This window comes from Tiliqua scincoides, chromosome 2 (genome assembly GCF_035046505.1).
Source record: "Tiliqua scincoides isolate rTilSci1 chromosome 2, rTilSci1.hap2, whole genome shotgun sequence".
Taxonomy (NCBI): Eukaryota; Metazoa; Chordata; class Lepidosauria; order Squamata; family Scincidae; genus Tiliqua; species Tiliqua scincoides.
The window spans coordinates 2452213-2513160 of NC_089822.1; the positions used below are offsets into that span (position 1 = coordinate 2452213).

A 60948-nucleotide genomic window follows, 5' to 3' on the forward strand; every position below is an offset into this window, starting at 1 on the left:
AAAAGCGTCACCAGCTCCATTTTTTACTTGTGATAAGCACAGTGAGGACAAGCTGGCTGCAGGACCACTGAGAGGAATTTTACCAGGGGGTACAAAGTTCCTTTTGGGCCCCTTCCCAAAGAGGGAGGGGGTGAAACAGAGTGATGGGGTGGGCAGAATGGGGGGGGGCAAAATAGGCAAAGAAAGTGCCAACAGGCGGTGGTGTAGCTGGAGAGGGGGCAGAGCACTCAGCCTGGCAGGGAGGTGGGCAAGCGGCCCCTCCCTTTGGAGCCATTCCCGGCGAGAATGGCTCTGAAGGGCTCCGGAGGCTCCATACAGCTCCGTTTTGCCCCCCCTGCCAGGAATGGCTCCGAAGGGAGGGGCCGCTCGCCTACCTCTGGCAGGCTGAGTGCTCCCCCCTCCAGCTACGCCACCAGCAACAGACAACAGCCAGAATAGTCTTTGGAGCCCAGGTCTACCAGTCTTCCCAATGCAGAGCTCAGGTCTACCTGCCTGCCCAGCTTTGGCAGCTAGATGCAGAAAACCAAACACACCCCTAAGTCTCTCTAAAATCTTTCAAATATAGAAAAGCATTGCCGGAAATTAGTATCATTTAATTTAGGCTCACACTAGAATGGAAAGTCCTGAGTGAACCAAAATGTCCTTCTGCAGCAGCTGCAGTCCCACAGCTGTGTCACTGAGCTCCTATGCGCTCCTTCTTGGTAAGCAGATCCACAAGCCACAGAGCTACTGTATTTGTATTGGCAACCTTCAGTCTCGAAAGACTATGGTATCGCGCTCTGAAAGGTGGTTCTGGCACAGCGTCTAGTGTGGCTGAAAAGGCCAATCCGGGAGTGACAATCCCTTCCACACCGGGAGCAAGTGCAGTCTGTCCCTGGTCTGTCTCCCTGGCTATGGGCCTTCCTTCTTCTCTCCCACCGTCGGAAGCAGCCCCTGGCGTCATGCTCTACGCCAATCGAGCAAAGACTTATAACCGGTAAACTGCTGCTTCCCGTGTTGTGCTGACGCCGTATGGCAAAGTTGGAGTGTCCTCTCCAGTGCGCGAAGCCTGGGTAAAGAAGGTATGGAGGATAGGCTGTTACCCATGCAGCAAATCCCCCCTCTCCACGTCGCTGGAATGGTCCAATGGAAAGGCAGAAGCCAATACGGTTGGTTCCAGCGGCGTCGCAGGAGTTGCCAGAACGTGACTGTGTTCAGCCATGAACTGCCTAAGGGACTCCGGCTCCTGATTTTGCCTCAAGGTTGACTCCTGAAGCCTTTTCCACAACTGGATGTAGCCACAAGGCAGTGGAGGTTTGAGGTCAGAGTTTCCTTCTCTTAGATGAGCTGCCTTCCTAGGCTGACGAGTCCCATCTACCCGGGTATATTTTTAGAGCTACTGTAGCAGGTCATTTTCCTCCCAGATGTGATACTGTTAAGGAATATATGCATTCCTGGGCCTGGTGTGTTTGGCTTGTGGCAGTAGTTGTCGCCATGTGCCCATGGAAATGCCCCCAGCATCCCACATGGGTGAGATTGGAAAATGGAAGATCCCAAGAAATTTCTGGGCCCCCTCTTTTGGCTCCTGGGCCCCCTTTCTGACCCTGGGCCAGGGTACAAATCACCCTTTACCCCCCTCTCCTAGGCCCTAGCTGGCTGAGCAGGACTTTAGGGCCCAGAGGATTCTTTAGGACTCCTAGCTGCAGAGGCTGTATAAAGGTTCTTTTCCTTTGTGATGCTCTCCAGACCGCTCCTTGGAGACTGCTCATATCTGAACCCAGCATTGGCCAGGAGCACAACGCATTGGTTGCATGTGCCCTGGTGTTTGGGTACAGTTAGGGAGATGACTACTTTGTCCAGTTGTTTCTTTGGTCTTTGGGAACCCTTTTAGTCTCTTGGCCAGTGACATCGTCTTGCCCTGTTTTCTACCCCACGTGGACACATCTGCAAAGTTTCGCTATGTGGAACAGGCTTTATAACTGGCTCTGGAGAAGCTCCAGGAAGCTCCCAGTATGGCTCTGGACCATCCTAGACTGGGTAAGTTAGTTTTGTGATACTTTGCATGGCTGGCCCACTGAGCCTGTGCAAAGCTGTCAGAGATTGTCTCCATGATGAGGCAAACTCACCTGGCTCTCAGAACTTGCCAAGTCTTGTTCCGGAGTCCCCAACCCCTGCTGAAAGGAATCCTGGGGCTTGGATCTCTGTTCAGCAGTGGGGCAAGGGAAGAGAGGTCCTTCATCCAGCCCCCTCTCCAGGCACAGTTTAGTCCAGCTGTGGGTGATTCCGCTCATTACACTGGGATGCAAGAAGGGGGGCATCTGGGGGTGGAAATAAAATACTGTGTTTCGTTGGTATTCAAAGAAGAAATAGATTACTTATTAATTTTGTGTGGGAATATTAATCTGGCACACAGCCAGGTGTCATAAGCAGGGTTTGGTATATTCTGTTTAGGATGGAGAACAGAAATGAACATTCTGTGATGAGGAAATGAACATTCTGTGACCTGAGAGAGGAATTAAGCAGACGAATTTTTGCATCACTCATTTTTAGTTCTGTTCTTCTGGTTTTCAAAGAATTGGGGGGGGGGGGTTAATGGGACACTGACATGATTTGGAAACAGAGAGGTGAGGGCCCGAAGCCACCTGGATATGGGGTTGTACAGACAGAAGAGGATTCCCTGCATGATTCTAACACGGAGATGTGAAGAGCTCAGGAAGTAACCCTGGGGACAGGGAAATTGGGGGAGGGGCAGTTTGGGGTTTGGAGGAGGTGCAGAGCCCTTTAGCAGACAGGTGCTGGGAGGGGCGGGTGGGGGCTCCTCATTCCGTAATTTTCTAAAGACATCTCTCTTTCCCTGCGGCAGATGCATTTTGGAATCGCAGGCAGGCAGAAGCAGATTGCAGAGCAGAGATCAGGTAAGCTTCTCTTTCTGACCTCCCCCCCCCACCAATAGTTTCCCAGAAGTGCCATGACAAGCAGGAGATGATCTCCCTGAGGGCCCCCCCCCAGCAAGCCACAGTCCCCATTGGGTTTGGCAGACAGGCAGTAAGGTGGCATTGCTGTGCCAGACCTCCTTTGTCTTTGGGGCCTCCTGAAGTCCAGGTGCTGACCATCCATTCTGATCACCACCTGGACTTTTGCTCTTTGTTTTAAGGATGCCTGTGCTGTTCATTTTTTTCTGACTGTATTTTTACAAATGTTAGCCACCTTTGGCACTCGTTGAGTAGAAATGCAAGAAAAAGATCCCATCATTTAAATTAAAAATTAGAAGCTCGTCCCAGAACAAACACCTTGGTAAGAGGGGCACAATGAGGAATAAAGGATTTGCTTGAACATATGAAAGATCCTTCCATGACAATGTGGCTGGTAGGTCGAGGGGTGGGATGTGGCTGAGCGGTAGAGCACTTGCTTTGCGTGCAGAAGGACCCAGGTTCAATCCCCACTAGCATCTCCAGGTAGGACCTGGAAAGGTCACCGTCTCTAAATCCTGGAGAGCCATTGCCTGCCAGTCAGTGTAGCCAGTCCTGACTCTGAAGGACCAGTGGTGGTTCCTGACCATGTCCTGGCTCCGGGGCCCTCTTCAGTGGGGCTCTGCTGAGCTAGAGAAGTCCATCTACACAGGTAGCATTGTGCTTGGAGATTTTCCACTGTTCACTGGATGGTCTCCTGCAGCTCTGAAGTAAAAGCAGAGACCTTGTAATGGCCACACTGAGAGCACATTTCCATGGAAAGACCTCACGCTGTGGTGGAACGATGTGTGTGAGAAGTAAAACCATAGCAGTCCTTCCACAAGACATTGCTTGGATTTTTGCCTCACTTGCCCAGCCTTGCTTAGCGAAGGTGCCACAAAACTGCTGTTGGGGGCCTACTTCTAGATTGAAAATCTGGCTCATCTCATAGGTTACTAAAAGTTTGCAATCAGTTCTCCTGGTGGCACAGCTGGACAGAACTGACTGGGGTCTTCCCTTTCCTTTGCAGCCACCAAGCCACGGTTACAAGGCGGTGTGCCCCAGAAGACTCACAGGGATCGCATCCGTCAACTGCTGTGCGACAACGCAGCCTGCAAGCTGTGTGAGCGTGCAGCCGAAGAGGCCGCACAATTCCTGTACTCCAAGGGAGCAGACAGCCTCGATCCTGCTGATCCTGCTCTCCCTGGAGTGTCCTTTGAGAGAGGCCATGTTTCCTTCCGACAGAGAGTCAGCGCCACTGCTTCTGTCTCAGAGACCGTGCGTGTCGCAAAGTATGCTGCTTATGGCTGGGAGGAACGAAGCGACTGGGCCGTTGACCGTGACGGGCGGAACAAAGACACCTTCAGCCTGTCTTCCACCACATACAGTACGTCTTTCACATCCTGCACAGAATCCTCTTCCGGCCTCTCTGCTGGTCGCCGCGTGAAGGACTTCCGATCTAGTTCTCCCATCACGAAACAGATGAAGGGCCATGGAGTCCTCTCCCAACTGGACAAGGAGGCCTTTGCTGAGACCTTCCACCACAAGAGAGTCAACAAGACCACAGTGTTTACAGTGCAGAGAGACGTTGGTGCAGAGGGACATGAGCTCACCACCTCAGCCCAGGTCTTGGACTCCAAGACCATCTCAGGCTCCCAAGCAAAACTTCAGGACCATTTTATGAAGAAGTCCTTGGAGAGGAGGCTGGAGGTTTTCCCTGCCATTGTGGGGCATTCTCAGAAGATGACCACGTCATGGGCCAGGAAGAGGCCTTTGCCTAAGCTGATCCGTTCTGGTCAACATTGTCCTCAGCTGAGGAACAGAGTGTGCTTCTGTCTTCCGGGGGAAGCAGATGCTCTGGAGATGAACATAAAATGCAAATACCTCCACTTCCTGTGGGGGCTCCCGACACTGTATACACAGTCCCTGGCCAAGATTGCCCCCGGCCCCCTGTCACTGCCAACAGCCCCTTCCAGAGTGCCTGTCTTCATAGAGTGTGGCCACGCAGAGCCTCTTTCCACAGCACGCAGGGAGTGGAGAGTCCTGGAGTCCCACGTGCTGAGGAAGAGGCTTCAGCACCAGTGGGGCCTGCCTGGCCTGGTGCAACAGTCTTTGAAAGGGTTTCTTCGGCCTGTACCGCCATCAGCGCAGGTTGCCTCTGTGTCCCGTGCCCGACTTGAGGTGAGGGTATTTACAGGCTTCAGTCAGCTCCTGTTCTTCACCTTGGGGATCAAGCAGCAGCAGCTGGAGACCCACATCAGGAGCAAGATCGTGGAGAGGCGGTGGGGTCTACCCAGGCGGGTATTGGAGTCTCTACGGGCGTTCCTGCCAGTCCCTCCTCCACTGATCAGGAGACCGAGAGAGGGGGAAAAGGCCTGTTTGCTGCCTGTGATGGAGAAAGCCGTGAAGAGGATGTCGTCCATGACGACATCAGGCTCTTCCCAGAAGTCTGCAGCCTCTTCAGAGAAACCTTCCCCAAAGCAGGGCTGGGACCACAGGCGGCAGGCGCTCCGAGGACACGTGGCCAAGAAAGCCCTTGAGATCCGCTTTGGCATGGCCTCTTCTGTGGTCCAGCAGTCTCAGAAGACGGCCTACCAAGCTGGCAAGCGTGTCCTCTCCAAAGTCATTCCTCCTCGGTCAAAACCTCTAAAGCCGCGTTCCCAGGAGCTCCCTTTTCTGAATGAGAACATTCTCGGTTGCATTCAGCTCAACATCACCCACAAAATCCTAACCTGCAAGTGGGGACTTCCCACGGTGTACCACAAGCCCCTTGTTCAACTCCTCCAGCGTTCTGTTCCTGCTGCCCACGCTGCCTCCTGGTCCCCCAGATCTGCTGCCTTCAGCTTCACCGGAAGAGAGACCCTGTTCCTGGGCCAGAGTACCCGAGAGGTGCTGGAGTGGCACGTGAAAAGAAAGAGGCTGCATCACAGCTGGGGGCTCCCGGGTCTCGTTCAGAGGTCCCTCCGCGCTTTCCGACCGGCTGCTCCCCGTACCCCCTTGAAGACGAGGCACAGAGAGGTGGCCGTCTTCCAGACGGAGCTCTCCTTCCTCAGCCAAGCCACCAAGCAGGTGCTGGAGAGGAACGTGCAGAAGAGGGTGCTCCACCAGCGCTGGCTGCTGCCGAGGAGGGTTCTGGAGTCCCTGAAGCATCTGTCCCCCAGATACGGGCTTGGCAGCACGACTTGCCCAGGGCCCTGCAGAGCAGGTGCTGTGGGGAAAGAGCAGGGCGCTGGCAGGAAGGCCGCCAGGATGGCGAACGCCCCACGTCAAGTGCAGCCGCTGCCCACTGTGCAGGTGCACCTCCAGCTCCACCTGGCTAAGAAATCCTTGGAGGTGCACCTGGAAGCTCTCCCTTCTGTGGTGAGGGTTTCCTGGAGAGCCTCACTGCCTGTGAAGAGGCCTCTCCCCAAGACGATCCCTCCGGGCGAGAAGCCTTTACTGCCTCGCAGGTCCCTGCTGCCCTTTGCAGGCCGAGAGGAGATGGACAGGATCGACCTGGCTGTGCGTCGCAACCAGTTGGCAGGTCTGTGGGAGCTGGGCAGGCGCTACGTGGAGGCGCTGGGGGGAATGGCGCTGCGGCCGAGCTCCCACTCTCCCAGGAAGAGACGGGTGACCTTCGACTTCACAAAGGCCTGGGTGTCGCTCCCTCCAGGCCTTGACCAAGAGGCTTTAGAGCACCACGTCCAGAGGAAGAGGATCCAGCACGAGTGGGGTTTGCCAGCCCTTATACACAGGTCACTCCTGGGCTTCCTGCACGGGCCGCCTCCCCCGGCTTCCTCTATTCACACGAACATCTGCGTCCACGTTCTGCTGCCGGAGCGGCTGTTCCTTCCGCCGAAAATCTGCCACCAGCTTGAAATCCACTTGCAGAAGATGAAACTGCACCGTGTTTGGGGGCTGCCCAGAAGGGTCTTGGACTCTCTCAGGCTGTTGCAGCCGGGACTGAAGGCTGGTGCTCCTGGGCAAAAGCCCTCAGGGCTTCCTTGTGAACCAGGGGCAGGGGGACTTTCTGGCAGAGCTGGCAGCGAGACTCTCTCAGCATCTCCAGTTCAGAGGGGGAGGGCGGCTGCCACCCCAGGTATTCTTCGGGGGGTCCCCAGGAAAGGATGCCAGAGTCTGGAGAAGATTCAGGTCCACCTGGCTAAGAAGCGGGTGGAGATGCAGTTAGGGGCTTTCCCGGCTGTCGTGGTGCGCTCTTGGAGATGCACCTTCTTGGCGTCCAGACAGCCTCTTCCCAGGTTGGTCCTCTGCGGCTGCAGGCCCTTGCAGCTCCGGAAATGCTTCTTGCCCTTTGTGCCCAGAGAGCAGGCAGACAGGGTGGAGATGTCTGTGCGCCTGTGCCACTTGTCATCCCTCTGGGGCCTGGGCACGCGGCACGTGGAGGCCTTGCAGGCCCTGCTGCCACCCCGGCCCTTCTCCCAGCCTCTTGGCTGCCGAAGGGCTGCTCTTCGCCCCTCACAGGTGCAGGGCCGACGTGTCCAGAGAGAGAACCAGCGTCTGTTAGAACTGCACGTGAGGAAGAAGAGGCTGCAGCATGCATGGGGCTTCCCGCTCCTCGTCCAGAGGTCTCTGAGGGCCTTCCTGCAGGAGTTCCCTCCGGGGCCCCCCTTTCCCAAGGTCACGGTTCGCATCCAGGTCTTGCAGCGAGACCTGCTTTTCCTTCCGCAGAGCACCTGCAGCCACCTAGAGCACCACATTCAGAGGCAGAAGCTTCAGCGCCAGTGGGGCTTGCCCAAGAGGGTTCTGGACTCCCTGCGGCTGCTGATCCCGGAACCTCCCCGGGAATGGAAGGAGACGCTGTCGGTGAGGAGCCGTTCTGGTGAGCCTAGCCGTGGAACCCGCCCCAGAGCCCGGCCCGTGGGTGCCATCGACACTGAGAGGGATAGGAAGAAGGGCCCACGGACTCCTGGTGTAGCGCCACAGCAGGCTCGGCCACGGCTCGTATCGAGAGCCAAAGCTGCGGAGAAGCTGCAGCTCCACTTGGCCAAGAAATATTTGGAGGTCCATTTGGAAGTTTTCCCTGCTGCCTTCCGGATCTCTGGGAGACGAGCGTCATTGCCGCAAAGCCAGCCTCTCCCCAAGCCGATCCGGCCTGAGCTCCGGCCGCTGAAGCCCCGGAGGTCCTCCTTCTCGGTCGGCAGGGAGGACATGAATCGGATTGAGCTGGCCGTACAGCGGCGCCACTTTGCGTCTTTGTGGGGACTGGGGACCCGCTGTGTGGAGGCTGTTGCCGGGATGGCGCCCAAGCTGCCCCGTCCCGTGGCCAGGCTCCGAGTGGCTGCTTTTGAATTTTCAGAGGTGAAGACGCCGTTCTGCAGGCAGAGGGTGAGAGAGACCCTGGAACTGCACATTGGGAGGAAAAGGATTCAGCACGCCTGGGGATTTCCTGTCCTGGTGCAGAGGTCGCTCCGGGGCTTTATTCAGCAAACACCCACACGCTCTGGACCTCCAAAAAGTGCAGTTGAGGCCCATGTTCTGCATCAGGAGCTGCTGTTCCTTCCTGGCGACACCTACAGTCATCTGGAGCACCACATTCAGAAAATGAAGCTGCAGCGGAAGTGGGGGTTGCCGGGGAGAGTCCTGGGGTCTCTGAAACCCTTCCTTCCCTCGCCTTCCTTGGGCAGGGCTTGGTTTCCTCAGAGTGGCAAGAAATTTGCCCAGGCAGAGTGCCCAAGGAAGGCAGATGGCTTGCCAAGGAACAGATTCCGCCAGGTGATAAAAGCAGCAAAGTTCCTCCCAAATGCGGCCCTCCGTCTTCTGGAATTCCATATACGAAAGAAAAGGATCCAGCATAAATGGGGATTGCCCTCCACTGTGCAGAGATCCCTGCGCGCCTTTGCCCTGCCGCCCCCGAAGCTGCCTCCAAGCAGCACAAAGACTGAAGTGGCCGCGTTTGTCACTAGTGAGCAGGTGGCAGGCCAAGGAAAAGGGAGCAGTGGGGCTCGGATCCCTCCGTCTACAGGTCAGGTGATCACCCCTCACCAGGACCTGCCATTTCTGAATCCAGAGTCAGTTGATTGCCTGGAAGGCCACGTCAGGAGCAGGACTGCAAAGCACAAGTGGAAGGTTCCCAAACTGGTCCAGGATTTGCTGAGGGCTTTAGCTCCTCTTCAGTCTGAACCCCGCAGAAAGCAGACAGTAACCTTCTTCCCAGGAAAGCGAATGGCAGCCACATGTGTGGGTGCAGAAGAGACTGCCCTCCTGCCCCCTGAGCGGGAGCTAACTTTCCCCCCCAGAGAGATCCAGAATCTTCTGGAGTTCCACATCCAGCGCAAGAAAATCCAGCACGCATGGGGCCTCCCTTCCACAGCGCTGAAGTCTCTGTGTGTCTTTGCCCCTTTTCCCCAGAGTGGGGCAAAGAAGCACACGCCATCCATCAAAGGGGCAACCACAGCTCCTAAGCTCCCTTGGGCCAGAGAAGAAGTGCACAGCACTACTCAGAGTCTCTTTTTCCTCAGCTCAGACACCAAGGAGCACCTGGAGTCCCATGTGAGACGTATAACTGCAAAGCATCGATGGGGCCTTCCAAAGCATGTTCAAAAATCTCTGAAAGCATTTCTGCCTGCTGTGCTACCTACTGGAGGAAGCAGGCCCCAAACCCAGCCCTGGTTGCACCTCGATTCCCAGTCTCTCCAGGACACTTTTCTCAAACCCCACTTTGAGACAAAACGTTCAGTGTGGAGCTTCCAGGACAAAAGAGGGACATCTGAGAAGAAACAGCCAGAAGCGACATCGGTGATCTCAGCAAGCATTCGTTCTGTGGACTGTGTGGAGGGGCTGCCTTCCTTGACAGCTGCTGTCAAGCGTGTGCTGGAGCTGCACATCCAGCGCAAGAAGGTTCAGCACGAGTGGGGCCTGCCGGCTGCCATTCAGAGATCCCTGCAAGCCTTTGCTCCTGTTCCCCAAGAGCCACAGGGGAGTCTGCCGTCTGCAAAAGGGGGGAGAGTTGCAGGGAGGCCTAAGAACATCCTTGCAGGAATGAGAGCCGGTGCTAAGAAACCATGGGTGGTGCAGGAGGTGAGTCCTGCTGCCCAGAAGCTCCTTTTCCTGAACTCAGAAACTAAGGAAGCTCTAGAAGCCCATGTCAGAATTCTGACCACAGAGCACAGGTGGCACCTGCCTGGACTGCTACAGAAGTCAGCCAGGCCCTTTGTTGCTGCTGCATCTTCTTCCCAGGCTGGAGGAACCCGGGATCAGCATCTGCTTTCAACCTGTGATAAAACCCTCAAAGTTGCTGGTGTTCCGCTTCAGGCTGACAGAGAACGGGAAGCCCCCTCCAGCTCAAAGGTTTCACACAGATTCCGCTCAGAGCTCTTCTACCGAGTGGGGTCAGAAGGAAGATCTGCTTCACAGCAGGCTGCTAAAGAACCCCTTCGCCATCCAGCTGAAGAGCCCCAGCATTCCACGGGAACCACAGGGACCACTAGCGGCTTGAAGGCTGGGCGAGCAGCACCCAGAACAGACTCACTGCAAAAGAGACCTTGGCAAAGATCAACACTGCAAGTATGTTTGAAGAAGTCCACAAATGGGCCACGCTCAAGCATTTGTGCCAAGCCTGGGGAGCCCCCTGTCTTTCCGATGGGATCGTTGCCCAGGAAATGTTCTGGCAAGATTGGAAGAGTCCCTCAGGTAGTCACAGGCAAAGACCCAGGTCCACACTCTTCCAAGGGGGTTTTCTGGCAAACAGAAGGTGTTGTCCACGGATCAACAGGCAGCAGCCGCAGTCCACCTGGGTCTCAGATAGTCACGGGCAAAGACCCAGTTCCACGCTCTTCCAAGGGGGTTTCCTGGCAGACAGAAAGTGTTATCCACGGATCAACAGGCAGCAGTCACAGTCCACCTGGGTCTCAGATAGTCATGGGCAAAGACCCAGTTCCACGCTCTTCCAAGGGGGTTTCCTGGCAGACAGAAAGTGTTGTCCACGGATCAACAGGCAGCAGTCACTGTCCACCTGGGTCTCAGATAGTCATGGGCAAAGACCCAGTTCCACGCTCTTCCAAGGGGGTTTCCTGGCAGATGGAAAGTGTTGTCCACGGATCAACAGGCAGCAGCCGCAGTCCACCTGGGTCTCAGATAGTCACGGGCAAAGACCCAGTTCCACGCTCTTCCAAGGGGGTTTCCTGGCAGACAGAAAGTGTTATCCACAGACCGACAGGCAGCAGTCACAGTCCACCTGGGTCTCAGATAGTCACGGGCAAAGACCCAGTTCCACGCTCTTCCAAGGGGGTTTCCTGGCAATCAGAAAGTGTTATCCACGGAACGGCAGGCAGCAGCTGCAGTCCACCTGGGTCTCAGATAGTCACGGGCAAAGACCCAGTTCCACGCTCTTCCAAGGGGGTTTCCTGGCAGACGGAAAGTGTTATCCACAGACCGACAGGCAGCAGCCACAGTCCACCTGGGTCTCCAGAAGTTTCATGTGCTCGGTGGGAGCTGGAAGGGTCTTCTAAGGAATCTGAATACCCCTGTCAGTGCCATTTGGCCACATCCAGGAAAGACTCAATATATTCACTGCTCTCAGACACAGAGCCAAGATGGGGGCAGCAGAAAAAGGGAGAACAAGGAAGGGCAGCCCAGACAAAGGATGGTGAGTCCCACTGTTTTTCTGCCTTGTCTGCCAGAGGAAGCATGAAGAATGCTCCCCTCCAGGACCATGAAGCTGCTGCCTGGTCCAATTCTGGACTGTTGGACTCCAGTCACATCTCCTGGGCAGCCAAGGGTTCCTCCACGGAGTTTTCTCATGCTCTCAAATCTCATTCTGCCTATGAGGACATGGTGGCCAAGCATTACAGACAGGCAGGTAGAGGGCATCAAGGAAGGGGGAGCACCCTAGGATGGAGCAAGGAGGATGGAGCATTGCCTTGCCAGGCTCCAGGAGATGGAGCCGTTTCCAACGTCAATGCAGGGCAGAACATCCAAGGGGACGCAGGACATGGTTTGCAGGCACAGACAGGCACGGCAGAAGGAGAAGAAGCAGAACACCCTCTTTCTACAGAAGGCATGTCCCAGTTCAGCTCTGAATGTGAGTGGGAGAGGGTAGGAGACTGGGACAGTGAGGAGGAGGCCATTGGAAAAAGCACATGGCTGGGAGAAGAGAAAGGAAGCAGTGCCAAGGCTGCAGAAGAGGAGGTGGGCCCTCGGCATGAGGATTCTCCAGCAGTGGAACAGTCCCAAGCATCTTTGCAGTCCGCCATGATTAGAGAGGAAAGAGCCATCCTGAGAGATCAGATGCTTCACCCCACAGCAAGGCAAGCAGCTTCTGAACCATTTGGACACCATATTGCCCCTCAATCAGAAACAGGTGAGATGGTGACCCTTGGCTGGAGCAGAGAGAGCAAAGAAGCATTGCCACGCCAGACTCCGGCGTATGGAACCACTGCCCAAATCAATGCAGAGCAGACCTTCCAAGGCGGCCCAGCGCATGGCTTGCAGTCACAGACAGGCACAGCAGAAGAAGAAGCACAGCGCCCTCTTTCTACAGGAGGCATGTCCCAGTTCAGCTCTGAATGTGAGTGGGAGAGAGTAGGGGACTGGGACAGTGAGGGGGAAACCACTGGGGAAAGTACATGGCTGGGAGAAGAGAAAGGAGGCGCTGCCAAGGCTGCAGAAGAGAAGGTGGGCCCTCGGCACGAGGATTCTCCAGCAGCGGAACAGCCCCTGGCATCTCCGGAGTCAGTCCTGATTAGGGAGGCAACAGCCATCCTGAAAGACCAGATGCTACACCCCACAGCAGGGCAAGCAGCTTCCAAACCATTTGGACACAAGGTTGCCTCTCAGTCAACAACATGTGGGATACGCAACAAGATAGAAGCTCAGGTGCCCCCTGAGCAGCCATCTGGAGCCCCACAGCGTCTGGCATTTGGTGAGAAAATGCAGGCTTCTGCCAAGACAGAGCAGACAGAGATCTTGCGGCATGGGTGGAGGGGAGAAAGAACTGCAGTTGGAGAGGCATCCACAGTCACAATAGAGCCTGGAGCTGGAATACACCACAGAGCTAGGAAGGAGCTGAGCTGGGGAGCAAAAGCATCCCCCAAAGAACCTTCAGGTGGCCATGCGCAGCGCACGAGGCAGTCTGTGGAACGAGACCAAGAGCCTCGGTTTGTGGGCGGTGTGTGCATTGATGAGAAATGTTCTGTCCTTGGCGGAATCCTGGAAAAAAAACTGTACCTGCAACATGGGCTTCATGTCTGGATGCGGAGCAATGAAAAGCTTGGGATTTCTCAGGATGAGAAGGGGAAGGAAAGAGGCACTAGCAGAGGCCACACAAAGAGCAAAATGGAGAGCTGTCTGGGGAAGCCACCTAAGGGCAGCCCTGGACAGAGACAGAGAAGCCGCCCCAGAGCAGAACCAGGAACAGGGGCAGAAGGGACGAGGCAGGCAGGGAAGTGAGAGCTGGAAAAGAAGAAAACCCTGCTCAGATCCACAAAATCTAGTCCCTTTGACAAAGGGGGCACGTTTGCCATAATGGGGACATCTGTAAATGGGGAGCACCTTTCTGAAAGAAGCAACGAGTCCTGGGCCAGTGTATAGGAGGGCAATTTCATTTTGTAGTCAGGTGGCCATACGCAGCGCACAAGGCAGTCTGTGGAACAAGACCAAGATCCTCAGTTTGTGGGTGGTGTGTGCATTGATGAGAAATGTTTTATCCTTGGCAGAATCCTGGAGGAAAAACTGTCCTTGCAACAGGGTTTTAGTGTCTGGATGCGGAGCAATGAAAGGCTTGGGGTTTCTCAGGAAGAGAAGGGGCAGGAATAAGACATGAGTGGAGGAATGATGGGGGCGTCTGTGAAGTGGGCACATCTTTCCAGAAAGAAGTAACGAGTCCTGGGCTGATGTATAGGAAGTCAATTTAATTTTGCAGTACATTTTCATCAGTAAATCTCTACTTTAGTAACACTGTGTTTGGGCACTGAATTGCTGCGTCATCTTAGATGACAGGACTGACACTGACCTGACTAGTAAATGGGCTTTCATGGACACGAATGTCACCCCCCCACCAGACATACCTACATGCTCTGTTCAAAACCAAACTGCAGCGCTCATTTGCTGCCTCAGGGGCTGGCCCACAAGACCCCATTGGTGCTACTTCACCTTCAGTGATTCAGCAGAAGCAGCTCCTGGGGTGCTGGGAGACATGGGTTCAGTCAGGAAAGGGGGTTCTAGAAGCAGAGCAATCAGCAGGAGGGGAAATTCCCCACCCAGCCAGGCTGCTGCCATTAATAAACGTGCTCAGGAGCAGAGGCAGTCGAGGTTTCCAGAAGAAAAATACTGTACTTTGCTTATGGCTGGGCAGTTGTGTATCCGAGACTTCTGTGACTATGGGCACAGTCCTAACCAGGTCTTCTCAGAAGTAAGTCCTATTTTGTTCAATGGGGTTTACTCTCAGGAAAGTGTGGTTAGGATTGCAGCCTTATGCAACTCTATGTGTTCTCTTTGCATGGGTGTAAAGGGGGTGCTTTCAGCAATGGCTGCTTGCCGTCGGGGACAGAGTGCAGCAGCTTGGGTGTGGCAGGTTCAGTGGTGAGGAAGAGAAGGGAAGAACGTGGGAGACGAAGGAAGGATGTCACACGTGGGACACTCCTCCTGCAGGTGCCACAGAGGCAGTATGTGGTCTCAGGGAACTGGACAATGCAGTGCCCCAGGGTCCTGCAGGTGGCCTTTGCACCCATGTTCCAACAGGTTCAGACCTTTGACAGGTGACTGGTCCTTGCACTGACAGAATGTGCCCGGGCTTATATGTAGTCAGTACCTGAACAAAAACAAAAGAGGTCTGCCAAAGTAACCCAACCACACTGCACCAAGGAATATGGATTTCCGCAGCCTGCATCAATTCTGCACGATAGCCTGTTTCTTCCATTGGTTGTGGCTAGGTGGCCAGATGACCAAGCAGGTCTTTTATCTCCTGTGGAATGCCCTGTTCACTGAAGAGTGTAAAGCACAACCCACTGCATGCGTATTCAGAAGCAAGCTCCACTGAGTCTGATGGGACTTACTTCCAGGCAAATGTGTGTAGAGGACTGCAGCCTCAGTGCCATCCTATCCTCAGGCTGCACTGCCAGAATTCTTGTCCCAGCATCACAGCCCAATTTATGGCCTTGCAAAATGTGATGTGCTGTCACGCCCTACCTGACCGCTGCCAGAAATGGTGAGTAACATCAATCACGTGGCAGCAGCCCTCCTGTCCTCTCCACCACCAGTATAGGGATGGCTTTTAGTGTTGGAAGAATTCCCTGCCAGTTGTTCTTAGATAAATAACAGTAGTGACCTTTCGTCCGCTGGAGTCTCTGGCCATCATGGAACAGGCAGGAAGGCTTCCACTCTGCTCATTAACAGGCTCTAGTCCAAAAGCCAGTTCAGACCATGTTCTTTTGGCCTTTTGTTGCCAACAATGCTCCTTCACACATGCACCTGTGTCCTGCACGTGTCAAATGCACATACACAAATAACTGAAATTGGGGAAATTAGCAAGCAAGAAACTGCTTTTATAAAGCATTGCCAAAACCAGGGAACTGAATTTGGTAGTGCTTTGGTAGAAAGGTTCCCCTGGGGGCTGGGGATAAGAATAGGCCCTCAGTTTGGCTGTACTTGTCGTAAGAGGCGACTAAACAGCCACCGGGTAGATGGGACTCGTCAGCCTGGGAAGGCAGCTCATCTGAGAGAAGGAAAACTCTGATCCCAAACCTCCACTGCCTTGTGGCTACATCCAGTTATGGAAAAGGCTTCAGGAGTCAATCTCGAGGCAAAATCTGGAGCTGGAGTCCCTGAGGCAGTTCATGGCTAAACACAGTCACGTTCTGGCAACTCCTGCGACGCCGCTGGAACCAACCGTATTGGCCTCTGCCTTTCCATTGGACCATTTCAGCGACGTGGAGAGGGGGGATTTGCTGCATGGGTAACAGCCTATCCTCCATACCTACTTTACCCAGGCTTCGTGCACTGGAGAGGACACTGTTCCAGAACCACCATTCAGAGCGTGACACCATAGTCTTCTGAGACTGAAGGATGCCAACAAGAGCAAGCAAGAGGTCAAATCTAGCAGTGTGACAAGGTTTGGGGTCGTTGACATGGATGAGCAGTGTAAACAATCTTAAAGTGCCTCAAAATTAGGCTAACAGTCGCCACCAGACAGAGCTTTTCAAAGAAAAGAGTTCATTGAAGAAATATAACAAGTAAAAAGCACATTTACTGAGGAGAGAGATACTTGCAAATAGCTGTGTTTGGACAGCAGAAGTTAGTTGGAAAGATGACTGAATCTGGGGGGGGGGGGTCCTGCTGAACAGGAAGTTCCTGCTGAACAATAATGTGGCAGGGGGTGTTATCTCAGGTTTAGGTGGAAGGACTTCTTGGCCCAGAGTCTGAAAAGGACTACCCAGTTGGCCAATTGTAATTTAATTTAACATTCAGGACAGGACTTGTTCTTGCTAGTTATCCTTTTGTCAGACCTCAAGCACCAGATTTAATCGACCACAGAGGGGCCTTTCCTTGGGAGGCAGCAAAATCTCATCCCTTTTCACATTTCAGGGAGGCCTGCCTGACTCTGAAACCAAGATGGAGTCAGTTTAAACTGCACATGTTTGGGGAAAGAGGGTGTCTCTAGCCACCCACTTGGGCCCTCCTACCCTCCCTCCCACCTGTCCTTCCATTGAGGTTCCCAGGGCCAACTTCATATGGATAGGAAATCCTGAGCAAGTGGAGGGAGGGCTGAGTTCCTCCAGAATGGCCTCTTAACCTTTTTCATGTGTTTGGGAAGTTTGACCCAATCCGGGATCCTAGAAGCAAGTACCTACTGACTTGGTTAGAGGTTTTGTGGGAGTGGTGGCTCTACCTTTTGAAAAGGGAAGGGAGAGGAACACCTGGGGGGTTCATGAGCTGAGCAGGGTTTGTTAGATGACTTTCTGGTTTCAGTTTTGCACAGGTTGCTGGTGAATTAATTCCAGGCCTTGTTCCTGAGAGCCTTTTTGCAGTGTTTTGGGCTTCCTTGAAATGGAGGGAGACGCCAGTGCAGGGCAAAGGTGTGTGCAACTTTCAGTTTCCCCCCACCTGATTTGAGTTGAGACAAATCAGCAGATAAAAAATCCGTGGATAAATAGGTTGCACCATACACTTGAAAACCCACGTGGAAGGTTGCAAACTCATGGATTTTCAGCCCACTCTTATCTGGGTCTTACAATTGTGGGTTTTGTGATCCACTGTGAGTCCCAGAGCAATGGTGCAAAAGGCTTACAGGTGCTCTGCCAGAGCAGGTTGTCCAGTGGTGGTGGTTTAGAAGAGCATCGTGGGTGGTTCAGGGTGGGGAGTGGGCAGGCAGGGAAGGATCTCCTTGGCAGCTGCACATGTTGAGATCCCATCTCTCTTTCCCTGACCTGAACCACCTCTTGATGGTTCCCTGTCTTATGCCAGCAAAATAGCTGTTGCAGGTGCAAGGAGACCCAATGGAGGCCAGACAGCCTACAAGCAGGTAAGAAAGGTTTTTACTTCTCTCTCCTGAACCACCTGGTTGTGCCCCCCCCAGCACACAGTGTGTGCTCTGCCAGCAGAGCAGTGTGCTATGGGCTGGGAGGGGGGGATTATGCACCATTGCCCCTCTGAGTGGCAGGCAGCTCACAGTGCTTGCATAGGCCAGGCCTAGTGTAGTTCTCAGAACCTGACTGCCTGCCCTTTCCTGGTCAGCAGGACAGAATCTTCTGCCTCTGTGCTGCAGGTGCAAACCTGCAGAGCCCTCAGTCACCAGACGTTGCCTTCACGGTGTGGATCATCTGTTCTAGCTGTGTGCTGTCAAGCTTTAGCAGGGTACTGCAGCTTGTCACCACCTGGCATTCCATCTCCCATCCAGAAACAAGACCACAGTATCTCCTGCTTAGCTCTTCAAGTAGTACTGCCAGCTCATCCACAGTCCACACCTCCTGCCCACTACCTGTGTCAATCTTTAGGGTGCCACAAGTCTATTTGTTGTTGAGCTTCTGACTCTGTGAGAACTTGTATTAGGTCTCTGTTGACCAGGAAAGAGCTGAAGGCCGAGCTCCTAAGTTCTACCAGGTCTGGCCAATCCCAAGGCTTTGCCCTGCTGCTGCTGCTGTTGCAGCAGCACTCTCCTTTTCCTTCCTGTGCCTGAGTTCTGAAGGCTGTGCGCCCACCACCCAGGCAGTTCCCTGGGATACATCCCAGCCTCAGACCTTGAGATTTCTGGCAGAAACAAGAGGCAGGCAAGAACTGAGCATCGGGCTCCCAGAACTTCCTGCAAGGTTCACATTATTTCAGTGCGCACAGCTCCATGGGGAACCATCCCAATGTCCTATGGGGGAATCGGAGCTCCTGATTGTGGAATGTAATAATGGAGATTGAGTAGCAGCTATGTACTGGTCACTGACCATAATAAATGAATGATGAATGATGAGTAGCAGCTTGTTTAACCCTTGATGCGCATAGGCTAACTATGTGCCCTGACAGTTTTGCAAATCACCAAATTTGGGTCATGACCCACTGGTGGGTCCCAGACCCACAGTTTGGGAACCACTGCACACGATCCTGGCTCTGACATTTAGCAATTTATAAGGTTTTACCTGTTGAATTTTTGCATTGTGCACAGCCACTTAAAAGCAAAGGAGGTTTCCCTGCCCACTTGAAGCCCAGAGTACGTTGCCTCTGTACTGTGAAGCCATATTCCAGCAAACTCAGGGTAGGTCCTTGCATGTTTGTTAGAATAAAACCTTCAGTTCTAACAGGCTGCATAAGCTGCTCCTTCAAAACCCAATTAGGGTATCTGCAAAGGCTGTAATCTGAAATGGGAGCAAAAGATTGTTGCTATTCAACTGGCAGGATTTCAGTCACTCAGATTGAGAATAGGAAAGAGTGTTGATTTTTCCAAAATACTCTTTTCAAAAAGCAAACCAAATAAAAACAAGCCACTGTTTTTAGTGAGACAAGGATTTCTTCATATTGTTAGTAAGGAAACAGGAGTACAATTATACCTCAAAACCAATTACATCAGTTCCAACAAACTGCTCAACCAAGGGACAGTGGGGAAACAAATCACAGGCTGCACCAAGGCCAATCAGAATCAATTAACCATCAGCTCCCATGCTGTCCTTCTCTCTCCCATACTCACAAACTGCCCAATTTTCTTTTTAAAACTTTTATTATTTTACTTACAATGAAGGAGAAGGTTTCTCCTGTGAGACAGTGTGGCAAATCAGCCGACGGTATCGGCTCACCACTGCATGCACCTCACAGAAGCCACTGAAGGCCTTGCAGAGGTGATAACAAATGATACTAAGACCAAGGCTTTTGTGAAATAGGTCAGTGGTTGATTATCCAGGAAGCACAAGGATGCCCCTCTGAATGAGAGACTCTGCTGTTTGCTATAAGATGATTAGATTGGAAAGAATAGACCAGTGATGGGCTGAGTATAGGCAGTGGCATTGCTAGGGAGGTGCAGGTCACACCGGGTGGCGTGTATGGGGTGGGCGGGGTGACACCACTGCTGGCCAAAATGGTTAAAATCAAGGTTTTTAGGAATAATAACACCATGTTATATATCATTCAATGCTTAATGTCTTGCAGAATGCAATGAAACAAACAGCATAGAAATATCTATAATCTATCAAATGCTATAGCCAAAAAACCAGCGGTGGGGGGGCAGGGCAATGATGCTTTACCATACCCACCACCTGGGGGGTTGCCATGCTCACTGCATGGGAGGAGGGCCATCATGGGGGTGACACAAACCCAAGTGACATCACTGAGTGTAAGTGGACCCATTCCCCATTTTATGGGCCAATTTGGACAATACCTGCCTTCTCCAACTGGATAAAGGATGCAGGCCTCTCTGGGCCCCTCACCTCAGGTCTGGGGGAACTTGGGGCATTCTCTTTACTTCCGTTGGGGAGTGATTCATTGGAGCTCAGGGTATTATCTGGGCTCTCTCCCCCACACAATGAAAGAAAATGCCCTAAATTCCCCCAGATAACAGTAGGGGGTCAAAATGTGAATCATCTGCAAACAGACTTTTTTTATTGCATGGGGCAAGGTCAGGCAGAGTAAATATTGTCCAAAGTAGTCCCCTGTCTGAGATGGTCAGTGAAAGAACCTTAAAGACTATTGCTGCAATCCTATATACACTTATCTGTATATAGTCCAGTTCAAGTCCCATTGAATTTAGTGAGGCTTAATTCTCAGTAGACATGCATAGTCTTATGCTGTAAGAAAGAGATTAAGGGCGCAATCCTAACCCCTTATGTCAGTGCTTTCTAGCACTGGCATAGCGGTGCCAATGGGACATGTGCAGCATCCTGCAGTTGGGTGTCACTCACGGAGGCCTCCTCAAAGTAAGGGAATGTTTGTTCCCATACCTCAGAGCTGCATTCCCTTATGTCAGTGCTGGAAAGCACTGACATAAGGGGTTAGGATTGTGCCCTTAGGGTCCAATTCTATCCAACTTTCCTGCTCCAATGTAGCCACACTGGAGCTCTGTGGTAAGGGAACACACATTCCCATACCTTGAGAATCCCCCGATGACTGCAGCTCCACCACACAATGCAGCACATGCCCCACTGGCACAACTGCACCAGCACTGGAAAATTGGATAGGATTGGGCCCTAATAGTGCCATCCTATGCATGTCTACAAAGAAGCACCACTGCATACAATGGAACTATGCCCATGTAGGTATGTGCAGGATTGCAGCCTTATTGTGGCAGGTGGCTTACAAGGACTAGGGCAAATTTATCTGGTGCCATCAGACAGTCCAGTATACTGACATCTAGGAAGAAAAACCATTTAAAGGAGGACAACAGTCCATGAAAAACAGTAAAATTTCTATGCATAGCTCAAAGAGAGTCACAGTGGTGTAGTGGTTTGGGAGGTGGACTATGAGCTGGAAGATCGAGGTTCAAATCCCCCCTCACCTGTGAACCTGCCTCACAGGGTTGTTGTGAGGACAAAAGGAGGGGAGCAGCTCTGAGCTCTGTGGAGAAAGGGTGGCATAAAAATGTGAAAAATAAAATAAATATATAAAAGTTATAACAGCTAGTTAGATGGCCTCGTAGATCATTGGTGAAAAGATATAAAATATTTAACCAACAATGTGACCCATGCAAGATTGGCAGTTTTTGTTGATAATATGATCTTCGCCTAATATAGGGTCCAAGAAACCTTAGAGATGAGATGCTGAAGGTTTTGTAGTCCAAGTCTATGAACTCAGATGTAAGTTCCATTGAGGTCAATGGAATCTACTCCCAAGTAAATGTGTATTGGATTGCAGTCTTGCAGCATGCAGGATTCAATCTTAATGTTCCTTCTCTGCATGCAGTAATCCACATACTGCAATCATGTTTTGTATAATGTCCCTGACATTTCTAGTCTAGTCTATGTTCTCGGGCAGGCTAACCTGTGATTAGCTAAGAGCATTCAAACAGACTGACCTTGACAGCTAAATGGAACCTGTGCATACACCAAGCTGTTCTTCTACATTCCAAATTCTTCCTGCCCTGTTTGTGGGTTTCCCTGAGCCATCTGGTTGGAACTAGAGTAGGTGGACCTGCTCTAGTGTAGGTAGACCTTTAGCCTGATTGCAGTTGAATAAGTCATGCCCAGAGGTGTTCTTAAATCAGGGTGACCAGATACAATGTAGAACAGAGTGCTTATACCTTTAAGCATTGTGTAAAAGCAGGTGCTTTTACAATGCTTTTACAGGTCCTTTTACAATGTGTAAAGTGCTGCAAAGAGATCATCCTCACTGAGCTGCATGAAATCCTCTGTCTTTGCTGGAGAGAAGGTGGAGTACCTCAAGACATGAGGGATGCAAACATCATCACGCTGTACAAGAACAAAGGTGACAGGGGTGACTGCAACAACTACCGCAGCATCTCTCTCCTTAGCGTTGTAGGAAAGCTGTTTGCCCGAGTTGCACTAAAGAGGCTCCAGGTACTTGCAGAGAGTGTCTATCCAGAATCGCAGTGTGGATTCTGAGCCAACAGGTCCACCACTGATATGGTATTCTCCCTTAGACAACTGCAGGAAAAATGCAGGGAACAACGACAGCCACTCTTTATAGCCTTCATAGATCTCATGAAGGCTTTAGACCTGGTCAGCAGAGACGACCTCTTCAAGATTCTCCCCAAGATCGGATGTCCACCCAGGCTCCTCAGCATCATCAGATCTTTCCACAAGGACATGAAGGGCACTGTTGTCTTCGATGGCTCCACATCAGACCCTTTTGACATCCGAAGCGGAGTGAAGCAGGGCTGTGTTCTTGCACCAACCTTGTTTGGGATTTTCTTCGCTGTCCTGCTGAAGCAGGCCTTAGGAACTGCAACAGAAGGCATCTATCTCTGGACCAGATCAGACGGAAAGCTCTTCAACCTCTCCAGACTGAGAGCAAAGTCCAAAGTCCAGCTGAAATGTCTGTGTGACTTCCACTTTGCCAACGATGCAGCTGTCACTACCCACTCTGCCAAAGATCTCCAGCAGCTCATGGATCGTTTTAGCAAGGCCTGCCAAGATTTTGGACTGACAATCAGTCTGAAGAAAACACAGGTCATGGTTCAGGATGTGGACTCACCTCCCTGCATTACAATCTCTGCGCATGAACTGGAGGTTGTCCGTGACTTTGTGTACCTTGGCTCAATGATCTCCGACACTCTTTCTCTCGATACCGAGCTAAACAAGCGCATCGGTAAAGCAGCTACCACATTTTCCAGACTCACAAAGAGTCTGGTCCAACAAGAAGCTGACGGAACATACCAAGATCCAGGTCTACAGAGCTTGCGTCCTGAGTACACTTCTGTACTGCAGCGAGTCATGGACTCTTCGCTCACAACAGGAGAGGAAACTGAACTCTTTCCACATGCGCTGCCTCCGGCGCATCCTCGGCATCACCTGGCAGGACAAAGTTCCAAACAACACAGTCCTGGAATGAGCTGGAATCCCTAGCATGTATGCACTACTGAAACAGAGACGCCTGCATTGGCTTGGTCATGTTGTGAGAATGGATGATGGCCGGATCCCGAAGGGATCTGAAGGCCTTAGGAGTGGACCTCAACAGGTGGGAAACCCTGGCCTCTGAGCGGCCCACTTGGAGGCAGGCTGTGCAGCATGGCTTTTCCCAGTTTGATGAGACACTTGGCCAACAGTCTGAGGCAAAGAAGGAAGGCCCATAGCCAGGGAGACAGATCAGGGACAGATTGCACTTGCTCCCAGTGTGGAAGGGATTGTCACTCCCGAATCGGCCTTTTCAGCCACACTAGACGCTGTTCCAGAATCACCATTCAGAGCGCGATACCATAGTCTTTCGAGACTGAAGGTTGCCAACAGAAAAAAGCAGGTGCAGCTTCTTAAACCTTTCCATGTTGAGCTTCACCTGCCAAAATTCCCTCTTTTATACAATGGTTAAAGGTACAGGCACTCTGATCTCCATTGCATCTGGTCACCCTGTCTTAAATGTGTTTATTTTTTTACAGATTTCATTTTTTCCTAAGGAGGAAAAGTGCAGAAAGTGGTATTATGAGTTTTTATTCCAAGGGTGCACTTTTATAAATTATAATCACCTTAAAGGTGTACTAAGTAGGTGATATACACCTTGACTCATGACCTTTGGTCCCATGCAGGACTACTCAGAAGTAAACCTCATTGAGTTGAATGGGACTCACACCTATAAGTGTTCATAGGCCTCCAGCCTTAGATACTTCCACAGGATTTTTGGGAAACTGAGCAACTCCTAAGTAAACCTGCTCTCAGGGAGCACACAAGACAACAAGAGACCTGCATCCTGATGCCACTGCCTTGCGCCTGGCATTCTGAGGTAGCCTACATCTAAAATCAGGAGGTTGCACATTCCCATCATGGCTTGCATCCTGTGATGAACTTTTCCTCCAGAAATCTGTCCAATCCCCTTTTAAAGGCATGTAGGCCAGATGCCTACCCTGCCTACCCTGGGGGCTGGGAGCTAAGAATAGGCCCTCAGTTTGGCTGTACTTGTCGTAAGAGGCGACTAAACAGCCACCGGGTAGATGGGACTCGTCAGCCTAGGAAGGCAGCTCATCTAAGAGAAGGAAACTCTGACCTCAAACCTCCACTGCCTTGTGGCTACATCCAGTTCTGGAAAAGGCTTCAGGAGTCAACCTCGAGGAAAAATCAGGAGCCGGAGTCCCTTAGGCAGTTCATGGCTGAACACAGTCACGTTCTGGCAACTTCTGCGACGCCGCTGGAACCAACCGTATTGGCTTCTGCCTTTCCATTGGACCATTCCAGCGACGTGGAGAGGGGGGATTTGCTGCATGGGTAACAGCCTATCCTCCATACCTTCTTTACCCAGGCTTCGCGCACTGGAGAGGACACTCCAACTTCGCCATACGGCGTCGGCACAACACGGGAAGCAGCAGTTTACCGGTTATAAGTCTTTGCTTGATTGGCGTAGAGCATGACGCCAGGGGCTGCTTCCGACGGTGGGAGAGATCATTGCATCTCATTGGGCAGCTACCGCCCGCCTTAAGCTGGGCAGTCCCCAGCCAGTAAGGTGTTGCCTCGCCACGGTCCGTTAACCTCATGGGGTGCGTGGGGTTTAGGGTGAAAACCGACAAGCGGATCGACAACTCTGCACCATGCAACAGAAAACAGAAAACTACTGCCCTAAAGCTGGGCACCTGGAACGTTAGGACAATGACACCTGGCTTCTCTGATGACCTGCAAGAAATAGACGACGCACGCAAAACAGCTGTCATCGACATGGAGCTGAGCAGACTGCAGATGGACATCGTCGCCCTTCAAGAGACTAGGCTGCCAGATTCCGGATCTGTCAAGGAGAGAAATTTCTCATTTTTCTGGCAGGGAAAACCACCAAACGAAACCAGGGAACATGGCGTTGGCTTTGCGGTCAGAAATACCCTGCTGAAATCCATCATCCCACCTACTGTGGGAAGTGAAAGAATTTTGTCCCTGCAGCTCCAGTCATCAGCAGGACCTATCACTCTCATCAGTGCTTATGCACCGACTCTGTCGTCTCCAGCAGAAGCCAAGGACAAATTCTATGATGACCTGGCCACCACTGTCAAGAAAATCCCTGTAAAAGAGCCATTGTTCATCCTCGGCGATTTCAATGCTAGAGTTGGTGCTGATAACAGTTCATGGCCCACTTGCTTAGGTCAGTTTGGCACTGGGAGGATGAACGAAAATGGCCAACGCCTGCTAGAGTTTTGCTGTCATCACGGTCTCTGTGTCAGCAACACGTTCTTCAACACAAAGCCCCAACATAGAGTCTCTTGGAGACACCCAAGATCAAAGCACTGGCACCAGCTCGACCTGATCCTCACCAGACGCTCCAGCCTTCCCAGCATCAAGATCACACGCAGTTATCATGGTGCTGCCTGCGACACTGACCACTCCCTGGTGTGCAGCAGAGTGAAACTGCAAACAAAGCAACTGTATCACACAAAAAAGGAAGGAAGACCTCGCATTGATACCAGCAAGACCCGGGATCAGAGAAAAGTGGAGGAATTTGCACAAGCGCTTGAGGAATCTCTTCCAGGCCCGGCCGACGCAAACGCATCCAACAGATGGGAACATTTCAAGAATACCGTTTACAACACCGCCTTGTCCATATTCGGCAAAAAGACCAACAAGGCAGCAGACTGGTTTGAAGCCCACTCTGAGGAGTTGACACCAGTCATTGAGGAAAAGAAGAGAGCTCAAGCAGCATACAAAGCCTGTCCCAGTGAGCGCAACCTGCAGGTCCTCCGAACTGCTCGCAGCAAAGTCCAACAGACTGCCAGGAGATGTGCTAACGACTACTGGCTCCAGCTCTGTTCCGAGATACAGATAGCAGCTGACACGGGCAACATCAAGGGGATGTATGATGGTATCAAGCAGGCCCTGGGTCCAACACAGAAGAAAATTGCCCCTCTGAAGTCTGCCACAGGCGAGGTCATCCAGGATCGGGCGCAGCAGATGGAACGCTGGGTGCAGCACTACTCTGAGCTATATTCCAGAGAAAATGTAGTCACCGAAGAAGCACTGAACAACATTGAGTGCCTGCCTGTGCTGGAGGAGCCTGACAGTGAACCAACCCTAGAAGAACTTCACGTGGCCCTGGACTCCCTTGCCTTTGGCAAGGCACCTGGAAAAGACAGCATCCCTGCTGAAGTCCTAAAATGCTGCAAAGAGATCATCGTCACTGAGCTGCATGAAATCCTCTGTCTCTGCTGGAGAGAAGGTGGAGTACCTCAAGACATGAGGGATGCAAACATCATCACGCTGTACAAGAACAAAGGTGACAGGGGTGACTGCAACAACTACCGCGGCATCTCTCTCCTTAGCGTTGTAGGAAAGCTGTTTGCCCGAGTTGTACTAAAGAGGCTCCAGGTACTTGCAGAGAGCGTCTATCCAGAATCGCAGTGTGGATTCCGAGCCAACAGGTCCACCACTGATATGGTATTCTCCCTTAGACAACTGCAGGAGAAATGCAGGGAACAACGACAGCCACTCTTTATAGCCTTCATAGATCTCACAAAGGCTTTCGACCTGGTCAGCAGAGACGGCCTCTTCAAGATTCTCCCCAAGATTGGATGTCCACCCAGGCTCCTCAGCATCATCAGATCTTTCCACAAGGACATGAAGGGCACTGTTGTCTTCGATGGCTCCACATCAGACCCTTTTGACATCCGAAGCGGAGTGAAGCAGGGCTGTGTTCTTGCACCAACCTTGTTTGGGATTTTCTTCGCTGTCCTGCTGAAGCAGGCCTTTGGAACTGCAACAGAAGGCATCTATCTCCGGACCAGATCAGACGGAAAGCTCTTCAACCTCTCCAGACTGAGAGCAAAATCCAAAGTCCAGCTGAAATGTCTGCGTGACTTCCTCTTTGCCGACGATGCAGCTGTCACTACCCACTCTGCCAAAGATCTCCAGCAGCTCATGGATCGTTTTAGCAAGGCCTGCCAAGATTTTGGACTGACAATCAGCCTGAAGAAAACACAGGTCATGATTCAGGATGTGGACTCACCTCCCTCCATTACAATCTCTGAGCATGAACTGGAGGTTGTCCATGACTTTGTGTACCTTGGCTCAACGATCTCCGACACTCATTCTCTCGATACCGAGCTAAACAAGCGCATCGGTAAAGCAGCTACCACGTTTTCCAGACTCACAAAGAGAGTCTGGTCCAACAAGAAGCTGACGGAACATACCAAGATCCAGGTCTACAGAGCTTGCGTCCTGAGTACACTTCTGTACTGCAGCGAGTCATGGACTCTTCGCTCACAACAGGAGAGGAAACTGAGCGCTTTCCACATGCGCTGCCTCCGACGCATCCTCGGCATCACCTGGCAGGACAAAGTTCCAAACAACACAGTCCTGGAACGTGCTGGAATCCCTAGCATGTATTCACTGCTGAAACAGAGACGCCTGCGTTGGCTTGGTCATGTCGTGAGAATGGATGATGGCCGGATCCCAAAGGATCTCCTCTATGGAGAACTCGTGCAAGGAAAGCGCCCTACAGGTAGACCACAGCTGCGATACAAGGACATCTGCAAGAGGGATCTGAAGGCCTTAGGGATGGACCTCAACAAGTGGGAAACCCTGGCCTCTGAGCGGCCCGCTTGGAGGCAGGCTGTGCAGCATGGCCTTTCCCAGTTTGAAGAGACACTTTGCCAACAGTCTGAGGCTAAGAGGCAAAGAAGGAAGGCCCATAGCCAGGGAGACAGACCAGGGACAGACTGCACTTGCTCCCGGTGTGGAAGGGATTGTCACTCCCGGATTGGCCTTTTCAGCCACACTAGACGCTGTGCCAGAACCACCTTTCAGAGCGCGATACCATAGTCTTTCGAGACTGAAGGTTGCCAATACAATATAGGCCAGATGCCATCTCCATATCCTGTGGCAAGGAGTTCCACAGACTAAGTACATGCTGGGTAAAGAAATATTTTCTTTTGTGTGTTCTAACTCTCCCAACACTCAATTTTAGTGGATGTCCCCAGGTCACCCCAGGCAGCATTGGCTGCTCCCCCCCACAAGGCAGGGGGGTGCCAGTGTGGTGCCAGTGTGGTGGCAGTGTGGCAGGGGGCCGCCAGGGGGGTGGCAGTGTGGTACCATATGCTGGATGAGAGAAGAGTGTAGCACTGGGGGCCTCTGCTGCTGTACGTGAGCCTAGTGGCATACAAAAGAAGCATATGAAGATGCCTTCAGTGCAGGCTGCAAGGGGGGGGGGAGGTGTCCTAGAGGCTGCCTCAAGATATTTAAACTAAGTTTTCAGTAAGAAAACTTATTTATTTTAAACTTATTTTTTTCAGTTGTTGATTGATATGATTATGTACACAAAGTTACAAAGTTATATATAAATATACAAACTTACAAAGTTACTGTGTGTGTGTGTGTAAGGAAAATGTTAACTGTTAACACTGGCGGAGGTGCTTCTCTGGTGGGGAAGCTCTGCCTCACCTTCTCTGGCCATTATTATTTTTCATTTCATATCATGACTATTACTGAAAATAATAGGGGGAGAGGGTGCCAACAGATGATGGGACCCAGGCAGCAAATGCCCTTGGTACTCTGCTGCGTGTCAACCCAATCCTGTGCATGTCTTCTCAGAAGTAAGTCTTAGTGTCAATGGTGCTTACTCCCAGGAAAGTGTGGATAAAATTGGGCCCTGAGTCCTCCTCCTTCACAGACCTTTGCCCCCCTCCTTTTGGGGGGGGACACAGCTCAGCTGTCAAGCAATGGGGAGGGCAGCACTCGGGTTGCCTTGCCTTGAAGGCCAGTTGTGCCACTCAGGAACCTGCAGGGACGTGCGATGGGTGGGGAGGCACGTGAGGCAGAGCCTCCCCACTGCAGTCCTTTGAAAGGTGGTAGATGGAAAGGCAGGTGAGACACAGCCTCTCCAGCGCTGCTGCTATCCTGTGAGGTGCTCAAGCGCAATGTGCGTGGGTGGAGTGTGCTTGAGCACCTCCTGTGGGGAGGCTCTGCCTCACCTGCCTGCCCATCCACTGCACATCCCTGCCTTGACCAAGCTGGAGGAAGAAGCCACCACCTGCCTGGGAGAGCAGCTGCTCCAGCAAGGGCCAGCAGGGGGCTGCATAGCAACAAACAAGCCCGTCCTGAAGGGCCAATGGCAAGCCTCTGCCGGTTGCCTAGCAACGGCCAGCCAGACACAGCCCTCCCAGGGCGCGCCTTGCCGTCGCTAGGCAACCACGCCTTCCTTTGCGTCGGAGGGGAGCTGCCGGAAAGCGGGCCGGCGCCGTAAAGCGCTCGCCTTGCGCGGGCGCGAAATGCCGTGAGCGGCGGCGGCGGGTCGGTGTGGCGGCGACGCGAGGGCGACTCCGTCCCATGCTCCGTCGGCGGAGGAGGCGTCGGCGACGGGCGGCCCCCTCCCCCCTGATGCGGGGCCCGGGCCCGAGCTGTGCCGGAGACGCGCCCGCCCGCTATGGGCCGAAAGACAGTTAGCAGGAAGCGGAGGGCGGCCGGGCCCCCCTCGGCAGGCCCCGGCGGGGAGCAGGTGAGGCGGCGCGGGTGGACCGGGCGCGGGGCCGCCCAAGGACGCTGGGGCGGAGGAGCCCCCCTGGCTCCGAGCCGACGGCCCCACGGTGGCCGGGCCGGGGTCGGAGCAGCGCCGCGGCCGCTCCGCGAGCCCAGTCCTCGCCCGGTCTGCTGGGGAGCGAGTCGCAGTGCAGGCAGCGGGGCTCCCTCCCGGCGAAGGGCGGCGAGGCTGCAGCGTGTCTGCGGCCCTTCAGTCGGTGGGGCGGAGGGAGTGGCGGCCTCAGGCCCGCCCCAGGCGCGTCTACTCAGAAGTCGGTGCCCTTGTAGCCGGCGGGGCTTCCTCCCAGGTCCGGGCTCCGACGGCAGTTCCGGGGCGCAGTGTGGTCAGCGGGGCTTCCTCCCTGCTGCGTGGACGGGCTGCGACCTCTGCGCCTTCCCGTCCTCCTCCCTCCCCGCGGATGGGCTGCCGAAGAGGGTCGCTCTTGCTCTGGGGCTCCGCGGGGGGCGAGGCGCCCAGGTGGGCAGGGAGCGTGGGCGTGCCTCCGTCTGGCCCCCGCCCGGAGGGCTGCGAGGGGGGGCGCTGGCACGCCCGCTCCCCCCCCGCCCTGCAGCCCCAGCTGCCCCCCCCCCGCGGCTGGATCGCGGCCAGGCAGGCCCCCGCCCGCCGTAGAGGCCCCAGCGGCGCAGCAGGGCAGGAAGTGCCCGCGCGGAGCAGCCCGAGCCCCGTGGCCGTGCCCAGCCGAGGGAGCGGCCCCTGCTCGCGTTCCACGTTCGGAGCCCCGCAACCGCCTCGGCCCAACTGCGGGCTGTTGGTTTCCAGTAGCCGCTCCGCGCCGGAGCCTCCATGCTGCGGGCCGAGGGTCCGCGCAGGGGGCGGAGGCGGGGCTGGGCCGTCCAGGGCAGCGGACAGGTCGGTCTCTGGCGGCAGGCGGGGGAGGCAGGAGGCTGGGCGAGGGTCTGCGCAGGTGGGACTGCAGGCATCCTCTGGCGGGGAAGAAGGCGAGGCGGCCCCTCCTGCTCCGCCAGGTCCGCTTCGCTTCGGGGCCCTGGACCTTGAGCGAGTGTCCGGCAGAGGGAAGGTCAGCAGTGCTGCTTTCTCTCTCCCACCGACTGGCAGAGGTGCAGGATCCCTAAAGAGCAGCGTCTGCCCACCTCTGCACTCACTCGATCAGGGTCCCCAGCCTTGGCAGCCCATTCCGTAAACCACATGGAACACGACCCACTAGGTGGGTCCCCACTCTTTTCAGTATTTCATTCTTAACACATCAGACCTGATGCTACCGGGGTCTGTGACTGCATTCAGGGAAATGCTACAGACTGTACTTTTAACAAGCTACTATGTATACTCTTTTGACAATGACATTAAATGGGACTTACTCCTGGGTAAGTGTGGGTAGGATTGCAACCTAGGATTGGTAGCAGTTTTCCTGCTTGATGATGTCACTTTCCAGTCATGACAGAACTTCTTGTGGGTTGTGACAGATTCTGATTCTGAAAAGTGGGTCCCAATGCTAAATGTGAGAACCACTAACATAAACTGTACCCCTCATTTTAACAAAATACTTGTAAAACAAGTTGGTGGAGCCACTTAGTGTTCATAAGAAGAGCATAAGAACATAAGAACAGCCCCATAGGCCCATCTAGTCCAGCTTCCTGTATCTCACAGCGGCCCACCAAATACCCCAGGGAGCACACCAGATAACAAGAGACCTCATCCTGGTGCCCTCCCTTGCATCTGGCCTTCTGACATAGCCCATTTCTAAAATCAGGAGGTTGCGCATACACATCATGGCTTGTACCCCATAATGGATTTTTCCTCCAGAAACTTGTCCAATCCCCTTTTAAAGGTGTCCAGGCCAGATGCTGTCACCACATAATAATAATAATAAATAAACTTTATTTGTATCCTGCCCTTCTCCTTGAGAGGGACCCAGGGCGGCTTACAACATGTAAACATCCTGTGGCAAGGAGTTCCACAGACCAACCACATGCTGAGTAAAGAAATATTTTCTCTTGTCTGTTCTAACTCTTCCAACACTCAATTTTAGTGGATGTCCCCTGGCCAACGGCCCATCTAGTCCAGCTTCCTGTATCACAGTGGCCCACCAAGTGCTTCAGGAAGCACACAAGACAACAGACACAGCCTGCATCCTGGTGCTGTCCTCTGATTGCATCTGGCAATCAGAGGCAGCCTGCCTCTAAAACCAAGAGCTTGCACACACTTAGGGTTCCTTTCTGCCTTGCCATTATTCAATTCTTTTTGGAGTACTCCTAAAGATCCTGGCAAATACCACTGGGGTACATGTACCCCAGGTTGGGAACCACTGCACTAGATCCATCTGGTAGTATGGAATGGCATAAGTGTCAGGAAGACGTCTAGGTGGACACACTTCTTTCTGTATGCCAATAAAGGTACTGAAACTGACACACTTCTTTCTAATCCACTATATCAGTAGTTCGCAACCTGGGGTACATGTATCCCCAGGGGTACTTGCCAGGACCTTTCGAGGTGTTTGAAAAAAGAATTGAATAATGGCAGTAAAAAGCAGGGCTGTATTGGAATGCCTTGTGGGGCTGGCAAGGCGGGAAGAAAAGCAGCTAGCTGGTTGTGAAAGCCCCACTAACTGCTAATTTCAGGTCATCAGTTTGTGTATTATCAGTTATGGATCAGTAGTTGAAAACATATACATTTGAAATAAAGCAACTATATTAATTACATACATTTTGCTACCATGAGGATTACAATTTGTGGAAATGGCTGTCCAGGGGTAAGCAAGTGAAAAAATGCTGAGAACCACTGTACTAGATTCATCTGCGTAGTATGGAAGGGCAGAAGACCCAGAATGGAGGAACATTCAGTCATATGAGCTGCCCCCCATCTACAGTCTGAAATGGTACAGGCCTGGACCATCTCCATGGGGATGAAACTCTGATGTTGGGTAACCCAGGGACTTAAAGTTGCCATGTGCACATCACTTGATTATCTTATTATGAACAGTGTGACAGTTCATTATATTGATACTATCCTTGCTGAATTCATTCTTTAAGTCCCTGCCTGAAGGCTCACAATCACCTCAGTGTTGATGCAATACAGTAATGTAGACCAAACACCAGCTACAGATCCAGTAGTAATAATCTTAATCCATAACAGACTATAGCAAAAAAAAAAACTCAACTGAAAAATGCTCTAATACTTTTTACATGTAGAAAAACAGCACAGTTCTAAGGAGATCTGAGAAACAATAAGTTGTAGTTTACGAACATCTCTGAAGCAGGTGTTCCATAAACAGGGAGCCACTGCAGGAAAGCCCTATTAGAGAAGGTTTTAATTTATTTAATGTATTCGACCTGTGGCTCTAACTTCGGTAATTATGAAGTGTTTTGAGAGGCTGGTGTTGAAACATATTAAGTCTGGTCTTCCACCCACCTTGGATCCTTGTCAATTTGCATACAGGAGTAATAGGTCGACTGATGATGCCATCTCTATTGTTTTATATACAGTCCTTCGTCATTTGGAACAGCGAGGTACATATGTGCGGCTGTTATTTGTGGATTATAGTTCTACTTTTAACACCACTCTACCTAGCGGGCTGTTTTTTAAAATGACTAGTTTGGGCATACAGCAAGACATTTGTCTGTGGATAAAGGACTTTTTATCAAATAGGCCACAGTCAGTTAGGATGGGCTCTTATCATTCTTCCACTCTGATATTAAATACAGGTACTCCCAGACGCTGTGTGCTGAGCCCCTTCTTCTATTCCCTGTATACACATGATTGTACACCATCACATAACACCAATGAAATTATAAAATTTGCAGACGATACTACAGTGGTGGGGCTTGTTAGCGGGAATGATGAGTCTGCTTATAGGAAGGAGGTACAGGAGTTGTTATTGTGGTGCAAATAAAATAATCTCTCACTTAACATCAAAAAATCTAAAGAACTTATAATTGACTTCCGAAAAAAGAGGGATGTACACACACCATTATACATAAATGGTGAGGAGGTGGGGAGGGTTGCTAGTTTCAAATTCCTAGGTATTTACATCACAGATGACCTCTCATGGACTATTAACACCAGCATGTTGATAAAAAAGGCACAAAAGCGGTTATATTTTCTGAGGAAGCTTGGGAGGTTAAATTTGTCACAGCAGCTGTTTGTATCTTATTATTGTTGTACCATTGAGAGTGTCCTAACCTATGATATCTTGGTGTGGTAAGGAAATTGCTCTGCAGGGGACAAAAAAGCTCTGCAGAGAATTATTTAGATCATGCAGCACATCATCCTTCATCAACCAGCTTTGGAGGACATCTATACATCTCGCTGTCTGCAGAAGTCACATAGCATTCTGAGAGACCCCTTCTTTCCAGCTCATGTTCTTTGAACTGTTGCCTTTGGTTAGATGATACAGAACTATGAGAGCAGCACCACACGATTCCTGAACAGTTTTTATCCCACAGCCATAATTATGTTGAATAAGGCGATATAGTTGTTACCATGCTCCTGGGCATTATGGTCTGTTGTACTGTTTTTATATTATGATGCATGTTGTATAGAATGTGTGGGTGAGTGTGGTGAGTGTGATGGTTGAAATTGTAGTATATATTTATGCTTGTATCTCAAAGGTGCATAAATTTAGTTGTGCTGTAGCACAATGACAATAAAGTTACTACTACTACTACTACTACTCATATATTGCTTTTTCAAACTTAAAATCTGCACAAGACAGTCCATGACACAATATCAAATACACAATGGAAATAGACAGTGAATATAAAACTATCATAGAAACTGAAATGGATACAAGTCAGCTAAAAAGCCCAGTATGGGTGTCCTGATTCCCTCTTGCTTGTCCCAAGTGGGAGGTCTGCATCATATGGCATGGGGAAAGACGTGGGTTACGGTATTTGCAGCACAGTGTCTTGGAGTCCTTGTAGTTTGCTGCTCAGTAACAGAGTAATTGTGGACAAATAAATTTGGAAGAGGGTATGGATAGGCTTAGGACAGTCCATCCTTCTGATCCAGAACTGTTTCCCTCCCCTGTTCATCCAGGTGCTGAGGAAGAAACTTTGCCCCTTGAAGTGATGCTGTTTTGCCCCAGGACTGGCCCTTTAACATGGATCCTTACCTTCTAATCCCCAGCCCTCTACTAAGGCTGAAGCACCCAATAGGGGCTGGGTCAGTCCCTTTCCATAGCTTCTCCTGGGATGATGTGCTGAACGCCTCTTTTCCTTTTCCTCAGAACTCTCCCCCACTGTCTGTCCTCTCCAGTATCTCCTCCTTTCCCCTCTTTTGAGGATTGTGTGTGTTTTGTCTTTCTTCTCCTTTTTCTTCTGGTGTCCCTGGACTCTCTCCTCCACCTCTTGCCTGCACTTGTCTTCCTTTGTCCTTGCTTCTCCCTTCTCCTTGCCTCTCCCATTTGTCACCTTTCCTTGTCCTTCTTAAACATCCCTGTACTTGCCCCAATTAGCAGGATAGTGTCTTTATGGTTCCCAGGCTTGGAGAAGGTGTCATGGCCCAGCCTCAAAGCTGGAAGCCTTGCCCTGCTGCTACTCAGCGTGGCTTTGTTCCATGCTGGGTGTTGTACCCAGTCAGCAAATAAGTCACATCCACAATCAAAACAGGCAGCTTTGTCTAGGAGATTCTCTGTGGAACAGGAATGTTCAGGGAAGCCTGGTATTGAAATCAGGTCACTTAATGGTGGCTTAAATTGCTATGGAGGTTTATACACTCTACCCTGTGCTGTTTTAGGCATCTTCTGTATCATGCTGTAGAACAAAATACAGCAATGTCAGTCTGGTCCAGTGAGGACCTGTGAGGGTTGCCTTTTAAAAACTTGAGAGTGCTTGGCATCTCCTTTAATTAAACTTCTTTCTACTGCAGGAGTCACTTTGAAGTATTTTGCTCTTATTTTCCCATAGTATGGCTGGGATCACTCGGTCCACAAAAGGAAGCGGCTCCCCCCAGTTAAGAGGTCCCTGGTATGTTACTTGAAAGGAAGAGAAGTACGGATGCAGAATGAGTCCTGCTACCATCGATTGTTGCATGGGTATGCGGCTCAGCAACTGCCCAGTCTCCTGAAGGAAAGAGAATTTCACCTTGGGACCCTTAATAAAGTGTTTGCATCACAGTGGCTGAATCACCGGCAAGTTGTTTGTGGGACAAAATGCAACACGGTAGGTGCCAACATCCTTCAACCCATTTTTGCCCAGCCCACAGGCCTACACATTTGGTCCCTGTTGTGTATATGCAACATTGGGCAGAAATGGCTTAATTTAGTAGAACTGCTCTTGCTTGATCTTTATTTTGCAGTTGTTGGAAAGACTTGGATTAAGTGAACTAGGTAGAAATTAAACTAATGTATTTGTTAGGCAGAAAAATCTGTCAGCAGGTCTGGCCAGGTATTTGACACAAGACCATAAGCACTGTGTCAAGTACTTCGTTACAGCAAGATCACTTAGTTGCTGGGGGGAGCGACTGGTGTCGTGTAGTGGACTGGTGAAATGTTGCTCCTGATATTCAGAAATGGTCAAAACTTTAAAGCCAATTATAGTGGAGATGGAAAGGCAAAATAGTCAGGAAATAAGGAAAGGTTGGGGAAGGAAACCAGGAGTAGATTTTTGTGTGAAAGGGCTGAAAACAAACTCCTTGGATGAGTTTGTACTCAGAAATGTGTGGTCCCATTCCTTATTTTTAAGTATGTCTACCTCACCCAGCCAGCTGTCACTGTTATGCACCTGCCTCTGGTTGTTGGACCTTGGGATCCTAGTTTAAAAAAAACAAATGTGTGCTTTCTCTAATATATACGTGTGTCGGGTGTAAAAATTAACACATGACATCACCAGTAGCCCAGCAGAAGCTCTAGGTCAGCAGCCTATAGCCCAGTGTCATCCGGCCCACACAAGCGCCGCACATCCATTTCCAGAAGCTCAGCAACCTGGAACTTCAGTGATGGCACAACGACATCATTGCTGGATGTCCAGTCCCATTGTCTGAAAAGTTAGCCAACCCCTGCTCGAAAGGGTGCTTCATGAAACCATAAATCTAGTGCAGATTACTAGCCACAGTAGAATTGCAACTCACCATGTAATGAAAACAAAAAGAAGTGTAGAGGGGTCTGGAACTCTTAATGTTTTTACAATTTGTGCTGTATTTATGGCTGCTTCTGTGATGGGCTAATAACTTTCAATCCTCCTTTGCAGCAAGTGTCTAGTTTTACTCCTCTCCCAGGGTGTCCTGAGGCTATCATTATAGTGGTTGCAAGAACCTGGGGGTAGACTGAAATTTTAATGGTACTAGTACAGTGAACCTCTGATAAATACTACTGGGTTCACTGTTCCGTTTCCTTGTTTCTCACTGTTCAGAGCTAACTGGGCAGATATGTTCTCCTGAGAAGCATGGTATGTGTATCTAACCCCAAACCACACTAGTGGTTTAAGAAATGGGTTGGCTTCACTTACTAGCTGCAAAAACGGTGTCCCTGCATGTTAATGAGGCTATGGGCCATTTACCATCTGATAGTACTCATTGCTATATGTGATGTGTTTACTTGGTTTTCTTTCTTTCCCTCACTTTTTTTTAGAAATCAGAACTGATTGGCTTGTTTTCAGTTATGTGCAATGCAATGCACTTTCCTAATTAACATGCTTGTTTTTTGCTTGGACCACGCCTTTGCTTCTTGGTTTGCTTAATCGTTTCTTGGGAAGCTCCATTTTGGCCATATTTTCTCCCTTGAAATTGGGATTGTAATTCCAGGCCTGGTATTTGGGCTGTTGCAAGCTGGGCAAGCTTTGAGTATTGAGGTTCTTGATCTTCCTGAATAGTGGGCCAGTACATGAAACAAACTGGGCCTCTGATGCATGGTGCAGAATAAGGCTTGGATTCCTGCGTCCTTCAAAGCTAACTGCAAAGTGCCCATTGGCAAGTCAGTATCTCTCATGCCCTAGCTTTGTGTGGTGTTAAAAGCCAGGGATTATATTATAAAACTCTTCCTTTGGTGTTTGGGCTATGGCAGGAAAGACATTTTGGGGGCACGTGAATGCTTTTGTTCTGCAGTATCTAAAGTAGGCAGCTGTTTGACCCTTTGTAATTTGAATGCCCTCATGCAAGACCCATGTCTTGATTTTTGTATCACTGTAAATGGCATCTCCTAAATTTCGATAGAATGTCCTTCTACCTCAAAGCACATGTAAAAAAGGAGCTTCTCTGACTGGTAATTTGGTAAAATGGGTGTTTTTACTGTCAAGTTTTAAAAATTATTTGCATGTTGTTGTTCCTGCCAAAAGTGTGCTTTTTTCTTTTTTAGAGTGGCCTATCCTGTGTTTTCACCATCTTAGCCTAAAATTGGTGTTCGGACTTAAAGTGGTTTGTGTGCCCTGGTGGGAGGTGGGAGTAGGGCATGAATGGCCCTAGAGGTAGGTCTAGTTGCTTGATGAATATGAAAGTGAATTTCTAGCCATGGTGGTTGCAGCAAAGCTGTATCTCTGAAACGCAGCTCCATAATGCCTGGTGGAACCATTATTATTATTATTATTTTATTTTATTAATTTGTAGCCCGCCTTTTTGCCCAACGGGCACACAAGGCGGCTAACAAACAATTTAAAAATACAACAAGAAAAACAGTTAAAAACAGTTTACAATGATTAAAAAGCTAAAAACAAAACAAACCCCGTGGATTTTCATATAAAAAGCAAGAACACCAGCCAGCCTGTCAACAATTAAAAGCTTTTTGAAATAAAAAGGTCTTCAGTCCACACCGAAACGTTAGCAACGAGGGAGCAGTTCTCAGTTCTAAGGGGAGGGTATTCCACAGTTCGGGGGCCACCACCGAGAAGGCCCTCTTTCTGGCCGCCACCCCTCTCACATTTCTTAGTGGCGGCACAGTCAAAAGGGCCCCTCCAGAAGATCTAAGAGCACGGGCTGGATTGTAAGGAAGGAGGTGGTCCCTCAAATACCCCGGACCCGAGCCGTAAAGGACTTTAAAAGTCAAAACTAGCACCTTGAATTGGGCCCGGAACAGAACCGGCAACCAGTGTAGCCGCCGGAGCAACGGCTCAACAGAGTCAAACCGACGTGCCTCAGCAACCACACGAGCAGCCGCGTTCTGTACAAGTTGTAATTTCCATTACCATTTGACTCGCATAGCATGGTGTCTATAAAGGGCTCCTGTGATTTGGATTCCTGCTTGTTTTATTCATGGTTTTCCATTATTGCAGAGCATCTGTTTTGTCGGCTGTTGCAACCTGCTAAGTAGATTTTCCAGTCGTTGTAAGAAACCTCTTGTTGATTTTCTTAATAGACCAAGAGAAAATGCAGTTGAACGGGATTGTCTGTATGAAAGCAGCAGTGCTGAAATGCCTTGCTGTGTTGCATTGCCAAATATTTCAACATATCTAGGGGTTTTTTTGGGTTTTTTTTGCATGTCCATCTTTATAGCTGGGTTCTTTTTTCAAAGTACACACAGGGTGTGCATAAACAAGTTTTGTTTTTCATGTTGGCACTACTAGCAAAACTAGAGAGCTTCCTCAATAATGAGGTCTGATGTGGAGGTGCAGTGGCAGGATTTAGTAGCTATAGCAGAAATTGCCCACAAGCATCTGTAGAATCAGTCTGGCTGCATTTGCGATTGGTAAAACCTGAGATTTTTAGTATTCTGCCAGGTGTGAATGCTGTTGTGTGGTTTGTAGCCTTCTTACAGTGATCTAGTTCTTTACACTCCTCTGTTTGCTCTATATGCCAGTTTCATTTCTTCCAGCCATCTCAACATTGGTCTTTTGGACAGTGGCTCCTGGAAAAGTGAGTTTCATTCTGAGCAGTGTGTTCGAGCAGTTAGAATTGAACCTGGCGTCAGATCCCTGCTAAAACAAGGATCACTGTACAGCTCTGGCAGATAATTGCATCTGACCATTGTGCGTATAAAAAGTACAGATGTTCTCTAATATCATGTGACTCTAAAGCAGTTTCATATTCTGGCACTGTTCATGCTTGTTAAGGGCTGAGAAAATCCCAGGAGGGGTTGTTCAAGCACATCAACATTGAATGCTGCTGTGTTGCAATTGGAAGTGCATTTCCATATTGTCGAGAGCACGTGCATGTTTGCACGAAATCTTCTGGGACGCTTTCTTGTGTAAACTGAAGCTTAAATCACTGTTTGCCATTCCTAGTTCTTCAGGTAATTTAGGAACTCACATTATTTTTATTTTCATAAATAGGCCATATAAGAAGTGCTTGAGACCAGGGAATTGAATGAACTTGAGAGTATTGAATGGGGAGAGTAGCTCAGTAGCAGAGCCCCATCTTTGTCTGCAGAAAGACCCAGGTTCACTTGCAGCCACCTGCAGATATGGCTGGAAAAGAAGGGTGTTCTGAAGTTCTGGGGAGCCCATCAGTCTGTGCAGATGACACTAAGCTAGGTGGATCGATGGTCTGACCTGGTAGAAAGTGGTTCTGTATGTTCAACAAAGTATGCCTTGGAAAGGTGCTGCCACATGCTTGTGGAATTGCTCTTGTTTTCTATTTGGGCAACCATTTTGTGGGTTGAAAGCAGGAGAACTAGCCTTTTGGGCTGCTCAGTTGAAAGGCTTTGTTACTTGCATGTGTTCTGTAGTCTTCAGAAGCTGAACCTGCATGTCCTCTGGACAAGCCATAAGACTTCTCCAGTCTGGCTTTAACAGCAAGTGTAAGTTTTATTTCTGCGTTTTTGCGTACAGAGGTAACTGGATATATATTGTAGGAAGTGCGACCTTTGTTGAGACAAAGAATAAGAAGCATTTAATTGCAAATCTTCTGATTTAGTTTAATTGTGGAATAGCCTTCATGCAAGGACTAAGGATGTTACTCTTCTGCTAGGCTTCCCCCACCCTAGAAACATTCTTGCTGTTTTAGTTGTCATTAATATCCTGTTAATGGGTAGCTTTTTCATCATTTTGCAGCTTGTTTTTATTCTGCAACTGTGCTGTTCTCACTATTATTTTGCTGTTTTAGCTTTTATTCTGATTTTGTATTTTAACCTTTGCTGTTAGCTGCCTTGATTGTCCCATCTTAGCAGAGGAAAGTTGGGATATTAATATTTTAAACAAGTATCTTGTGACTCTGTATTTCAGTGACTCTGTTCTGAGTGAGTCTTTGATAGGATTTTGCTTCGCTAATAATGTAACAAGGGATATGTGGAAGAACCCAGTAAGCCTGTTGAAGGCCTTTCTTCTAACTACATGCTGACAAATTAAATTATGTTATCTCTGCACATGTGACAAGGATCATCAGTATGTAATATTCATTGACTGCTTGATTGCATTTATGTCCTGCCTTTCTCTTCGAAAGGACCCAAGGCAGTAATATGTCTAACAGCCTCTGGACGTGTTGTTAGCAAATAATCTTAAATGACTTATATTTGCAGGAAGGCTTGTAAAATGCTTAGTGATTATTTTGAAAAGTAGTATTACAAATGCTGTATACTTCAAGTGTTCAGAATGTTCCACATCTATTAGCTTGCTGTAATCCTAACAACAGCCCTGAAAGATCGGTCAGTACCATCTTCATATTGCAGATGGGGGTGGACAGAGCGATGATATTCTATCTCACAGTTCACTCTTTGCCACCACAGTACTAAAGCATATATTATTACTCAAAGTATTCATATGCAGTTTTTCCACAAAGGAGTTCTCAAAGCAGTTTAGCACCCTTCTTTACACTTGGAGGTCATCTGAATATTATTATTAATAATATTTATGTACTGCTTTTCAACAAAAAGTTCACAAAGTGGTTTACAGAGAAAATGAAATAACTAATGGTTTAAAATGCCTTTTGATTCAACACTGAGCTCCATTACTCATTGCATGTGGGAATGCCCACCCACAGCCCCTTTCTGGGCCAAGTTTCCTATAATTGTTAACCTGGTACTAGAAATGTCCTTGCAGTTCAGACATGTGCGTGTGAATGGGCTGTGTTTCAGCTGTTTGGAACCTGCCTCTAGGAACCTGCCCCTAGTTTACCAGCAACAGCTCCTGCATGACTCTCTGATAGCCAAGAGTTCTGCAGCACTTTAAGGGAGAGTGTGCACCTGGAACATGTTTAGTGACTTGTGGAGTTGACCTTGCTGTCTCATTAAGAACTGACTCCTTCCTACTGGCAACACTTCCTAGATCAGGAGTGTTAAACGTAAGGCCCAAGGGCCAGGTATGGCCCTGGATGCTCTTTATCTGGCCCACAGATTATTGGGGTCTCCCAGTGCCACCCTTTCAGCAGCACCACTTCCGTTGAGACTCTGAGGAGAGATGGGCTTCAGAAGGAAATGCTTTAGGGGAAGGGGCAGACCAAGAGGAGTGAGAGAGGGAGACGCTAGTGAGGGGCTGGGGAAGCCCAGTAGCACATGGACTGCCTTTTCAGCAGTGCTGCTTCCCAGAGCACCTCTCAGCTGCTGAGCTGCAAAGTGATGTTGTGGCAGAAGCAGTGCTGATGGAAGAGCAGCCCACGTGATCATTGTACTCTTTCAGTTGGATCATTTGTCTCTCCTATATCTTGAAAATATGATCAAGATTTGTGTATTTTCTCTTCTGTCATTTGTAGCTAATGAGTTTCTATGTGAGAACAAAGTAATTTCTAGCCATTATCTGCTTAATGATGTAACTTCTGACCCTCAACAAGCACCATGAATGCTGATTGACTTGCTGTACGAAACGAGTTTGACACCCTGGCCTAGATACTTACAGTGCTATTTGAACTACCCTCACAGACATCTAAGCTCATTTGAAAACATCAGTTTTCATTACCTGACACGTTGTTAGAACCCCCAACTTAGAGGACTTACTCTTCTTGTATCCCACGCCATTAGTTCTGTTGTTTTTTCGTTATCTAGAATACATTGACAACAAAATAAATACCTTTAAAAAGTCTTCTGATCCACAACACAAGTATTCCCCATGTTGATTCAACTTTGAGGAGAAACAACTCAGACTATCTTTTACAATCCTCTGACATGGATATTGGTGGTGGTTCTTTTCTCAGCTGTTCGTGGTCGATGTCCAGACTGGTCAGATTACCAAGATTCCAATTCTCAAGGATCGGGAACCGGACATAGTCAACCAGCAGGGCTGCGGGATTCATGCCATTGAACTGAACCCTTCAAGGACCCTCTTGGCTACTGGAGGTGACAACCCAAATAGCCTTGCAATTTATCGTCTGCCTACCCTTGATCCTGTGTGTGTAGGAGATGTAAGTTTCTGGATAGTCTTTAGGTAACTGTCAGTTGTTGAATATGACCATGTTAGTCTCACAGCTCAATCTTGTCCTCTCCTCCCTCCACCCCAGGTGGATGCAGCCAGACTGAAAGGGCTTCACTGCATTCTGTGGCGGGGGGGGGGGGGGAAGAGGAGATTGGGAGGCTTGGGAGAGGTATGGGAAAATATTTTTCCTCGCCTCCCCATAAGCCCTTCGTCTGTCACTAGATCTAGTCAGGCCTGTGCCATGAGGAGAGAAAGGGGTGTGTGCTAGCTGGTGTTGGAGGGGATAGCATCTGGTACAAGCTGCCCATGCTGTGTGCCACTCCCTCCCATCTCTGTCATGTCCCCCCACCTCCTCCTCCTCTCCTGCCGGCCTGCCAGGTACAGAGGGTGCACTGTGTGCCGCTTTTGTGCATGGGGCTGCTCTGCCTTTGCCACTGGTGGCTGCCACGCACTGCCTGCAGGCCTTTTGTGATGGCCGTAAAGTGTGTTAGACTGTCAGAACGCAAGTTCTGGCAGCGGCCTGCATGCGAAGGCTTCAGCCATTAATCAACTTTTCAATTTGATTGAGCAGTTTAAAAGTAACAGGTGGGGCTGACTCTTGTCTGGATTTTTCTAATGTAAGAGCACAAGAACTGATGCCCTTGTCAGGCTTCTCTGTGTGCTTATTTAGGGTAAATGACCCATCCTGCTAGTCTGAGGAAAAGAGCCGAAGCAGCTTCATTTGGTGCTTGTGCAATTGCATGGGACCGCTGGCTTGATGGAAACCCCATCCTCATTCTTACTTTCTTTCTTCAGGATGGCCACAAAGACTGGATATTTTCTATTGCCTGGATCAGTGATACCATGGCTGTTTCTGGTAAAAATTTAAACTTTTAATGTCTTTACTTTTGTTATGATGCCAGACAGACTTTAGCTTCTTGTATAACTTCTCATACAGCTCCAGCGGGCTATCATGAGTGGCCGTGTTTGGACAGAACTGTACTGCATGGTTATCATGGCTGTTCCCTTCTGTTCTCCCCACCTGCCCCAGAAGGAACCCTGAGAAGTACAGTCCTATGTGGGGAGTATAGAAATCTGTAACCTCTCAGTGACCTCAGCAAATTACAGTCACAGAGTTCTTTGCAAAGTGAGTTGATGCGGAATCAGTGAAACGTTGCTAATAAAGATACAGCTTTTACTGGACTTAAAGCAACATTTGCACTAACAGTCTGCTGGATTTGCATATGGTTACTGTGCTGTACTTTCCTGTTCCCAGTAGTAGTTGCATCGCAGAAAGGGGCATAGCTAGTGAAATTTCTCTCAAAAAAACCATACCCTGAAGAAGAATTCAAACTAGTTTTGAGCATCTGGAAGAGCTTGCTGTCCTTTGGGGATGTCACTAATACAAGCTCCCAGAAAATGAGTGGGAGCTATGGAAGAGCACCACTTTCAGAAGTCCCATTCATTTCACCATGCAAGAGAACTTCAGTTTTGCTCAGGGCATGAATCACTCTGGGTTTCTAAGGTGAACAGCAACAGTGACATCTGATGTTCCTCCCCATAGCTTTAGGAGGCTTTGGATGCAAAGAAGCAAGAATCCTGTTTCTCACTCAGGATCTGGCAAGGCAAGCTCATGAAACTTGCTGTAAGGGTTTCCTTCCAGCTGACTCTGCACCATTAGCCTAACCCAGATCTGAAATACTTTGAGCTGGTGCTCACACCTGATAAATGTAGTTAGCAGAGGCACAGTCAGGACAGTAAATATAAAATGGACTTTGAATAAGCTGCATTCTGAACATTGGCAATACAAAAACAAACTGTGAGCAGCCCCATAAAGGTTTCATTCTCTGGTAAGGAAGGCTGGCATTCCTACTGCTGGGATGCCCCTCCTCCTGGAAAGTAGGATCGGAACCTCTATGAACGAATACTCCTCCCACATTGGGGTCGTCCCATGGTATTCCCCAGTTCTGGTTCTACCTTCTAGGAACGAGGACGGACCTCTGTCAGGCTCTTGCACGACATCAGTATTTTTTTCCTTTTATTTTTTTAATTTTTTCTTCTGCCTTCTTCCTTGGAGTGGGGGGTTGAACTTAGCAGCAAACAGAAGGAAAGACAGACATGAAGTTGTGGAAATGGCCACCCTAGGGTCAGTTGAGAACCAGCTGTAACTGTGGCAAAGTGGACAGGAAACTGGAGAGAGCACTGATTGAATCATGCTTGGCTCACTGGAAATCCTATTTAGTCTCCTGTAGAACCCACCTTGTGCACAATCTAGTGGTTCTTGAGATTTAAAACAAAAACCTGACATTGTCAAATTTTCCACAAGATTCCATGTCATATGGATAATGTGTAAAAATGCAGTTTTTTTAAACACAGCCTTGCTCTTACAGAGGTGGCTGGCTGGCTCAAGTTCTTCACTGCCCCATCTTCACCTGAAAGTGAGAATGGGGTTTGGACTTGGTTAGCCTCTCCCCTGCTCATGATATTCCTTTTCCTGCAGTGTTTATAATGGTTATCAACTCTTCCATGGGAGTCAGAATAATGGGATCAAACTAAATTAGCAGCAGGCCGCAGGGTGTATTGACTGGCAATAGGAGCATTCAGCAGAGTTTCCAGACCCTAGTGATGCAAGCAGCTGTAGTGAGAACTCGCTGGAGTTCTGGATGCCTGGATGTTGCGACTGGGCATCTCTTTGTTCATATTTGTCTGTAGAAGCTACTGTGTGTCTGTGTTAGACTCCTCTGAGGAGGGAGTCTTGTAGGGGAGTTAATTTGCATTAAATAAACTGAATCACAGAAGACTTGGAGGGTTGCACATGACTGCAATTCTTAGAAGAAAAACTGAACTTTGATGAATCCATCGCTTGTGTACTGCATTGGCCTGGCAGACCTTCTTCATTAGTGAACAACAGGAGCGGTTCCATTCTCCTTGTTTGCTTTGAATGTGCCTTTCTTCTTGCGGGTCTCAAGTGCTGCACCATGATAGTCAGCATTCCTGACTTGGCCAGTGAGGAGGAGGCAAAGACATGTGTGAAGTACTGAACCTGTAACACTCAACCCTCCTTGGGGGCCTGCCCTCCTCACTCACGCTTGACAGTTTGCCAAGGGACTAGTGTATCTGTATAATGCATGTTGGACTATACTGTTTGTCCAGGTTCACGCGATGGTTCAATGGGACTCTGGGAAGTTACCGAGGAAGTCCTCGCAAAGAGTGATGCAAGGCGCAACTTGTCTCGAGTCCCTGTCTATGCTCACATAACCCACAGGGCTCTGAAGGACATCCCCAAGGAGAACACCAATCCAGATAACTGCAAGGTTCGGGCTCTTGCCTTCAACAACAAGAATAAGGTCAGTTTGATTCATGGGGACTGCCAAGTATAAAACTAGCCTTCCACATGCTGATACTGGAAACAAACTCAGGTGGGCATAAAGCGGAAGCATCTGCTTGGCAGCTGAAACCCTTTCTTTATGGCTTCGGCGGCTTTTTGTTGATTATGGGTTTTATCTTTTCTGTTTCCTGTGCCCTTTTCTGGTTGAAATCAGATCAAGGCCTCTTAGCATAGTTTATTTAGCCCTTTCATACCCCAGTTGTGTGAATGGAGAAGCAGAGAGGTAGCAGTTTGTGGCAATTGCAGGACAGGGAGCAGGATCTTGTGCGTGGCATAAGAGAGAACTGAGAATTTATATGGAGGATTTGTATTCCATTTTTCAGACAACTGCTTCCCAGAACAGCTAATATTAAACAGAATATAAAGGCAGCAAAATGCAATGCAGAAAAACCTCAGTTTGACTTCAGTTCAGTGGCATTTAATGGTGGGGTGGGTATATTTGGATTTCATTGATACCCCTACCTCTGTTAGTCGGCTAAATCAAGGATTCATTGTGATTTGTTTAAAAGCTGCATAAAACAAGGCCAGCAGAAAACTTGCAGTCAAATAAAATAAATTCATAAAAATGGTACATAGAAACTGGAATATGCTACCTGGTGTGAGACAGGGTCTTCAGGCAAGTCTTCCTGGGCTCAGCACTCCAAAGACAGGATCTCTTCCGCTGTGGCACCCCATCAGGGGTCACCCCCTGGTTGCTGAAAGTGCGGGGACTTGCAGAAGGGCCTGAAAGGCAGATCTTAGTAACTGAACAAGTTTTGTGTGGGAACAGATAGATGGTCCTTAAAGTACTCCTATCCTCAGCCATTTAGAACTTTGAAGGTTAAAAGCAGCATCTTGAATTAGGCCCAGATTTGTTGCTTGTAAAGAATTGCACCATTTCCTTGCCCAATTAATAAAGCACACTGAAAATTCCTCACCCTTGTTTTCAGTGCATTTGTTTTCTTCTTGCTCTGATTCTAGAGAGAGCATTAAATGTATCTGAAAAGTATTGCCGAAAGCTCAAAAATTAATTGGTGTATTTGGATCTTCCAGGAATCCGCATATGTTTCTTGTGTATCTCGGAGCCCTACTTTCCCTTTGTTTTTTACTCACAAAATCTTCACATCTTTCTTGCGACCTAGTTTGGCCAAACCCACATTTTTACAGGTGCCATCTGTCAGTTCTCGGGAAAATCTGTGTCATGACTGAGGATTTTTCAACGTGGAATTTAGAGTTACGTTGAAACTGAGGGAGGCACTTGCACGATTTGCTTTGTGACCCATTGATCTGCTAAGACTAATGCAGAAATAGAAATTATTGGAGGTGGCTGGTGTTTAAAAATGGTTTGGGGCCAAAATGTCTGGAGGACTGCCTCCCTCTGTAAATGATAACTTACTGTACAAGATCATCTGAGGAAACCCTCCTGCATGTCCTGCCACTCAGAGGTCCAGTTGGCAGGAATGAACATGAATCTTTTTTGAGTTTGAGAGAGTTTGAAAACCACTGCATTATTCCATTATGGAATAACGTAGCCTCTAGATCTGGTTTCATGGGGCTTCAATTGTTGTAATGTTAGAATCTAAGTTGGAAGGAGTCTTCAAAGCCATCTAGTCCAACCCCCTGCTTAAAGCAAATCCTCACTAGAGCATCCCCAAAAGATTCCTGTTGAACCTCTGTTTGAAGATCTCCAGTGAGGGAAAGCCCACCACTTCCCTTAGTAATTGATTCTGGTGTCAAATCACGCTTAGTATTAACAATTCCTTCCTCATAGCCAACCAGAATATTCTGTTTTGCAACGTAAGGCTGTTAGATCTAGTTCTCCTTTCTTGAACAGCAGAGAACAAATGTTTGCCCTCTTCTTGCGATAGCCCTTCAGGTTCTCTCTTGTGTGTTGGTTGACTTTTATGGTAACTTTATTGTAGGCTGCTGTAGGTACCTCCTTTCTCAGAGGGGAAAGCAGGATAAAGAAATCTTATAATAAGTTGCATGTGACAAGGCACTGAGATTATCTGATGTGATTATCATGTGTTAGCTGACAGGAGTAGCTAACAGTCCTGGTAGAATCCAGCATTGATCATGTTTGGATGACCTTGAAGGCTGAGAGGAGGAGGAGGATGGATGGGTGTGTGATAAAATAACAGCCAGAGCACTCCAGATTCTTAAGACAAACACAATTGTCTTCATTGCCCACCATGGGATATGGGGTTGTACTCTTTGCTTTCTGTTGCGTTGGCTTGCAGAAGCCCATCAGAAGTCTTTACATTTTATAGCTTTTTTCAGCAATCTTTAGAAACAACACTGAAAAGTGGGTCAGTATTATTGACCATGTGTTGCAAATGAGGAAGGCCAAAACTTAGAGGATAGTGACCTGCCTAAGCTCCCCCCCCCCCCCAAGTTTGTCCATAGCTGAGGAGGTTTTAAGTTACAGAGTCATGTTGTAGATCAGTCTCCATACCAGTACGCTATGATAGAATACAATTCTGTATTCATCCCCAATCCTGCTCTGCTTCAGGATTTGTGTGCGTGTTTGTCAAATGAATGACAAAACTCTCCTTTCCTCTAGGAGCTGGGAGCAGTGTCCCTGGATGGGTACTTCCATCTGTGGAAAGCAGAATACACGCTGTCCAAGGTAACTTTCTCTGTTTACTAGATAGCAGGGGCTTAATCTTCCTGTTGAAATTAAAGCTCCCATTTGTTCAGGTGGGGGGGGGGGTTTGCAGGAGGCTTGTCAACCCTTCCAGCAGGGAAAGTGGTGGGGATGGGGGTGAGGATGGTGATCCTTTCAAAGGCTTTGAAAGGGGTTGTTTTAGTCCATATCTAACCTCTGCTGCTTATTTGCCTGGAATCGTTTGAACTTCAGTGGCTCCTGGATCTCCTCCTCATAGTTTGTGTCACATACAGGACCGCTGGCAGATTCAGTGCTGGTTATCTAGTCCTGTAGTTCCCAAACTTACTGTGGGCACGGCATCCTTAGTGTCAGAGTAAGGGCACAATCCTAACCAGGTCTACTCAGAAGTAAGTCCTATTGTGGACTTACTGCCAGGAAAGTGAGGTTAGGATTGCAGCCTAATTCTTTCATGGTGCTCCTGCAGCTCCATAGTTATAGAGTAGGGGTGGCCAAACTGCAACATGCCACTTTTTCTGTATAGAATTTTTGAACCTGCCACTCCACCTGCCTCTGGTGGCAACCCTTCTGAGTGTAGCTTGGCCAGGATGCCCTGTGCTGTTGAGGTGGGACTCTCTAATTTCCCCTTCACTTCTTGGGCCACCTTTCAAGCCAGCAGAAACTGCAGCCCCCACCACCTCCCCAAGCTCTAGGTCAGGGGTGCTCGCACTTTTTTGGCTCGAGAGCTACTTTGAAACCCAGCAAGGCCCGGAGATCTACCAGAGTTTTTTTTATAATGTTCGCGCCATCATAACATATAACATTTATGTGTACAATGTATGTTGGTGTACCTTGAGCCCCACTGAGTATAACAGGATTTCTCCTGAGTAGACATGCCTAGGATTAGGCTGTGAGGCTGCAATCCTAGCCACACTTACCTGGGAGTAAGCCCCATTGAGTACAATGGGCCTTACTCCTGGCGTTTCCTCCCAGAGGCACCTGAAGGGGGGGGTCGGCACTCCGCGATCTACTCATTTTGCCTTGCGATCTACCGGTAGATCGCGATCCACCTATTGAGCACCCCTGCTCTAGGTAGAAAAGGAGAAGCAGGAAGAGAAAATGGTGGCACCAGGCTGGGGTTCTTGTTGGCCTAGAGAAGCCATTTTCAACCACTGTGCCATGGCACACTGGTGTGCCATGGACGGTCTGCAGGTGTGCTGCAGGAGTTTGGGAGAAGATCATTTGTTAGTAGGGCTACTGGGGGATGAGAGCCATTACTGTCAGTGTGGTGTGCCTTGATAATTGTCAAAAAAACCTGATGATGTGCCTTGACAATTTTGGTGTCTTGTCAGTGTGCCATGAGATGAAAAAGGTTGGAAATCACTGGCCTAGAGGCAGACACTTGTATGTTATCCTGCTCGTTTACCTGAAAACAAATGGAAAGGTGATGGTGCTGCAGTTTCTCCTTGTAAGCAGTGTGGGTTGTTGGAGCAGCACAATGTACTTATCCGCCACATTTGACCTCCCCAATTATCCCACTGCCTCGGGGGCCACTTCACCCTGCCTCCTAGTTGGCCATTCCCAGCAATAGCAGATGTGAAGCTAGTGCTCTACCCAGGGTACATGGTTGGGTTTGCAAGCCATGCTGAGAGCGGCAGCAACCGTGTCTTGCTGGCCTTTGCAAATACATCTGCAATGCAGGCTACAAAGTTTCTTTCAAGTTCTTCTTCCTCTGTTCTCTCTCTCTCGCTCTTACTCTCACATTTCTATTTAAATGTTAGTTGATTTGAACCTTGAAATGTTACCTCTTTAATTATATCCTGCTTGTATGTGTCTTTTGTGGACTGTCTGCATGAATATTATTCCAAGCAATGCCCACTCTCTGCCATGTGGCCATTATGAAACCTTCATTGGTTTCATAATTTAGTAGGCCCTCAGGGTGCCTTTCCTGCAAAAGTATCCAGGTTTCACTTAACCATACTGACTCTTCAATGGGATTTTTTTGAATGAAGCTTTTCATGTTTACGCTCCTCTTCATTGATCCTCATAAGGACGGGTTTCTTCTCTCCATTTGTTCCAGTTACTGTCAACAAAACTACCATACTGCCGGGAGAACGTGTGTCTGGCCTATGGTCAGGAGTGGTCCGTGTATGCAGTTGGATCTCAGGCACATGTCTCTTTCTTGGATCCAAGACAGCCTTCCCACAACGTTAAATCTGTCTGTTCCCGGGAACGAGGCAGCGGTAAGAACTCTTCAGAATGCACTTTCTTTCATTGCTGAGAATGCATCTCCATGGAGCGGGGGGTTCCTGAACTGTTTGAAAATGCATTTGAAGCACTTCTGAACTCTGCAGTGGTTATTCACAGCGGTGCTGTGGTAGTACGTTGGGTCTCTCTGCTGTTGTAAGCCATCCCAGTGGCGTCACTAGGATTCGCATCACCTGGTGCGGGAGGCCCGCGTGTCACCTCATGCAGTGGGCGGGGCAACACCCCAGGTGGTGGGCATGGTGATGTACCATCGTCCTGCCCCCCACTGGTTTTTTGGTTGTGCCTTTTGATAGATCACAGATATTTCAATCTTTTAGCACCAGGATCCACTTTTTAGAATGACAATCTGTCCAGGACCCATTGGAAGTGATGCCATGGCCAGAAGTGACATCATCAAGCGAATTAAAATAAATAATTATAAATAATTAAATTGAAATAAAAGAAATAATTAAGTAAGAGGGAGTCAGTCCTGTTCCACCAAGTGAATTTTCTCTGAAGTCTGCCTGCAATAACACCCCCCCAAAAGAATCAGTGAGATTTCTAGCCCTCCCCAGTGCCCAGTTTAAAGTTCTTTTATTTCAGGCATATCAAGATAAAGACCTTCCTGGCTTTACAAGTGCAAAATGGAAACCATTCCCCTTACCAGTTCAAGCCTCTTTTTTTGTTCTTTTTAGTAGGGGGGGGGAAAGCTGCCTACTGGAGCATTTGTTACACTCCAGTTCCATCGGATCGGGACCATTCTGGTGACCTCACATTCCCCTTTGCCTGGCCTGACCACCAGCCAAGGCATATCTACCTACTCGCGAGTAAATGCGAGTTACGCGACCGTGAGGCTGTTTCACTTTCCATAGGGCTCAATAGGTTCACAGCTGGGAGGGAGGGACCTCTTTCTTGGGTGTTTTTTGGGGGGCTGCATTCGTTGGATAGGGACCGTTCTGGTGTTGTTGGATTCCTCTCAGACTGCCCTTTCCGACACACTAAGGCAAGTACACCTACTCGTGAGTAAACACGTGATACGGCTCGGTTTCACTTTCCATAGGGCTCCATGCATTTTTTCTTTCCGGTTTTCTGGCCATAACTTTTGAAGGAAAGGAGCTATTTCACTCTGGTTTTTTGCATTGCATTCCGCTGGAAATTCCGCCTCCAATGGTATATGGCATGATGGGGTTGCTCCTAAAACTGCAATTTTAGCGTGTCATCCCCACAATGTGCATCACCCCCCTTGCGCATCACCTGGTGCAGCCCGCACCCCCCTAGTTACGCCACTGAGCCATCCATCCGCATCCCAAGAGGCGAGAGGTCAAATATCGGCACTGACTGCAGCCTGCCCATTTTGGAATGTCTTGTCTTCTCTGGTTCATCTCTTTATTTAGTCAACCACATCCATCTAATGCAGTGGTTCTCAAACTGGGGCATTGCAACGCTTCAGCCTGAGGGCCCTGGACTCTGCCCCCTTAAGTGGTGGGGGGAAGGCAGGATTGTGTTGCTAAGGAGGGCGCGATCATGCCCCACTTCCATTTTCTAAAGCTCAGGAAGCCCTACGGAGGGTTGTGCAGGGCTCCCTGCACCCCCAGGAGGCTGCTGCAGGGACTGGTAAGTACATGCCAGTCCCTGCGCCCCCCTTAGCAACATGTTCCTGGGGATTGCGTCGCTGCCTTCCCCCGCAAGGACTTACAGCAGTTCTCAAGGTCCCTGGGAGTTTGAGAACCATTGATCTAATGCTTGCTTAACTAGCCCTTAAAGGCTTCCACTCTTGGGGACCTGACCATACTCCTAGACACCTTGTTCTGCCTCCAGTCTTGGAAGAAGAATAGTGTCGCGTGTTACAGTGTAGCAGGCAGGAGGAGGAAGGCCAAGTTCCTTTCTCTGGAGTATTTCCTACTGGAGGAACAAAGCTGGGACAAGAAGAACACTGGTGAACGGGCATTCAGTGGGAAGGAGGTGAAGCCACAATGCCTGTAAGGCAGGTTCTAACCTCAGTCAGTGTTAATGGTGAAGCTGTGGCAACAGGATGCAAAGCTGAGGGCTCTGCCTCTACAGCCATAGAGAAAGATCAGCTCAGGGAAGCTGACCTGTGGGAAGAGGTGGAGGAAGCAGGTGCTGTATAACCCCACACCCTTTCAGGACTGTGCTGAGAGCATCTTTTCAGCAAGATCAGCAGGAGCCTCTTAGCTGAACAGGGAGGGATCACTGTGAAGCCCAGGGGAATGACTCTGTGAATATAAGGGAGTGAAATCTGCCCCAACTTAAGCGAGGGGCTGAGAGCCCCCACATCTTCTCTGCCTCCTTTTTTGTAACATTGACTGGCTTAATCAGAGCTTTGAAATGTCACTTATCGTGTTCTCAGATCATGGCACCAAGGCGTCTCGACTTGAAGTTGACTTGAAGCACCCAAAATAGTTCAGAGGGTGGGCGTGCATAAGGGAAGGCTTTCTGTTAGCACCAAGTGCAATTTGTGCTGGTGGCTTGACATTCCTGTTGGGAACATTCAGAATTCTAGCCCCTTAGGGAACCTATTTGAAATGCCATCAATTCCAAGGTGTACTCTGGTGTTCTCTCTTCCTCCCCTCTTCCATTCCCCCAGTTTACCTTGTGACTAGGGAAAGGGCCAGTCTTGTTACCCCAAGCCAGGGGTGCTCAATAAGTGGATCGCGATCTACCGGTAGATCGCGAGGCAGAATGAGTAGATCGCAGAGTGTTGACCCCCCCTTCAGGTGCCTCTGGGAGGAAACGCCAGGAGTAAGGCCCATTGTACTCAATGGGGCTTACTCCCAGGTAAGTGTGGCTAGGATTGCAGCCTCACAGCCTAATCCTAGGCATGTCTACTCAGGAGTAAGTCCTGTTATACTCAGTGGGGCTCAAGGTACACCAACATACATTGTGCACATAAATGTTATATGTTATGATGGCGCAAACATTGTAAAAAAAACTCTGGTAGATCTCCGGGCCTTGCTGGGTTTCAAAGTAGCTCTCGAGCCAAAAAAGTGTGAGCACCCCTGCCCCAAGCCATGAAATACAACATTGGCATTTTGCTGCTGTCTTGTGTTCTGCCTCCTGGTTTCCCTTCACAAAACGACCAAGTTGGAACAAGCCCAGGGGTCTCCCCCAGAATGCCCCTTATCCCTGTGCTGCTGCCACCTGCTTTTCTCTGTGACCATGGCCAGGCAGATTTTTCAGTGCTGCTTGTGAGGACAGTATCGAAGCCACCTCTGTGTCCGTGTTCTGTCCTTACATGCAGATGCCAACCCAGACTTGCCAAAATAGTCCTCTCCCTGCTCTGTCTCCCAGACCCAGGCTGTTGTTGCTCCTATTGCAGCATAGCAAGATTCTGCTCTCCTGGCAAAAATGCCAGTTCACACCTGCTCATCGTTGCCTTGGCTACAGCAGTCTCCTCTTCACTGATCTTCCATTGGTTCTTCTTAGTCTCCTCATCTCCATCCAGCACCATGCTGCTGTGGTAACTTGTCTTGCTTGCCCCCTGACTGCGCTGTACCCTTCTTTTGGCCCTCTCATTGACTTCTTTTGTGCTTCTAGATCTAGCACAAGGTCCTGCCTTCAAAGTCTTCTTGTCTTGCAGCTTTGAACCTCTCTCCATGCTCTTCCTCCCTCAAATGACGCCATCCCTTTTCCTGTGCTGCCCCCTTATCCTTAGAGTTGCCTCCAGGAACCCCTGCAGGGTGTTCCCTCCCTTGCTTCCTTCAAATCCCTTGTTAAAAACTCCTTCTTTCATGTCAAGTCTTTGACATGACTATGAGTCTATGAGACTATGATTCGGCTGAGTCTGTGTAACTGGAACTGTTGCAGATGCTTCCCTTGTTTGCCTCCTTCTCCCTCCCTCTGTTCCCTTGTATTAGTGTCTAGACATTAATGGGTTAAGACCCTCAGGGCAAGGGCCTATCTTTGTGTTTCCTATAAGTGATGTGCAGGGAGGCAGGGTGGCAGATGTCTTGAGCGATGGTGATAAGAAGCTCACAACAAGTCCAGTCAAATGTGACTGGGGTTCATGCTAGAGCTTGTTCTGTGGCAGAGAAGATGACCTGTTTTTGCGTCTGTGGAGAACTCTGCATTTGCAGGACTGTTTCTTGCCTGGTTCTTCTCCATCTGGTTCCTCAGGAAAAAGGACAACTCTGTGTCCCCTAGTGATCAGTTTGCTAGTTCTTTCACAGATAAAATTGCTCCTATTTGTTCTGACTTAAGATTTTACATTCACTGTTGGTTGATGTCTCCTCTTTCCCCCATTTGAAATTCTTGACAGCTTGTGGACAGGATCCTCAAGTGTGAGGCAATCCACCTGTCTTCTTGACCCTTGCCCAGCTTGGTTTATCAGATCTGTGGCAGGTGGGGGGGGGGGCTGAAAGAGCGGACAAGGAGGGGAATTAACGTGATGCTGACGGATGGGTTTTGCCAGCGGTATTAAAACAGGCTGTGATACGTCCCTTCTGAAGAAACCCTCCCTACATCCCAACATGCTGGGGAAATAGAGGCCCCCCATTTTTGGGCAAAGTGATTGAGCAGGTGGTTTCATCTCAGTTCCACACGATTCTGGATGAAATGGATTATTATCTGGTCGCTATTCAGTCTGTCTCCAGGCCAGGCTTTGAGTCTGAAACAGCTGTCATGACCCTGGTGCAGGGGTCGGCAACCTTAAACACTCAAAGAGCCATTTGGACCGTTTTCCGGAGGAAAAAAAACCTCAGGAGCCACAAAACCCTTTTGACATCTACAATGAAGATAATACTGCATATATAGTTTTGTTTTGTTTTTACCTTTATGCTCTTATAGGTCCCGTTTTTATAATGTAGCCCCCTCTTGTAGCTTTTAGTTAGTTTTGTCATACATTCTTGTCCTGTGTTTTCAGACGCCCGGTCCTCTATGGTGTTTTGCCCGATTCCAAGGCCATTCTCTGCCTGGAGAATTATGCCCACTTTAAGCAAATTAGCTCCCCTTCTTTCCCCCAACAAATGACCCTGGTTCTGCCCTGCACTCCTGCTGGACCCCACCTCCAGGGTAGCTTGCCTGTTCAACCTGCAGAGGTCCTCTCTCCTGCCAGCAGCCTCCCGCCACTATAGCAGATCCTGGGTCCTCAGCAGGACTTGGGCACAGCAGCCACACTTCAGACTCCAGTGTCTCCAGCAGTCCATTAGTCACAAAGTCAGTCAGAGTATCCAGGGCAGAGTCCAAAGTCAGTAAGCCAAGTTACAGTCTAAGGTCAGATTCCAAAGTAAGTCAGTCAAATCAGTCAGAGTATCCAAGTCAATAAGGCAAGTCAGTCTCCTCTCCAACCCACACCCCCCTTCCTGCCTCTGGTGCTCCTTATATCCCTGAGGGCCCTATTGCGTTTTAAGTGGCTGCAGCTGTGCAGCACACGCTGCTGGATGCCCAGGCCTTACCCTTAAAGGGGCCACTGCTGACACCACATCTACCTCCTCACCAGATCTTCCAGGATTCCAATACATATGGCGGTTATGACATCTGCTTATCTTACATGGATACTAAAGAACTCCCCCCACCTTCCAGAGGCACCCTGCTGGAAGGAAAAAAGGACACAGACTCCAGTGGTGGGGAAGAGAAGAAGGGGGGCAGCCACAGGCCAGCTTCTGCCCTGCCTGCCTGACCTCACTAACTCAGGCTGCAACCCTCTCCACACTATCCTGGGAGTAAGCCCCATTGACTACAATGGGACTTCTGAGCAGACAAGTTGGCTGGAGCTCTCAGGTTGCAGTCCTCTCCACACTTTCCTGGGAGGAAGCCTCACTGACTACTTGTGAGTAGACCTGCTTAGGAGGGGGCTGAGGCTGCAGCCCTCCACACCTTCCTGGGAGGAAGCCCCACTGACTACAGCAGGGCTTACTTGTGAGTAGACCTGCACAGGAGGAAGCTGAGGCTACAGCCCTCCACACCTTCCTGGGAGTAAGCTTCATCCGCTGTAATGGGGCTTACAACTGAGTAGACACACAGGATGTCTCCTCAGCTGTGGAGGAAAAGCCTCTCCTTGCACTGAGTGGGGACCTAATCAGGGAAAGGCAGGCTGCAAGGGCTTGCAATGGCTGAGAAGGAGGGAGGCTCAGGATTGGCTGGTCTGTCTGCCAGTGAAGGGCCCTGAGCCATTCCAACTGAAAAAGCCAGGAGCCTGCTGGATGCTGATTGGCTGAGCCTGCTGGAGAGTTGGAGAAGGGAAAAACAGGGAGCTTAAGCCTGCAGAGTGGGAAACCAATGCGGGGCAGGTGGGGGTGAAGGGAGAGGAGGGCAGTGAGCTCAGGGGGTGGAGGGAAGCAGCCTGCCCTCCCAACACAGGTGCCTCCTGTCACCCCCTTTGCCACTTTCACCGGGAGGAGGCGCAGCAGACAGCCGAAAGAGCCACGTGCGGCTCTAGAGCCGCAGGTTGCCGACCCCTGCCCTGGTGGATGATCTTTACCAGTGACTTAATGGGCAACTCCATCCCTGTTGGACCTGCAGTGTTCAACACCATCAACCAAGGCAAAGGCGTCCTTCTGGTTCATTTGGCTCGGATGGGCCTGGAGGCTACTGCTTTTGAAGTGCTTCTGGCCACCTTGGGTACCCTTTGTGGAGAAAGGCAGAATACAAATCTAATAAGTAAATAAATAGATAAATTGTTACTGGGAGGCCCTCTCTGGCACTTTTGCCTGTGGCATATGAGGTATTGCAGGTTCCATCCTGACCCCTGTGTTTAACACCAATATGAAGCAGCTGTGAGAGGTCACCAAGTGTTGTCATTATGATTATGATACTCAGCTCTACTTTTCTTTATCATCTACTGCTGGGGCAGGGGTTGAGACCCTGGAGCACTACCTTGGTGCGCTGAGGGTCTAGATGGGGGCTAACAAGCTGAGATGAAATCTGGACAAAACAGAGGTCCTTTTGATTCGGAAATCCACAATGCAGGTTTTGGAATATTGGCCCATTCTGAATGGGGTTGCACTCCCTCTGCAGGAGCAGTGAACAGCCTGGGCAATTCTGGACTCTCAACTGCTTCGGGATGCCCAGGTGGCTGGGGACTGTGCCCAGCTCAGGCTGGTTTGCTGGTTGCTGCTGTATCCAAGTTGATGGCATCTAACCATAGTGATCGGTGACTTCAAGACTCAACTGCTGCAATATGCTTCATGTGGAGCTGCCCTTGAAGACTCTCCAAAAGTTACCATTAGTGCAGATTGTGGTGGCCCATATGGTCTTAGGGTGCAATTTGACTCTGCATATCTGCTGAATTTGTTTCCAGGCCCAATTTAAGGTATTGATTTTGACCTTTGAAGCCCTACAGCTTGGGAGCAGCATGTTTGTAATACAACTTTCTCCCATTTAAACCAACCCATTCTCTAAGATCTGCAAAGGGAGCTCTGCTGTGTGTGCCATGGAGACCAGACTGACGGCCACAAGGAGCAGGACCTCAGTTGTGGTGCCCTTTTACGCAGCTCCCTCCCAGCGGGATTAAGAACTGCCCCTTCCCAGTTTTCCAGCAAGCATTGAAAACTTTCTTTTGCTACCTGGCCTTCCCTCAATTAGTTGCTTTAGGGTTTTGTAGTTGTATTTTTTGTATTAGTGTTTTCTTGTTGGCATCCTTCAGTCTCGGAAGACTATGGTGTCACGCTCTGAATGGTGGTTCTGGAACAGAGTGTCCTCTCCAGTGCGCGAAGCCTGGGTAAAGTAGGTATGGAGGATAGGCTGTTACCCATGTAGCAAATCCCCCCTCTCCACGTTGCTGGAATGGTCCAATGGAAAGGCAGAGGCCAATACGGTTGGTTCCAGCGGCGTCGCAGGAGTTGCCAGAACGTGACTGTGTTCAGCCATGAACTCCCTCAGGGACTCCGGCTCCGGATTTTGTCTCGAGGTTGACTCCTGCAGCCTTTTCCATAACTGGATGTAGCCACAAGGCAGTGGAGGTTTGGGATCAGAGTTTTCCTTCTCTCAGATGAGCTGCCTTCCCAGGCTGACGGGACTAAAACATCTATTAGTGTTTTAAGAGGGTTATAAATTAATAAATGACTGACTAAGGTTAGCATAGCCAAAATCTGTGGTTTGCAAAGGAGCTGCTTGTAAAGAGGTTCCACTGCAGTAGTGTCCATCTGTTTCATGGCATGAGCTTTTGCTAGGACCTTTGAGTTCTAGCCAAGAAGTGCCTGGTTTAGGGAACCCTCCGAATAGCTTTCTGAAATTGTGGGTTCTGCCTTTTGTCTGGTTGTCCTAACCTTCCTTTCCCCCTCCCTTTTCTGCGACAGGTATTCGTTCTGTGAGCTTCTATGAGCACATCATCACAGTGGGGACTGGACAAGGCTCCTTGTTGTTTTATGACATCAGAGCCCAGAGGTTCTTGGATGAGAAACCGCCACACAGTTGCTGTGGAGCGAAATTAGGAGGAGGCGAAATTCTGAAGTTGTCAACAGGCAAAGGTTGGCTGGTGAGTAGCTTGTCTCTGGAAAGGCAGGCTCACCACAGATACTATTCACAAGGTCCTTCTCAGGACTGAGGCTTTGTTCCTGGCAATGCTGCCGATCCTGGAAGAGGCAGTTGTTGTTCCAGGCAGTGTATGGCAGAAGCAGTAGGCTGTCTGGTGCTCTGGCTCTATTCTTCTGCAGAGAAGGCCTAGGTCTTCACTGTGAGGGTAGGAGGGTGACCAGTTGGCTCTGTGTAGCTGAACTTCATTTGAGTCCGTACCTTGGATCTTCAGTAATGGTCCCAGCATAGCCTTATGTGATGTTTCCTTTCCAGTAGGTTTTGGTGTGGCCAGACTTTGCCCAAGTGGGAATTTTCCATGCTGTTGCAGTCAGCAGCTCTTGTTCATTTCATTGATGGTGCAAGAGACATACCTGGGGGATTCGACTGCTTTGTGAACTGCTTTTTGTTGCAAAGTGGTATATGACTATTTTTTAAGAATAATAATAAACTTGCAGGCCCATTGGAGAAATAGTCTTCACTGACCTGGTTTGCAGGCCCAACTGATGTGACTTTTCCTTTGGCAGAATCATGACGAAACCTGGCGGAATTACTTTTCAGACATCAGCTTCTTCCCGAACGCTGTTTACACCCACTGCTATGACTCGTCTGGAACGAAACTCTTTGTGGCAGGAGGACCCCTTCCATCTGGACTCCATGGGAATTACGCTGGTCTCTGGAGCTAATAACTCTTTCAAAATGAGGATCTCTAGTGTGATTTTCTTTTTACTTTCCATTTTCCCTCCCACATTTTTTTCCTTTCAGGAATTGCGTGTTGACTGTTCTCTTCTGGCCTTGAGACTTGGAGTTGACTTTTTCGTTTCTGTTTTGGTGGAGAACAGCGTCTTCTTCTGGGCTTCTAGAAACAGTTTTGTACATTTTTGAACTTTTTTTTTGTTTGGTTAATCTCCTTTGATCTTTATATAAGGGGTTTTTAAACCTGCCTTTTTATTGCATTTCCTCAAAATGGCTGAGCCGTTGCCCCAGGCTTAGGCCAGCCAATCATACGTGGCTCTCTCTCCTTACTTCGCTGTGAGGTAGGAATCCTCCATTAGATCGGCTGCTGCCGAGCTTTCTGTGAAAGCCCAGGGGCTGTGCGTGTGTGCGTGTGTTGTATGTATGTGCAGGTACTTTGTCAGTCACATTACCTGGAATAAAAGATACTTGTAATTAAAAGAAAAAGATTAAAAGTATTTATATAATGAAATATGCTACTACTTTATCCATAGAGCCCAGTTTACACTTGGCTACATGTGATTTTTGAAAGTACAAGTTTGATGCTTGAACTGTAGCTGGTCCAAGGTGTGGCCTGTAAGCTAGGCTTGGTGCACAATTTCTATTTGGACCACCTGTCTTGCCCGCTTTTCCTTTCCCATCCCCAAAGCTGCATCAGAAGACCGATGTGGGAACATGAATGGCTCATGAGAATGCAGCAGGAGGTGGCTGCTTAGAGGTGGAGAAAGGCATGGGCAACCAGACAGGTGCATAGGAAGCAGAACTGATGGGACAAAACATCTACACACTTCTCCAGGTTGTCCTGCCCACCAATTCCATTACTGAGAAAATTAGAGTGTTTCATGGATAGTTAACACAAAGCAGTTGCCAATTGTAGTATCCACACACTGTGCACCCTCTCAAACAGACTTATTTTGGGTTTTGTCGTCCTGGCCGCTGGCAACACTC

General features: G+C 49.6%; 1 protein-coding gene across 1 annotated transcript; it reads left to right on the forward strand.

The window, feature by feature from the left end:
* The first annotated feature begins 29168 nt into the window (after positions 1–29168).
* On the forward strand, positions 29169–60451 carry DCAF12 (DDB1 and CUL4 associated factor 12). Its single transcript, XM_066616046.1, has 9 exons — positions 29169–29399; positions 35303–35557; positions 42384–42590; positions 43397–43457; positions 45734–45927; positions 48511–48576; positions 50633–50795; positions 59052–59230; positions 59793–60451. The coding sequence occupies exons 1-9, from the start codon at positions 29328–29330 to the stop codon at positions 59949–59951; spliced, it is 1356 nt and encodes a 451-aa protein (XP_066472143.1). The 5' UTR covers positions 29169–29327; the 3' UTR covers positions 59952–60451.
* Positions 60452–60948: the final 497 nt, after the last annotated feature.

Coding starts and splice junctions, on each gene's coding strand:
- DCAF12 (XM_066616046.1), top strand. CDS start 29,328: ATGGGCCGAAAGACAGTTAGCAGGAAGCGGAGGGCGGCCGGGCCCCCC. Junction 48,577..50,632: donor CAGAATACACGCTGTCCAAG/GTAACTTTCTCT, acceptor CATTTGTTCCAG/TTACTGTCAACAAAACTACC. Junction 50,796..59,051: donor TTCCCGGGAACGAGGCAGCG/GTAAGAACTCTT, acceptor TTTCTGCGACAG/GTATTCGTTCTGTGAGCTTC.